Here is a 69,830-nt window from a genome sequence, read left to right as displayed (position 1 = left end):
CAGAGGTGCAGCCGGCCCCATGCTAGAACTGGCATTCTTCCATAAAGCTGCTTCACCAGCTCCACCGGGCTCGGCCACTTCCTCTCTTCTCACACTGATTGGTTGCTTTCGTGGGACCCTGGTTTCTGCAGAATGGGCAATTCTTTTCCGAAGTTCTTCATCTTCTGAGACTTTCTCCAGTATCAGATGCTGTGGGAACAAGAGAGGTGTCACGTCTGTGTAGCCAGACACTGACGGAGGGGCAGAAGGGCCACCCTCATCCTCGAGGATACTTGCCTTAGCTGCTGCCACTTCCTTCTGTGTTCCTGAGATTTTGATAAGTCTTGACAGTAGTAACGTTCCTTCTGACTCTTTGTCACAAGTGATTTTGGCTCCAGAAGCCTTACAGATAGAACGAATCGTCTCGCCACCTCTCCCTATATTAATACAGAAAAACCCGTCCTTTCCTCCAGACCAACATTCACTACAAGAGGAACCACTGTTCTGTACATGTTACAAAAAGAAGTCAGTTCTCATAATCAATTTGAATAGAATGTAAGATAGTAAGTAGGAATAAGGAGCTACTGAAGTAATTACTGGAGAAAAGAGAATATAGGATTCTGATTTAACCATTTTATTTAAACTTATGCTTTGGCCAGATTAACGTCAAGACATTTCCACTTTTTGGCTGCACAGCAGCTATACTTTGTATTTTCATCTGTAAGACACATGGTACAGAGTATCAGCACTAAAGAATGGTCCAGGGAGAAGTATAACAGGGACTCTCTGGGTCACTGTCTTCAAAGGTCTAGGATGCTATGGGCATCTCTAGCATCCTTGTAAAAGCTTATTTTTAACAAAGTAAATATTCACTTATCTTGTATATACATGTGTGGTTTGTGTGGACAGGGTGTACCACAGCACCTATGTGGAGGTCAGAGGGCAACTTGGTTCTTTCTTTCCACTATGTGGGGCTTGGGATGGACTAAGTTGTCAGGCTTAGCAGCAGTTTATCCACTGAGCCATCTTGCTGGCCAATAAAAACCTATTTGAAAGACTCTCATTTTTAAAACACCAGTTCTGAAAGAAAGTCAAGTTCTGAACTAAGTGTGTCTTTTTCCCCCAACAAAGTGAAGGGGAAGCCAGGAAAACCCTTGGAAATGGGCGAAAGACAGGTAAAGATAAAGAATAAAGAAGAGGAAGCTGTCCAGTGGTACCTATGATTCTGCCCACAGATCTCTGGGGGACTGAGAGTTGCTCAAACACTGGGGTGTTTTCTGTCAGGATCTGATGGATTGCTGCTTTGGCCTTGCACACCTGAACAGGAAAACCACTGATAAGTAGTACTCGCTCATCGCCTACATCCTCCGTGTCCACATCAATCCGAGCGCCTGTCTGTTTCCGCAACTGCAGAGAGAAGGAGGCACACACTTTAAAGAACTTCAATCTGGGCCTAGCTAAGGACATTCTATCAAACCCTGGAGGCTGGTGGAGCTGGCCACAGGCCTCAGTTAAATCAAGAGACTGTTATTTATATATGAAAATTAGTGATGAAGGTAATCCAAATAGTAGTTAACTTAAAATCATTTCTCTCTGCGTTTGCTCACTGATTTTGTTTGGATTAGCAACTAAAGATTTTCTTTCTCTTTTTCTGCTAGGGAGCAAACCCAGGTCCTAGTAGTACTAATAAGTACTTTACCAATATCCATATCCCCAGCAAAAAGATTTTGCTTTCTTGACATTTCAGTTAAACACTGGAAAATGGAAGAATAGTTAGGTAGCAATTCTTTATTGTCATTTAATGGGCGCTCACTAACTATCTAATAAAAATATTCATGCTATATCAAACTGAGAAACATCCAATCAAATACTGTTTCTAGTATATGGTAGCTTAGTCATCTACCATATGAGAAGTGTTCATTTTTAGAAGGAAACCAGTGCAGTTAGCTTAATAATAAGTTCCTGTATTTTCTCTTTTAAAAATATGTGCAGCATGGGTGTTCAGAGGAAGGAAACAAGGAGTCAACACAGAATCCATGCCCGAGAAAGCCATCTGCCTGCTCACACTTACCTGTTTAATATTGGCGCCTTGTCGACCAATGATGAGCTTCACAGCCTCCTGGGGAACTCGCATCTCTATCTCAATGTCATCTTCTCCAACAAATGTCAATCGTTCTTCTGTGTAGACCATGACAGACCAGACTTAAATACACTAAATACTACTATCTCTCCCCTGAGTCAGGCTGTCAGAGACACTAATCCAAGAGACAAACTATGGATCTCAACCACAATTCAAGACATAGAATCTGAGTGGGAATGAGAAGGTCCCCAAAGACCAGAGCTGGAGCTGGGTGTATAGCTCAGAGGTAAGGGTGCAGTGTATACACAAGGGCAAGTTCAATTCCCCAGCACTCTACCTGACCTCCTCCAAAGACCATTTGGCATTTTCTTTGGGATACTATTTCAGATACTAAAATGGGAAAGGATGATTCTGGAGAAGAAAAGTTATGAGTTTTTAGGATGCTACTCTAAGACATGACTCTTATAAAACAATAAAGGCTAGAAGCTGTCTGAAGCATTCATTGGCCTGAAAACTTATTTTTATATTAGTCATTTCTTTGGGACCTGTTCTCTAGGTCCAGCTGTGGCCTACCTCCTGACAGCTGGAGAGAAGCAGCAGAATGAGTGAGTATATACATTTAAAAGTCACATAGTTGGTTTTGCCGAAGGGAAGAGTCAATGACATCATGAGTTCCCTTCATAAACTAGCTTTCCAGTAACAAAGGAAGAAATGACATTTTCAAACCTTTCTCACAGAAAATGAATTATATTTTAACAAAAAGTACTGGTATGGCAAGGGCAGCTTTCATTTCAACTTAACAAAACAGGGAGATGGAATATTATTGCAGGCACTGCATGGGTTCACATACCTCTGCTTTCCCTATATCGGCGATATAGGATGTAGGCAACTGTTGCACTTGCTGGGATTCCAAGACCCAGGGCTATTTTTTGAATAGTGGACAGGTTTGTCCATGAAGTTCGTTCAGTGGACATTTTCTGTTGTACTGACTTAACATCCTGGAACAAACAAATCAAGAAGTAGTTTTCTGCTACCACTTGTCTGGTTGGCAGAGAGGCATGAGAACACACTGTATTAAAAACAAACAACCCCCTCCCCCACTACTATGCTGGACAGTGGTGGTGTACGCCTTTAATCCCAGCATTCAGGAGGCAGAGGCAGGAGGATTTCTGAGTTTGAAGCCAGTCTGGCCTTCAGAGCGAGTTCCAGGACAGCCAGGGGTACACAGAGAAACCTGTCTTAAAAAACAAAACAATAACAAGTAAGATAAAATAACCAAAACCAACAACAACAAAATCTCACCTGTCTATTTTCCCATTTCAAAAGCTCCAGTTTAAAAAAAAAAAAATCAAATCTATTTCATGGAAAAAGTCTCAGGATATTTAAAAACAAAAAACAAAAAAAAAAAAAACCATGTTAGCTAAGGTACATGAAACTATATACTCATTTCATCTTTTTTTAAGAGCTATATATTAATTTTTAAAGAAAAAGTAATGAAAAATTAAAAAAAAACCATACATATAGTAAAGAGCAATTCATCTTCAGGTCGAAGCATTTGTGGTGTTGAGCAGAAAGGAGTGAATTAAAAATGGATGATGTTGAGAAAGGTAAGAAGATTTTTTTGTTCAGAAGTGTGCCCAGTGCCATACTGTGGAAAAGCGAGGCAAGCATAAGACTGGACCAAATCTCCATGGTCTGTTTGGGCGGAGGCCAGGTCAGGCCACTGGATTCTCTTACATAGATGCCAACAAGAACAAAGGCATCACCTGGGGAGGGATACACTGGAGGAGTATTTGGAGAATCCCAAAAAGTACATCCTTGAAACAAAAATGATCTTCACTGGGATTAATAAGGGAGAAAGGGCAGACCTAATAGCTTATCTTAAAAAGGCTACTAGTGAGTTAATACCAATGTCTTTACTACAAATGTTTCATGGCTTTTACTGTGTATCATAATTTATTCATATACCAGAATACAGATCATGAATGGCTAACAATGCTTTTGTTGGACAGTCCTGATTTAAGCAAAATTGACTTGTAGTAAAGTGGATATGATCTTTTTTAAAGTAACAATTCCAATTGCATAAATACATAAATACTATCACTGCCCTCCTTTTATCAAGAAAGGATTGGACTTAATTAGTAATGTTAAACTTTCCACAAAGATGGGGGTGTCATCTCAAAACATACTGAATGGTTTTACACTTAATTTATATAACTGGGCATATGAATATGTTTAAACACTGGGGAAATTCACTATCTCAGAAACAAGCTGAAGACACCTGTGTTTTAATTGTGTTCACTGGCCTGTTACAGGTAGTAGTTGAACATCAGGAAGCAATTGTTTATTTTTTTAAGGAAACAGCAATGTTCTTTTTTTTAAGATTTATTTATTATGTATACAGTGTTTTGCCTGCATGTATGCCTGCATGCCAGAAGAGGGCACCAGATCTCATTATAGATGGTTGTGAGCTACCCTGTGGTTGCTGGGAATTGAACTCAGAACCTCTAAAAGAGCAGCCAGTGCTCTTAACCTCTGAGTCATCTCTCCAGCCCAGCAACTGTTTATTCTTGATGATGCCAATTTAATTAGAATTCTCTGTTAAAGGATGCTGCCTTCTAGTATTGAAAGGCTTTAGTGTGGTTTATGTACAGTATCAAATAGAGCATTTGACACTTTAGGAAAAAAAACCAAAACCATAGTTAGATTTCATATCTAACTACTTAAAATTCCTTTATACTTTTGGGCCTTTCTAGAAGTTGGGGTCTGCAAAGGGTGCCATTTTAGGTCTAGTAAAGGTCTTGGCACTTATTATTTTTTTTTCTGGAGGCATAGTCTTTATTTAGTCTCTATATCTGGTTTCTTCCCTTTTTTATTATTTATTTATTTTTTAAAGATTTTTAGTTTTATTTTGTGTTCATGTGAGAGCCTCCACGTTTGTGCACCATGTGAATTCAGGCGGCAAAAAGAGGGTGTTAGATCTCTTAGAACTGGCCTTACAGGTGCTTGTTAGCCACCATGTAGGTGCTGGGAACTGAACCCTGGTTCTCTGCAAGAGCAACAAGTGCTCTTAACCACTGAGTCATTTCTCCAGCCACCATCTGGCTTCTTTTTACTCCTCAACCAAGAGTGAAATGAAGTACTGCTCTGCTCCTTCAACAGAACTTCCCAGATCAGCCCAGATGACATGTCTGAAGCCTTACCTTACCACCCTGCAACAGCAAGGCAGCTACTCTCCATGAAAATCCCTCCTTCATTTCTGTGCCTTTCCCCTTAGGTTCTCATCTTGTTTGCCTGGCAGGGTCTTTCTGAGTGTGGGGCTTGTCATTCAGTGCCTTCTATACATTGCTAATGTTACTGCTCTCTTTAGGCAACTTCACTGATACCTGTAGCTTCAATTGTACCTATAGCCTAATAATGCCTACAGTGCCCCATTTGAGAAGCATATCAAATCTTATCTAGAACATTGAACAGCCTTCTTACTAGCTTTGCTATGAATCTCTGATACTGTACCTTCACTTTGCTGTCAAGCAAATACCAACATCTCTCTCACTGTAATTCTTATTCCACGTGTCTAAACTCACAATTGCTTCAGAGCGTCTCAAGTTTCTAATGCTTCCTTCCCCAGTCTCCCTTTCTTTTTAGATAGGGTTTCATGTATTCCAAGGTGTCCTTTAACTCTTCTTCACATATTTTGATTATATGTGTGTATGTCTGTGTATGGGTATAGGTGCCTTAGGAGGTCAATGGATTTTCTGTAGGAGGAGTTTCAGGCAGTTGTGAAGTGTCTGATGTGGGTGTTTAGACCCAAACTTGGGTCTTCTCAAAGTATCGCCAGTGATCTTAACCGCCGAGCCATTTCTTTAGCACCACAACACTCTTTCTCCAAGAAACTCTATGTCGAATCTACTTTTCCCCAACTGCTTTCCACTTCCCCCTTCTTTTTGCATAGGGCACAGGGGTAGTAACATATCTGTCCTCATTTTCTCTTCTTGAATACTCTCCCATTATTCATCAAGGTTACTAGCAATACGCTGCTAAATCTAAAGATCCATTTCAGTTCCCTGCCTAATCTTGTCATAGTATCTAACATAGTTTGTGATATCCTCTTTTCTTTGTCCTTTTGTTCATTTTGACAAGGGCCCTTTGTATAGCCTTGGCTGTCCTGGAACTAGCTCTGTAGACCAGGCTGGACCTACTTCTGCCTCCTGAGTGCTGGGATTAAAGTCATGAGCCGCCACCACCACCAGGCTTTTCTTTTCTAGGAACTTGTAGATAGTAAGCAGTGGTCCTTACAAGCTATCCCTTTCTTTTCTTTCCCCCGCCTCCTTACTTCCCTCCTTCCCTCCCCCCCCATATTTTAGGCGAATGTTCGATTACTGAGCTATATCCCCAGTCTCACTTGCTTTGACTCTGGTCTTTCTGTAGCCCAGCCTGGTCCTGAGCTTGAGGCACTTCCTGCCACAGTCTCTCAAATGCTGGGGTTATAGGTGAGACCATGCCTCTCAATCTTTAAAAATTTTTTGACAGAGTCTCACTAAGTTACTCAGATTGGCCTTAAACTCACACTTACTCTATGGGCCAGTGAAGGCTTGAATCTACCCTCCTCCTACTTCAGCCTCCGAAACAGCTGGAATTATGGGCTTATACCACCAGGCCTGCAATGTCCTTTTTTCTAAACACTTTCTTCATTTGGCTTTCCCAGCACAGACTTCCAGTTTTTCATCTCCATTTCTAGTTGATTTATCAGTCTTGTTTAGCAGTTCCTTCTCTGTCTTCAAACCTCCAAACAGTGGAGTGTCCCAGGGATCCATTCCCCGCCCCCTTCTGTGTTCTACCTCATTTCCTGGGTGATCTTATCAAGTTTCATTATCGGCTTTGACTTCAAATCCCATGTATGGGATATAACTCCTCAGTTTGTGGATCTACTTAGGAATTTCCTCCTAAACTATGTGTTTGTATCCAACCACCTTTTTTTTTTTTTTTTTTTTTTTTTTTTTTTAAAGACAGGGTCTTGCTAGGTAGTTGGCATAGAACTAAGGAGCTCAGGATGGGCTTGCGATCCTCCTATTCCAGCCTAAGTGCTAGATTATAGATGTGTGCCACCACACTCAGCTATCAGTAACATTTACTCCCTCTACTCCAACCACTGTTTATTCTTCCCTTGCTGTAACTCTGCTTTACAACACTGTATCAGGCTAGGGATGGAGCTCAGTGGTATGGTACTTCCGAGCACATACAGGGCCTCCAGTTCAATCCCCAGCATCATGGTGTGTGTGTGATTATATTTAGATTACTACAATTGCTTAATTATATCTTTGTATTTGCCATCATCCTTTTAGCTTATTCTCAAAAACTGGAAAACTTCAAGTAATGCTTGTAATGTTTCCCCTCAAAATATTCCAGTGATTTTCCATATTACTATGATTAAAAACCAACTTATTTGATAACTTGCAAGGCTATTTCTCATCTCTACATAAGAATGTAAATTCCTCAAGAATACAGATTATTTTTTTCCTTCTTTAGTGCTTAGCATACAATAACTACTTAATATTTGGTCGATAATACTTTGTTGAATGAATACAATTTCTCTTATTTTCTTTAATGTGGCTCTCAGCTGCCTAAATGTAAATTCCTTAATGGGATGAAAGATATTTTGTCTGATTTTTGCCTGCCATCTTCATATCCTCAAATTTTTATTCTATATTTGTTAGGGGAATAGGATCTATTTACATATCTTCCTCTGACACATGTCACCTGTGTCTTCTCAGTCTTGCCAGTGTCCTCATCAAGTTCTATTCTTTCAAGTTTCATCTTTAATAGCATCTCTTCCAAAGCCTCAGGGATTCCTAGTGCTGACGGATATAGGCCACACTATTCCACCACAGTGCTTATCTATTATCCTGCTTCCTCTAGAACTACTGGCTTTACTTGTGCAGTTAAAGCACATCAATCACTTCCATGTGCTAGATGCTACTGTGGCAGTAGGAACACAAAGATAAAAAATAAATGTGCTGAGTAGCTATTGTCCTAGTCACTTTATATGCATTAATTATTCAATATTCATATAGCCTTGTAAAGTAGGAAATAATAGCCTCATTTTTATAGAGGTACACATATACCTGAAAAGTTTGTTTAACCTATCACCCAGAGTTTGAGTTATTATTTGCTTATGAAAAGTCTTGTCAAGTGATTTCAGAAGTTTCTTCTTCTTCCTTTTTTTTTTCTTTTTTGAGACAGAGTTTCTCTGTGTAGTTTTGGTGCCTGTTCTGGATCTCACTCTGTAGACCAGGCTAGCCTCGAACTCACAGAGATCCGCCTGGCTTGGCTCCGAGTAAAAGTTTCTTCTTAACTTTCATTTTACTTAAACTTTCAGGGTAACAATATATAATTCTTTATTTTGATCAACTTCAATTCAAAAGTAAATAAACACCAGTAGAAAACATTATAGATGATAAAAAAAATTACACAATGCCATTACATACTATGATAACCCAAATATAATGTGTGGTTTCTTTTTTTAAAATACTTTTTCTTGAGACAGGATCTCACTATGTAGCCTTAGCTAGTCTAGAACTCACTATGTAAACCAAGCTGCCTTATAACTCAAGAGATCCATCTGCCTCTGCCTCCGGAGTGCTGGGATTAAAGGCATGTACCACTATACTGGGCCACAATGTAGTTTTCAATAAGAACTACTTAAACATGAGTAAATATAATTTGCCTCCAGGTACAAAATTCAACCCGGATAATAATAAAAATGCTGGGTCGGGGCAATGCTACATGCTTGCTGTATAAGTCCAAGGACCAGAGTTTGGATCCCAGAACCCATGTGAACTCAGGTACAGTGGCTATCTTTAATCCTAGCATCTGAGAGGCAGAGACTGGATCCCTGGGGTTAACTGGCTAGCTAGACTAGCCAGAACTGGGGAGCTCTGGGTTAGCGAGGTACCCTGTCTCAGTAAATAAAATAGAAAGCAATTGATGACACTTGGTGTCAACTTTATGCTTCCACCTGTACAAGTATCTACACATACACACGAGCCCATGAACATATGAACATGCATACAGGAATGCATACATATAAAGTTAAAATATCTTCATCTTGAAAAAAATTAGTTTTATTCTAGTAAGGCTAAAAACATATTCATCAATACAGAACCAACGTTGGAGTAAAACTGGTTATAAGAGTGCTTTCCCTGGAAGCCTAGAAGGAAAAATGAAGAGACTAGTGTGGAAACCTCACTCCCAGGAGCAGACAGACTGGTAAGGAGATTAGAGCGGGATTTGTTTTCCCACAAAGCATCACAATTTGTATCTAGCATATTCCAGGTGTAGCTTAATGGTAGAGTTCCTGTGTCTCAGGGTCCCAAGCTCTAGAACTACCACAAATAACCACAGATGCTTGCTGAATGAACACTTGCATGTAGCCTTGGAGAGCTTTACTGACCAGATGGAATAAAATTCTTCAGAGAATCTACCAGAGGTTTACTAAATCCTTTTTCCCCCTAGTTAGTAGCTTTTTTGAACTCTTCGTAGATCAGGCTGGCCCTGAACTCACAGAGATCTGCCTGCCTCTGCCTGGGATTAAAGGCGTATGCCACCACCACTCAGACCTAGTCAGTAGTTTTAAATAAATTTAATCTATCCTCTTGGGCTGGAGAGATGACTCAGCCATTAAAGGCTAGGCTCACAACCAAAAATACAATCTATCCTCTTGACCAGACTTATGGCCTGAGGAAAAACAGAACCTTTTATTACCTTGGGCATTCAGGAGTCTTGTCAATTTGGGATAGTTATTTGGTAGATTTAGTACACCACTTCAGAGACTAAGCATTAACGCTGAGGGAAAACTGGCTTTCTCTAACTACCCACCCACACTCACATTTTTCGAGGGAAGAATGGATGATACTATGGAAGCATTCTACTACTGACCTATATTTCCCTTCTTTCCGAGCCCCCTTTTTTGAAACAGGACCTAAATTGCCCAGGCTGGTCTGATCTCTGGACCCTCTTGCCTTAGCCTCCAGGTAGTTGGATTAGAAGCATGTATTACTACTCTGACTTTCTCCACCACCCCACTCTATCTATATTTAGGGGAAAGAGGTTGAATTTAATGTGGCCTGAGGTTCTTCTGTTATTTTTGTAAAGTACATTCCCCTAAATCACTGGATAAACATCAGTTTTTCCATTAGCCAGTAAATAAAACTTTTCACAAGAATTTGTGTAGTATTATACAAACACCTTTATATGTACTCAAGGAAAAGAAACATGTTTGGCTTCATAAAGGAGGTTTACACTGATATACTTTTCAAAATATTAACTTATGAATTGCTACTTTCCTACATCAAGAAATAATTTATTTTGGATGTTGAGAAAAGATTTTAGTTTTTTTAGTTCCTGGTTCAGTTAAAAAATTCCAGTTGAGCTACAAATGCTGAGGGCAGAAGGAAGAATTAGAATTCCTGCTCTGGGGGGGTGGAGAGATGGCTAAGTGTTCAAGAGTATTTGCTGCTCTTACAGAAGAAGCAGGTTTGGTTCCCAGTATCGACATAGCAGCTCACTACAGTTTGTAATTTCAGCTCTAGAGGATCCAACACCCCCTCACGGCTTTTGTGGGTATTGCATGCACATGGTGCACTAGCATACACATGGGCAAACACTAGTACACAGAAAGTACAAATAAATCTTTAAAAAAAAATTCCTGCTCTAGCAGAGTGTGGTGGCATATGTCCCCAGTACTCAAGAGGCCGAGGCAGGTGGCTCTCTGTGAGTTTGAGGCCAGCCTGGTCTACAAAGCAAGTTCCAGGACAGCCAGGGCTACATAGAGAAACTCTGTCTTGAAAAACCACAACAAAAAATTTCCTACTCTGATACACTCCATCTAGTAGGAGAAACAACTAATTACATGATAGTGCAAAAAAAAAAAAAAACCCAATATTGTTTCAAGGAGATGGTGGCACACACCTTTAATCCCAGCACTAGGGAGGTTGAGGCAGGTAGACAGAGAGAGTTACAGGACAGTCATGGCTACACAGAGAAATTCTGTCTCAAAAACAAACAAACAAAAAACAAAACAAAACAAAATACTGTCAATGCAACAGTAAAGAGAAGTTAGAACTTTATAGGTTTATTTCCTACATAGGACAGAACTGAAAATCATCTCAAGAAATGGCTCATGGCGCTGGAGATAGTTCAGTGGTTAAGTATGTTTTCTGGTCTTACAGAGGACCTGAACTTGGTCCCCAGCACTGATCAGGTAATTCCCAACTCCAGGAAATCTGACACCCTTTTCTGACTTCCACAGTCAGCCACACATATACATAAGTAAAAGTAAAATAAATCTTAGGAAAAGATATAACACATCTATCTCCTGACAATTTATTCAAACTAATAAATACTGATATACAATATGAACTTGGTTCTGAGGACATAGCAGGCAAGACAGACTTAGCTGCCTTCAAGAAGCTTTTTGGATGTCAGGGGCAGTGTGAATACCCTAGGGGAAATCAAAGTAAATCTAGCCCTGTGTGTTTTCATGTCTCCTTTTATGCTATTTTTGGTCTCATAATTCATGTTATATGGCATAGAAATCAAAGAATTTTAGAACTGGGATGGATTATAAACATTATTTTTTTCATTCATGTTACAATTGGGGAAACCTGAGGCTTAGAAATATAAAAGGAATTTCCCAAGATCATATAGCTGGTCCATCATTTCTAGAATATGCAAGGGGGATAAATGTTTTGAAGGCCAGTCATGATTGCATCTCTTTGTTGAGGCCCACAGCACTAGTTTTTTAGTTCTGAAACTATCAGAATCATAGCCAAGAATATCAGATATTTTTCTGGATCTGCATCCAAATTTCCTAAATCCTGACCAGTCCATAAGGATTTTCACAGTATCCCAGACACATTTTCATAGCGCACACCAGGCTTATACTTATTTTTAAATTGCATGTTTATACCTGTGCAAGCATGTGTACTGGCCTGCATATGGCATTGGAGGACACATGAGGAATCAGCTCTCTTGACAACCGTGTGTCAGGACAGAGATGTGGAGGTCAGAGGACAGCTTTGTGAGTTGGTTCTCTCCTAGCTTTACACTGTTTTTGAAGACTGAATGCATCAGGCTTCCCTTTTCTGGATTAGCCATTTTACTGCCCCATTAACTCTTATTTAACGGCTCTGTTATTAGAAGAATGAACTGTAAGCAGTAACAGTGGGTACAAAGACCAATAGATGACTACAGCAGATATCCATAACACAAAAATAAGAGTATGAATTGGTAGTATGAATATAGAAGACCTAGCAATTGATTTATGGGAAGGTAGGGAGCAAAGTCAAGAAGAGAGTTACAAGGTTTCTGAATGGGACGACAGCTTGTCAGAAAACACTGGCAATTTTTGTGGAGGAAGTGTGTCACAGGGTGAATTCCGGTGACAAAGACAGGTTTGCTGGCTGATATGCATTTGAACCAACAGGCAAATTTAACTTCAGGTATCACAAATACGTTTGTGCTCTGTGTTACCAATTCATATGTTAAGGAATGGATAAATGAACTCCAACCAGGCAAACCAACCAGGACTGATGAGGACTGAGCCTGGGGTGGTGGCACATGCTTATAATCCCAGCAACCGAGGAGGTGGAGGCAGAAGGATCTGAGGCTCAAATTCATCCATAGCAAGTTCAAGGCCACCCTAGTGACATGAAATCCTGTCTGGGGAGAGGTGGTGGTGAGGAGGCCAGGTGTCCAATGCTCAGAATACTAGTACCTGAAAGGCGAAGGCAGAAGGCTCAGCAGTTTAAGGTTGGCTATAGGGCAAGTTCTTGGCCAGTCTGGGTAGACTACAAGAGACTGTGTCTCACAAACAAACAAACACAAAACAAAGCAAAGGAAGACTACCGGAAAAACCATCATTCCAAAGCAGAGTGTTGTGGCGCTTGCCTGTACTTCCATCTCTCCAGAGGCCAAGACTGGAGGATCTCGAGTTCAAAGCCAGCTTGACCCAGACCCCGACACTAAATAAATAACGAAACACCCTGCAGCTGCAAAGAGCCACCGGACTAGGATAGGGCAGGTAGGAGGCAAATTAACAAAAAAGGCCGGTCTAGGGGTGCAAACGAGTTGTGGCGAGGGCCCCACCGGTCCTGGGGGCCTAGCCCCCGGGGCCAGCGCTCTTGTGCTGGGTCCAGTTGTCCAGCTCCCGGCACAGCTGCCCTAGACGGTGACCCCCCGACCCCCAGGCCCCACGACACCCTCACCCCACCCGCCCGACTCTTCTGCCTCCCAGGTGCCAGGCTGCCCACCGCCCAGTCTCTCCCACGCCCCCAAATTCCTCTCTCTCTCGAGCCCCGCCTTTACCGCTGCTCCAGAGTCGCGCGCTCCACGCCTGGCCTCGCACCTCGCCCGCGCCGCCGCCGCCCCTCCGCTCCCTCAGCGTAGCCGCCTAGCGGGACGGCTCTTCCCCAGCCGCTTGCCCCGCCCCCGCGGCGCCCCCGCACCAATCAGCGCTCGCCCCGAAGCCTGACCAATCACGCTCCCCCGCCGCAGCCAATCCTTCCGCGGGCTGCCGTGAGCGACGTGCGCGGCTGTGGGCTGAAGTCCAATTACCCGGATGGAAAGCCCGAGCCGGCCCATGTCACTAGCCAGTGGGAGCGGCGGGCGGCAGGTGCTGCTGGTAATGGAGCTTGCACCTGCTGAGAATGTGGTAGCCGGACCAGAAGCTCCTGGGGTCCCCCGGTCCTTCTCTAAGCCGAGGAGGTTGAATGGCCGCGACCCGCGAGGGACTTCGGCGCTCCGAGGCTCCGGGGGCTTAGCTCGCCCGTGGGTGTCCCCGGCCCTACTTGGGCGGCCTCGGGGGAAGCCGCCTGGTGATGGGCGCCGCGGCGCCGCTTCTCTGTTAAGAATGCCTGCCTGGATCGGTCCCCACCCCCGGCTTGGCCAGGGGACCGGGAAGGAACTGTGTGAAAGGAGTGAAACGGGGGCGGGTGCTGCACGGCCCCGCGGCCGAGCCCTGGACACCCCACGTGGACAAAGTCACTCCGGCCACCACCCGGGTAAGGCGGCTGCGGGTGGAGCGCGCCCACGGCCCGCCTGCCCTGGCTCCGGCCCTGCCGGCCGGGGAGGTTTTGGCAGGCAGCGGTTTGCTTGAAAAACTGAATTCCAGCCGCCGCCTGGGTCGTTCCCGGACCGTTAGGAACGGTTGGCCTGGCGGCGAGGGCACAGTCGCTCCGAGTCACTGGGAGATGTTTTGCACTATCATCTGTCATGCCTGGAGGGTGATGAACACTCAATAAACGCTTGTTGAGTGAACACAACAGTCTGTCTGGTCATTCAGATGTCTTTGGGTTAGTTTTCCATTACTATTATTATTACAGTTATTTTAGAGACAGACACTTGGTATGTTGCCCAGGCTGTCCTCAAATTCCGTTTGCTCAGGTTCTTGAGTAGCTGGTGCTTAGACACGCTCGACTTCTAGTCATTCAATAAATAAATATATATATAGTTAGATAAATAATACATGCACCTTCTAGGAGATTCACAAGTAACAAAAGTTATTATTGCAGAAAATGTCTCTTCAGAGGCATCCAGTACAACCAGTTTCTGGGAAAATTTTCACAAGCCATTCCATAGTTAAAACACATGTAAATGTATTTTTACACAGTTGAAAGCATGCTATACATATAATTTAGTAACTTTTTATATAATCTAGAAAGCTTTCCATAACAACATACCTCTCTGCCTCATAGTTAAATCTCAAGATATGAGATGGATGTAGAAGATGTATTTAACCAGAGCTTTAACATGTTCATTTTCAAGCATACTTCACTTTGCACTTTAAATTTTTTTTTTTTTAGTTTTTTAAGACAAGGTATCACTATGTAGCCCTTGCTGGTGTGGAACTCCCTATGTAGACCAGTTTTGATTGTTTTGTTTTGAGACCAGGTCTCTCTCTGTAGATCAGGCTGGCAGATCTCAAACTCACAGAGATCCACCTGGGCATGTATCACCATGCTCAGCTTCATTTTGCTCTTATATGACTATATCTCCATGGTAAACACTTCAGAATGAAAACACTAGCTCAGAGACGTGTGCCTTGTTATTTCGTTTTGGATGTACACAGCATTTCCACACCCACCCCCAGACAGGGTTTCTCTGTGTAGTTTTGGCGCCTGTCCTGGATCTCACTTTTGATTTTTTCATTTAGTATCGCCAGACTGCCTTCCACAGAAGTTTAAAGTTTTTGCACCTACCATGCACTCATGAAAAGGACCTATTTAACAGCATACTTGTACCGTATGTTGTCACACATTTTAACTTTTCTTGACAATCTGATATTGGAAATTATCATTTCATTGCAATTCTATTTTTCATTTCCTTTATTGTAAGCAGAGTTACATATAATATGTTTAAGTGCATTGTATTTTTTTGTAAATTGTTTACATTCTTTGTTAATATTTTGCTGGTTATTGAATCTTAGTATTTGTTCACTGTACATTAAGTTAGAAATCCTTCTCTTTTTTCCAGTTTATTCCGTCTTTCATTTTTATTTATTTAAATAATTTTTTATTTTTATGATTATGAGTGTTTTGCCCGCATGCGTGTCTGTGCACTATGTCTGTGCCTGGTGCCCACGGAGGCCAGATGAGGGCTTTGGATTCCCCAGAACTGGTGTGACAGGTGGTTTCGGGCTGCCATGTGGGTGCTGGGAATTGAACCAGGGACCTCTGGAAAAGCAGCCAGTGCTCTTAACTGATAAGCAAGCTAGCCCCTATTCTATATATATTTCAAACTGTTTATGATTTCGCTGTACAGTAGCTCTTTGTGAGTGTGTGTGATATGTACATGCTTGTATGGGTGCATGTGTGTGTGCAGGTGCATCACAGTTCTAGAGGTGGGACAGAGGTCAAACACAGAACCTAGACGTCTTCCTCAATCATTTTCCCTGAGCCTGGAGCCGGTGTTTAGGCTAGGCTGGCTGGCCAGTGAGGTGCAGAGACCAGCCTGCCCCTTCACTCCCAGATGCACTGTCACACCAGGCTTTTTCTGTGGGTGCTGGGGATCCCGTCTTAGGTCCTAATGCTTTCAGAGCAGGCCTTTACCTGGCAGAACCATCTCCACAGCCCCAGGAATTTTGTGTAGTTGAATTTATCAATTTTTTTAAAATAATTTTGGGTTTCATATCACATTTAGAAAAGTCACTACTTAAAATTATTTTTAAAACTTGTTTTCCTTAAAAGGCATTTTGTATCTTTGAATATATAAATTTTGATTCTTCTGGAATTTATTATGGGCATAAAGATGTGAGATAGAGATACAGCTTGGTTCATCCAACTCTCCAAATCTTCTGTATTGTTTTTGAATATTATCTTTATAAACTCCAAATGTCTTTGAGTCTATTTTACTTATTTATGTGTATGGGTATTTTATTTCATGTAAACCTGGTGTCTGAAGAGGCCAGAAGAGGGTGTCAGATCTCGTAGAACTGGAGTTATGGATGGTTGTGAGCCACCATGTGGGTGCTAGGAATCAAACCCAGGTCCCAAGAGATAGTAAGCACTCTGAATAGCCTCTCTTTAAGCCTATTTTTCCCACTGATCTATTCATATTCTAATACCACACTGTTTTAAAAATTGATACATGCTGTGTATTTTGACATTAAAAAAAATAATACATAGTACATGTAGAAATGATAAATGTACATCTTGTTGGTTCATGACAGGATCTTGTTCTGTAGCCCAGGCTGGCTTGGAACTCACTATGTAGTCTAGGTTGGTCTCAAACTCAAGGTAATCTTCCTGTCTCACCCTCAAGAGTTCTGAGACTACAAGCATGAGTTGCCATACCTGGCCATTAAATACATATCTTGATGAACTTTCAAAAATGGGATATCTTTGGTAACCAGCACCAAGTCTAACAGCAACATTACCAGTGTCCAGAAAGTCACTCATGAGTTCCCTTCCCGTCATTACTCCCCTCAAAAGGGAGCCACTGAGTATGTACTCTTTTGTGTCTGGCTTCCTTTGTTCAAATCATTTCAATGAGATTCAGCCTTATTATGTATACATTTTGTCCATTCATCGTCCCTCTTGTGCCATATTGCATTGTGAGGATTTTCCACAATTTACTTTTTTATTGCTAATATTATTTTTGAGGCAGGGTTTCTCTGTGTAGCCCTGGCTGTCCTGGAACTCATTTTGTAGACCAGACTGGCCTCGAACTCACTGAGATCCGCCTGCCTCTGCCTCCTGAGTACAGGGACCTCAAAGGCATGTGCTACCAATGCCCACCAGAATCACCTGTTTTTAGACTAAAGGAGCATTGCTGTATTTATGATACAGAATCTTCCTGCAAGTTTAAGTCTTGGGTGTCCCATCGTTGTGTTTTAAAGTTTTCATCATATAGAATTGACATGTGTCTTAAGATTATTCCTAGATGGTGGGAGGAGGGAGGACAGGGGAATCTGTGGTTGATATGAATAGAAAAATCTCTGAATTAAAAAGAAAAAAGATTATTCCTAGATATTCGAATGCCTGGATTACTATAGCAATTTAATTATACTTTATATATTTTCATGTGTAGGTAGGTATGTTCAGATGAATGTGGGTAGCTGTGGAGGCCTGAATTGGAGTTTCAGGCAGTTGTGGCCACCTGACATGAGGGCTAGGATCTGAATTCAGGTGCTCTGCAAGGGTAGCAAGCACTTTTGACTGCTGAGCTATCTCTCTAGTTTTCCCTTTACATTTTTAATTTGTTTTTGATGAAATAATTAAGTAGTTTATTTATTGCGAGGTTGTGTGTAAGTGCATGCCATGGTGTGACTATGGCAGTCAGAAAGTGTGTTGTGTTTTTTTTTTTTTTTTGAATGATTGTGGTATGTGTGTGGCCGTTAGAGAACAACTTGTGAGTGTTCTTCCTCCCTCCATATGGGTCCAGGGGATCAAATCGGGTTGTCAGACTTGGTGGCAATTGCCATTACCTACTAAATCATCTTGTTGGCCACTATAGCAATTTTTTTTTAATTTAAAAAGGTGGGGTATTTAAATCCAAAAAATAATGTTCAGTATTGCTATAAAGAGCACATGATTACTTTGTAGGCCCATCATCTTCCAGCTTCAGTGTGGAGAGATGGCTCAGAGGTTAAGAGCACCGACTGCTCCTCCAGAGGTCCTGAGTTCAAGTCCCAGCAACCACATGGTGGCTCACAACCATCTGTAATGAGATCTGGCGCCCTCTTCTGTATACATAATAAATAAATAAATCTTAAAAAAAAATGCTATCTTTAAAAAAAAAAAAGAAATGAAATTAAATACAAGTTCAAAATAGGGTTAAAAACTAAAATTACAACACAGGAAGAGTTTCTTTTTAACATGTTTTTAAATTTAATTTTGTGTGTGTGTGTGTGTGTGTGTGGTCATGCTCGTGCAATGGCACATGTGTCAGAGGACAACTTGGCGGGAGTTGTTTCTCTTCTTCCACCTTGTGGCTTCCACAGAGGGAACTCAGGTCATCAGTCTTCACCTGCTGAGTTATCTCCAGCCCTGGGGGGATTCCTTAATCAGGGTAATAAAATTGAGGTGTTGCTGCTTTTCAAGGGGGTTCCTATCTTTGTCTGGGTAGGGATAAGTGAAATGGCTTCCAACTCACTCCCAAGTCACTGTGACTCTTGGATTTGTCTTCTCATTTCCCCCAGGAGCACAAATCAGGGTTGAAATTGTGAGATGCCGGGTTGAATAAACTGTGATTTCTTTGCTTTCATTTCTAGCTCCTAAAAGGCTTCTCTTTTCTTTGAAAGTCTTCTGAACAGGCTTCAGGAGGCTGTAGGTAAAATGAGTTAAAGTCTAGGCTGCCTGGAGGATTTAATGGACAGGTGTTTCTACTCAGTAAGCCAAAGCAGGAAGCAGGCTTTACTCAGTTAAGAGTGCATACTACTCTTCTGGGGAGGTTCCCAGCACCCATCCCGGACCACTCACAACCATCTGTCACTCCAGATTCAGGGGAGTCCGAGGCCTCTGACACTTGTACTTGCATTCACATGTCCACACAGTGACGTGTGTGTGTGTGTGTGTGTGTGTGTGTGTGTGTGTATTTTTTTTAAAGCTGACTTTAGATAGCATGGGGTTCTTAGACAAAGGTAGCCTGGCTCCAGAGCTCTAACTTAGCATTCCCTCCCCCAGCCACATGCTAATGGTCCTTTCAACTAATACTGTGTTGTGTAAGCCTTTGAAAAGAAAAGCAGCATGTCTCTCTCCTATTGCTCCACTGTGGGAGTTACAGCTTCCTCCCCCATCAATCAAATCTCCACCAGAAATTAGTAATAGGTACCAGGAGGCTTACTTTGGAAATTTATGCTGGCACTGCTGTCCTGTCTACATCAGATTGATCAGGTGTCCCGGGAGAGAGATTCTCAGCCTCCTCCACCACCACACTCTAAGGCTTCCTTCTTGCTTTCCTTTACAAAGCCGTTTGAAGGAACAGGATTTGTGGGCTGTCATTCTGAGATGTTGGCCAGCCCGAGTTACCCTCATGCTTTTTCTTAGACCAGGAGTCCATCCAGAGGTCCCCAACCTGTCCCTGAGAGATGAATACTGGTAGAGGAAGGGGTCAGGGACTACCATAGCACCTGCTGTAGCATCTTGGTTACACTGTGACTCTTTTATCTTTGTTTTTAGTGGACTGGAGGAAGCGGAGGCAGCCTGAGCACTCACCTCAGCTCTGCCCCTGCAAACAGGCTTCTAAGACCCATGACCTTAACCTGCACTCCATGGGGTCTGTGATGGCTTTGGGTGGCTGGATAATGGGAAACATTTACCATCATAGCTTACTCCAGATGGTCTCAAGAGAAGTCTGTGATGCTGTACAGGGTTTTCATCCTTGAACAGAATCCAGCACAGCAAAGGAAAGCCTGAAGTCAGAACTTAGAGGAAACAACCTGTCAGGGACCAATAAGGGAGAGTGCTAAAGTGGCCCCAGAGGGCTTTGGGTCTATAATTCCCTCAGCCTAGGAGCTTTGGTGCTCTCCTGAAATACAAGGAAAGAGGGTAGGATTGGCTTCCAGCAGGGGTAGGCAAAAGCTGGGCAGAGTGAGTGCGTTCAAATGATCTGGTTGCTCTACCTTACTGGAAGCCCTTCTTTAAACCAAGAGGTGTCTCAAGTTAGACTCCCTGGAATATCCATGTTTTAATCAGGATAAAATTCTGGGAGACACAGGCATTCCCTTTCCACCTGTCTCATGCCTGGAATTTCTGCTCCTTCCTGCAGTCCTTGAGGCAGACAGACTAAGAAGAGAGGGAGAAAGTAAAAAACAGAATAGAAGAAAGGCCAGAATCAGAGCTGGACCCAGAACCCCTTAACAGTGCAGTGGGCAGGACAGAAAATGTCACTTTTCTCACAATTTCACACCATACAACTGAGAGGCTCTGAGAGAGTCCATTACAAGAGCGTAACAGTGACTGTGTGGTATAGTAGAAATGGTAGTTTTGAGTCAGTCACCTCTGCCTTCAAGTATAGCTTCCTTATCAACTAGCTCTGTGCACTTGAACAGCTTAATCTATTTTATCTTTAGACTTGATGTGAGGATTAAACACACACACACACACACACACACACACACACACACACACACACACACACACACCCCCTAGCTTGTGCACTCACAACTGAGCTAAGAGCACCCTTTCCAGGGAGGTCAGAAAGAGGACTGGCTTGCAGATGACCAGAAAAGCTGTGACAGTGCTCAACACGGTGACCTTAAATGAATGGGCTTCACTTCTCCAAGGTTTCCTGGGAAAGCTATGCAAGAGTAAGGATGGGGTGGAGGTGGGGCGGGCATGGGGTCACATGCCTTTAATGCCAGGCGGAGGCAGACCTCTGTGAGTTGAAAGTCAATCTGGTCTACGTATGGAGTTCCAGGCCAGCCAGTGAAACTTTGTCTTAAAATAAGGGGGTCAGGGGGGAGGGGGAGTTGGGAGGGAGGCTGGAGAGATGGTTCAGTGGTTAAGAGCACTTATTGCTTTTGTAGAGGACCTGGGTTTGGTTACCAGTATCCAGATGTTGGCTCACAACCATGTAAGACTCCAGCTGCAGGGATCTAGTGTCCTCCTCTGGCTTCTGTGGGCACCAAGTACACACATGCTGCACACACAAACACATGGACACTCTCTCACACACACACACATGAAACAAAAGAGATAAATCTTAGAATAGGGCACCCACAGGCATCTCCCAGGTCCTGGCCTAATAAGCTGCTGGTAGATGAGGGAGAGGAGGAGGTTGCCCGAATTGTTCTTTGGACAGCGAGGGCGTGGAGGAACTTGGGGTCTCAGAGTTGCCTATTTCTCAAGAATGTCCTTTTCTCCAGCCTTGCTCTATTAACGCCTAAGCTCCCACAGCCACTTCTGGCGCTCCCAAGTGCTTGTGTGCCTGCGTCCTCGGCCCAGCTTTGCTGGCTCAGTACCGCTCACCTGTCAGGGACAGTTTGAGCTAGGGATCTTGCAGCAGCGAGTGGAGTCTCCTCCTAGCAAGGGCAACAGCAGCCACCAGAAAGCTTATGGTGGCATACGTTTTGGTGTGAGGTGGGCAGGGACTGGGCAAGGAGGAAGGAAGCACTGGTTAGAAGCTGCAGTCAAGAGAAAAGGCTCCCTGGGGCCTGCATGACTCTCCATATGCCAGCCCCTCCTCCTGTCCTCCCTGCCCCCCTTCCTCCTCCCCTTCGGATGCTGATGCTGTCAGTGTCTAGAGCTCCCAGCATCTCTGTGCTTTGGGCTCTGCTCCATCCTCTGTTGGAAGCACACTGTAGCAGTCAGCAATTCTACCTCTCACTCCACTTCCCCTTTGAGGTGACATTTATCCAGGGACAGCTTCCCACTGGGGGCCACACTAAATCCAGCTGGGGGGAGCTGAGGCTGGTGTGAAGCATCTAGGCAGCTGCTTCCCTCCACTTCTCACGTGGCTTGCTGAGCGCCCCAGCCTTGCTCCCAGCTGCATATTCTTGTGTGTGTTAGCGTGATTCTTAGGAGTTCCCCTCTGGCTTTCCCTTGCCAGGCGTGCTTGGGATCTGCAACCCCGGAGTGACTGAAGATGTGAAACGGGAGATTGCTGCAGAGGCATCCCTTCAAAGGTGGGGGAATCTGGCCTTCTTTGGCTCTAGAGAGGAGAGGAGCAAGGAGCGCTGATCTCTGCAGGCCGCGTGGGCCTCCTCAGCCTTTGTGCCAGGCTTGGGTAGGTGGAGGCTCGATGATGATCAATAGCTGAAATGGGAGGACTGGGAAGGAGTGGATGGAAGTAAATAAAGTCCCAGGGATTAAGTTTCGTTCTCACTGCCGCTGTGGTGGCTTTTGACAGTCACGAAGGTGGTGGAGGCTCCAGCAGGCAGCCGAGTGCCAGAGCGGAGTCAGGCCGCACTCACAGGCATCCTCTGCATCCTCGGCTCTAGTTCCTGCTTGCACCCAGGGGCGCTGGCTGGATTTGGTACTGGGTAGCAGAAAAGAAAGGGAGGAGGCCTGCATGATGAGTGGACTCAGAAGCTTGTGGTGCTTCCCGGCTCACTTCTGAAATTAATCTTATGGTTGTGTTGGGCAGCTGGTCCTGGATATTAATGGATATAAGTGTGTGAAGAGCAGACCGGAGCCTTGCATTTCTTTCCTGCCTGGTGTGGGGATGCCAAGTGGGGGCTGTCTTGGCGATAAGGTCTGTGTCTGCAGCTCCCTGGGGCTCTCGATGAGAGGTGCCAATGCTATTCTCAGACTAGAGCAGCTCTCGGAGTGCAGGTGACAGGTGGGGGGGAGGCATGTTGTCTGACATGAAGCTGTGGTTCAAGAGACGTTAGCCCTACCTTTCCCTTTGGCGTCTAAAGTGGACTTGGGTAGTCTTCAGTGTGGAAGAAAAGATCAGAATAGCTTGGCAGTGACCCGGTTACCCCCAGAGTTCTTATCCCCAGAGGGCCGAGGTGCCACAAAATCAAAAGCCATGTGGTGCTTGACCCGGCCCTTGCCCTTACTCCAAAGAGCGATCAGACCGAAGCAGAGGGTCACTGAGGTGAGGAAGGGGAGAAACCCCACTGCCAGCACCACAGCTACACCCCTGCTGTCCAGAAAGAAAGGCCCTGGGATCCCTGGCATGGTGACATTGGGGTCGGAGAGAGTGCCATTTCGAGGTTCAACTTGGACAACTTCCAGCCAGGTCCTCAGGGAGTCATTCCCAGCAACATTACTGACTACACAGACATAGGCCCCCCTGTCCCGCAGCTGCACCGAGCGAATCTCCAGGGTGCCATCCTCTAGGACCCTTACTCTCCCAGCCCTTCCCAGCCAAGCTCCCTGAGGCCTCATCCAGGAGACAGTGGGGGCTGGATCTCCATCTCCAGAGCAGGAGAAAACAGCCTGCCCTCCCTCCTCCGCAATGACCCACCGGGGCCCTGACTTTCGGATCAGGGCTGGTTTGCAAGTGAAGTGGCCCGGAGGCAGGATGTCCGAAAACTCCCTCAGGCTCTTCCCTTGGACATGCTGGGGGCCAGCACAAGCAGGAGGGGAGGTGCCAAAATCCAGGTGGCGACGGAGGCGGAGCAGCCAGAGGAGGCGGCAATCACAGGTTAGGGGGTTACCGGAGAGCCTCAGGGTGACCAGTTTATCTGGAGAAGGAAAGGCTGTTTCCTCCAGAGTCTGAAGAGCGTTGTCTGCTACATCCAGCAAGTGGAAGGCAGTCAGGCCATGGAAGGCATGGGCAGCGATGGAAGTGAGGCAGGCTCCTGACAGCCTGAGCTCCTGGAGCCGGATGAGGGGGCTGAGCCTGCGGGCTGGGATGGCCGAGATAGGATTCTGAGATAGATCCAAGACCCGGAGGAAGCTCAGGTGGTACAGTGCTTGGAAGGGTACTGAGCTCAGATTGCAGCGGGTGATGGCCAGGGTGCTCAGATTGAGCCCAAGCAGGCTCCCTGGGTCCAGGGCCTCCAGAGATGGCCAGTGGTGGATCTCCAGCTCCTTTAGCCGCCCTAGCCCTCGAAGTGCCCCAGCTGGCAGCCTCTCAATATCCAGTTCTCGAAGCCTAAGAGCTACTAGAGCTGGGAGCTGGGCAAGGGCTAGGCCAGGCACTGTGCTGAGGTTGCAGCGTTCCAGGGTGAGGGTACTTAGCTTGGCCAGCCCTGTGAAGGCCCCAGGAGCCACAAACACCAGGTGATTGTCTCCAACCTCCAGCTGCTGGAGGCTGCCTAGCTCACCAAAGGCTCTGTCTAGGAAGAGGACGATCTGATTCAGGCGGAGGTCCAGCAGTGTGAGAGCAGACAGGCCTGAGAAGATCCCAGGACCCACAATTCTCAGTCGGTTGCCCTGGAGCCTCAGGGTGAGTAGACTTTGTAAGCCATGGAAGGCCCCAGGCTCAAGGGTAGAGAGCTGGTTGTAGCTGAGGTCCAGTTCTTGGAGCTGGCCCAGTCGGGAGAGCATGCCTCGCTGAAGCCCCCACAGGCGGTTCCCGCTCAAATCCAGGAGCTCTGTGTCCAGTGGAAGCCCTCCAGGGACAGTGTCCAGTCGCCTATGGGCACAGAGTACTGCCCGGGTCTGGGAGGTGCAGTCACACACAGTAGGGCAGCTACTGATGCTCCCCCCAGGTAGGAGGAGCAAGAAAAGGAGCAGGGACCACAGGAGCCAGGCTTGCTTTGGAGCTGTGGCTGCGTCCATCCCCTGAGGCCTGGAATAGATGATGACATGGCCTTTTTTGGAAAGTGGCTTCAGATGATGGTGACCCTGCACTCCCCTGAGCCTCCTTAAAGGGGAGGAAAAGTGGCCTGTTGTCTCAATCTTGCCAGCAAGTGTGACATATAACTGGGGAAACCTGTATCCCCTTCTTGGGGCTTCTTAAGGCTCCTCTTATGGGGAAATCTTCTCCTTTGCAGCCCTGAATAACCAGTCATGAACTTCCGTGCATGGATCCCTAATCAAGCTGATTTCTGTGGTGGAAGGTTTAAGAGACTGAGTAGTAGGGAAAGAACTCAGCATTTCCCCCCTGCCCCCCGTATTTATGAGACCAGGAATACCTCAGGTGCTGTTTCTGTGACATCTGCTCTCTGCAAACAGAACTCTGTTCTGTTCCTCTCATCCTTCCCACCCTTTTTAGTTTGTTTATTTTTTCTGAGACAGGGTTTCTCTGTGTAACAGCTCTGGCTGTCCCAGAACTCAATTTGTAGCCCAGGCTGGCCTCGAACTCACAGAGATCCACCTGCCTCTGCCTCCTGAGTGCTGGGATTAAAGGTGTGTGCCACCACGGCCTGGCTCTCTTGCCCCATTCTTGTTCTCCCATATTTTGTGCCTACATCTTTACCTAAGGCCCAGGGAGATGGCATCCAGACTGGAGTCCCTGACCCTGTGCTGACTGGAAAGGGGACCTCGCCTTGACCAGTCATCAGAAGCAAAGGGACATGCAAAGCTTCAGCTTTGCTCCAGTCTCTGTCTTCTTTCAGCCTGGCCCAGGGCCCAGGCTCTGGACTAGCCAAATTGGTGTCCCCAGAATGTTTGTGTGGATGACAAGCCTGGCTGTATATTAGCTATGGAAAGGCGTGCAGGGGCACTGGATGACGAGATTGGGGATCCCTTCCAAGAGCCCCAGGGACAGCACCTCTTCCTTTATAGAGGGATCGGGATGTGGAAACTATCCAAAGGGTGCTGAGGTTTTGCATGGGGTCCTCAGCCTTGGGCTTCTCTTCTGTCCTCCTTTATTGGTGAATCTAGTTTGGACGTGCATCTGGAGGGAGCGTCTACCCCTTTCCTCCTGAGTTGCCCAAGAAGACACCAAGGAAGCATGGGTAGAGAGGGAGAGACAGCCATGACCAGATGCCATGGGTGGGAGGAAGGGAGCCACTGGCTAGCATAGCAGACACCTGAACACAAGCCGTGCACAGCACCCATCTCTACAAAGTGGGTCTCTGGGTACCAGGAGCCTGGGCAGTATCAGCAGATGGTGACTGTGATAACTGTTGGAGGCTGAATAAGGTGACAGAGACGACGGAGGTGTCTTAAGTGCTGAGTGCCTCTGCTTGCCTTGCTCATGCAGTAGGGACCTCAAGAGAGGAGGAATGTTAGAATTGGCAAGAGATGGCAGAGGGGCAGGAGCAGGGCAAGCTGGCATTCCTGCAGGCCGCCTGCTGTGTGTCCCCTGGCTGCAGGTCCTGCACCTCTGGACTTTGGGGCTTCAGGTTTCCCGGGCCCTGTGGAGTCAGCTTTCTGCTGCATGTCCTATTTTCTTCCAAGTGGAACACAGGAGGAGCTGGTTAGGAGCTGTGGCTCCCCTTTCCTCCCTGCGCTCTAGGAGAATCATTCTGGAGACTCCCCTCCAGCCACTTCAGGGTCGCAGTTGGGGAATGAAGACGCCAAGTTCAACCCTCAGTGTGGAGACTGGAGGAAAGAGCATGGGGGTGAGGGGCAAGAGTGGCAGGGGGCAGCGGGCTGCTAAGTCTTCCCTCCTGACCCTTGCACAGCCTAACGGGCATCTCTGGGGTGCTAAGAATTCTCAGTCTCTCCTCTCCCCATGCCTGTTCTGGGAAGTCCACCTGACAGCTAGCTCTTCATCACTGTTGCTGCAGTTCCTGCTCATCGCTTTGCTCTGCATTCAGCAAAAGTGCAGTGAAGCATGTGTGCCAGCTCCCTTCCTTCCTGCTTCCATGAGTTTCCTCTTTGTCCCCCAAGCCTGCTGGCCCAGTGGCTGGGGGGCGGGGGACGACTTCGGGTCAACATCTTTTATTTATAAGGTGGCTAATTTAATCATAGTCTTCCTTTCTTATCCTCGGTGGCTACAGGACTGGCCTCTGGTCACTTTGCAGGAAGAGGTAGATGTTACAAAAGTCTTTCTCTCCTTCTGGGGTCTGGAGTCTGGGGCATTGCCTGCCCCCACAGGGATATGGAGCTTTCTTCTTGTCTCTATGTGACAGCCACAGACCCATATGAACACTCATTCACTTAAAAGCACACCTGATTGAGGCATGGGGACATGCATGAGGAGGGGTCACTTAGGAGAGAGATTTTTGGAGTATCCACACTGACTGTGAGGGGAAAAATCCTTTCTAGAGGTAGAAGGAACACTAGGAAGAAGGAGGAGGGATCTCCTTGGAGTCCCCCAACCAGGATTACCTTGGACATTTTAGTTTTTCATTCACAGTTCTGTGGGGTAGCAGGATGAATGGTTGGCTGGGGTGGAGGGTGCAAGCTCCCTTTCCTTTACAGGCACACTTAGCCTGGCTTTGTCTTTGAGATTGCCATGGGAAAGGGCAGCTGAGACTTCCGCAAAGAGGGCAGGGGCACTTACCGGAGAAGCTGGAGGGTGGCATCAAGTTGGGCGCTGCATCTCTCCAGGGCTGGGGCCTGTCCCATCCGAGCTGCACCTTGGCCCCTCCACCTCCCCTGTGTGTGTGACTCCCCACTCGCCACTGCCCGGCAGCCTGCAGCAGCAGCCGGCTGGCGGGACTGCTGTAGCTGCCGCCGCCGCCGCCGCCGCCGCCGCCTCTGCTGCTACTGCGGCCGCGTTGCCAAGACCAAGGGAGGGAAAGGAGCCAGAAAGCATCTCTCTCTCTCTCTCTCTCTCTCTCTCTCTCTCTCTCTCTCTCTCTCTCTTCTCTCTCTCTCTCTCTCTCCCCTTGCTCTTCTCTCTTTTTAAACCAGGCGAGAATGAGTCTGCAGCAACCCTGTTGGTGCAAAATAAATAAATAAAGCAACCAGGGAGGGCTGCAGCAGGCGCCGCCACTACGGGATGACGGAATTGGGGGAGGAGATGAACAGCGGGACTCTGGGGCTGGGGCAGGGTCTGCCACTGAGACTTCCTGGGAAGCTTGAAAGAGTTCTGACATCCTGGTTCCTCCTGGGGAGCTAGAGAGCTCCTGGGACGCCTCTTCCACAGCTTCCAGTCTCTTAGATGCAGGGCAGTTCTGTGCAATCTCTAAATCTAAAGGGGCCTGTGGGTATCATTTGTCGGAAGTTCTCAGTCCAGAATATCTTCCTGCGGCTTAGTTTGCCATTCCTCCAGTGCCGGGTACCTGAGCATTCAGTTTCCAAGTCTCCCTGAGGGACTACTTAGTTTGGGGGAGAAGAATCTGGGGGGCTAAAATTCCTATAAAACAGATGGATTGCTGACTTGACATAGGAACAAGACTGCAGAGCAAGCTTGTATCCTGGGCAGTCATATTCAAGTCTCCCACCACCCGAAAAGTGTGCCCTGTACCTTTGCACAAGTGCATGTGTACACACACACACACACACACACACACACACTTCCAGCCTTTAAACTCATAAAGAATGGCACAAGTAGAGGTTTATGTTTGCCTAGCTAAGCCCTTCCCCGAGAGGAACAAAAATCTCCCTGTGTCTTCTCGGCTGCTTACACCCCCTAGGAGAGCCCACAGCTTTACAAAGCTGAGAGAAGTTCAGTGCAAGATTATGGCGGAGAAACAGGTCCCTGCCCTGTTCCTAGTCATTCCCTCATGCCGGAGTCGGTGGCACACAGGCACAGAGCTGGGATGGGACTGCCCTCCTTCCTCATAGAGAGGGCTGGGTAGAGGCTGAGGTCAAGGGCATCCTCCTGGGTGCCGGTCCTTAGGTTTCTGGCTGATCAGCGTCCAGTCCTCTGCTTCTCTTAGGGATAGTTCTTGGGACAGAAGACAGCTGGAGCTGGGATGGTATGTTCTCACATCCTGTATGGATTGGAACTCTTTCCTAAGACCCCCAGGCTTCTCTGAGCTATGACCTCAGGGAAGAGGTTGTGTCGGAGGAAAGGTGTCTACAGGACTGCGTCACGGCAGGCAGAGGTGCTCTGTGCTCCATCTGTGTGTGTGGTATGTGTGGCTCTGATTAGACTGGCCTCGCAGAGCCGACTCAGAGTATACCCACGAGGTTCCCATTCTAACTCCGCCAGTGATGCTCTTGCCCTCCACTGCTCCCTCTCTCCACCCCCAAACCCTACAAAACCATTAGCCTGGCCCCTCATTTCCATCCCACCCTTCGTCTGTACATATCCAGGTATTTTAGGTCCCAGAAAAAGGGCAGGGTGGCCAATAACTTCTTTACTGAACTAAGAAGGAGGGAGGCAGAAAAATCTCAAGGATCTGGATTCTTGCTTCTGACTGCTTGCCACCACCAGTCTCTGAGCTAGGTCCATCTCCCCCAGCTGGAGAAATACAATGAGGTATTCGAAGGACTTCTGTGAGCTTTGGAGCCTAGAACTGAGTTCTCTTCATCCCAGTACCCAGATTTATCCCCCTGTCTGTTTGTTTTGAGTTCGACTTGTTTGTCCTACAGGCCATTACATCCCGTCTACCCCCACACCTTCCAGAAGCCAGGGTGGAACTTATGGGAAATCAACCATAGCAAGCCTTTTCTCCGCCACCTGCTACTGATGTTCTGCCAGGCAAGCCTGGGGGTGGGGGTGGGGGTGGGGGGCAGAAAGCCAGTCTCAGTGTTTGCTCACTCCGAGGGAGACCACCCTCCACAGAGCACAGGAAGGTGGAGGCTGAGGGAATGGAGTCCAGGGAGACGGCCATCAGACTGAAGGAAGTAAAGTTGTCTCTCCTCCAGGTCACTTGGTTGGCCCCTCAGGCGACTCAACATCAGTGCTGAAGAGTTCCTTATAGAGTGGAGGGAAGGCAGCCTGGACCACGATGGGGTGGAGGTGCTGGAAGATCTGCAGCTTTTCCACGTGCTGGCTGCACAGGCTCCGGAGTTTCCCTTTGGGTGGCAGCTGGGGATGGGTGAGGAGGGAACGAGGGTCAGTCCTTCGGGGCTTACCAGAGCAAACATGTCTTCTTGCTGTTGTTGAGCTAGGAGAGCCCTCCCTGCTACCCACGCCCCCCACGCGGCCCCCGGGGAGCAGTCAGTCCCACGGGTGAGATGTATGTGTGTCTGCAGACGGAAGGGTAAGCGAGGACCGACGTGAGCCACGTGAACCCGTCCTGGGTTCAGTTCTGAAAGCCACTTCTGTGACCTCAGCACCAGTGCCTGGCTTAGCAAGGGTGGCACGCTTGAAGGGTGGCCCATCGTGGCTCTGCCTACCCTCGAACTGACTTTACTCCCGCGGCTCTTTGCCTTGGTTCGCTGTTGTTTCCTCATCTGGAATGCCTTTCTAATTCTCTTTTCTCCGCTGATTCTCCCCTTCCGGTGTTATCCCCGCCATCCCTTGCGGAGTTCGAACCCTTCCTACAGGCTTCCTTCTGTGTACTACTTGCCACACTGTAGAAAAAGAACCCAATTTGTCTGCCTTCCTGCTCCACATTTCCTAAGATGGGGTCCCTCGGTCTGTCTCTCACTAGGTCTCTTCCCTTCCCACTATAATGCTGGCATGAATATTCAAGGACTGCTTGTTTGAACTGAACAGTTTCTAAGCAGGTACCCAGCACAGCAAATAGAGATCAGTCCAGTCAGCCCTTAGCCAGAGGAAGAGGCAGCGACCCCTGGGACAGAGGCAGGGAGAAAGATCCAGACACCATCATGTCTATGCAACTGTGAGCACAACCAAGTGAGACTTACAGACACCTCTTCCTTACCATCTCCCCGGCTTAGCCCAGCTCCCTAGGAAAGCACCAGTCAGGGAAAAGCAGCAGGGGGACTCCCCCACATCTCTTGAATTTATTAGCCTTGTGTGTTTTAGCTCTTTGAGTTTGCCTGGGTTACTACAATAATTTCTGTTATTCATTCAAAAGATAATTGTCGAGAAACCTGACAAATCTACATGAGGCACTGTCGTGAGCTCTGACGTAACATCAGTGAATAAAAACTGTACTTTGATTAAATGTGCACAGTTGCTAGGGAGTCATAAATACGCTGTATGCTGCCTAACCACCTTTCGGGGAATTATGAACCTCTGACTACAGTGGTTCCGTAAGGCTACGGGGGTAGGGGCAGTGTAGCTGTGTGTATTTGTGAGTACAACCTATGGTGCCTCCACAGTGTGAAGCAGTCTGGGATCTGAGAACACATTCCTGTTAGTACACAGTATACAACTGTATTTAGCCCTAAAGCAGGATGAGGGATGGAGTCCTCCTCCTGATGGGGAATTGTGGAAACAGGGAGGGGATCCTACAGGACACAGCAGCAGGTACAAAGGCCCTGAGAGAGAAGGGACCAGACTTGGTGTGTTGAAGGACTAGCAAGGAAACAGTGTGGTCAGAGTCGGGAGCCAGGAGTGGGGCAAGGGCAGGTAGGAAGCAGGCAGGGATGACATCATGGACCAGTTGGCCATGACGTAGACTCTGGAGCTGAAGTTTTGGCAGCCACAGGAGGGTGGGGAACGAAAGAGGCAGGTGATGGTCTTGCCTCCTGAAAAGGGCCAGCATGGGAATGGAGGGAGCGCTGTGTGGCTCTGACATGGCAGACAAAGATAGGGTAGGATGTTGAGTTAGGAGTTTAATAGTCTAGTTGTGGCCAAGAGCTGGGGTTACGTCATAGATGGTGTGATGTATTTTAAAAGTGGATCCTTGAGAATAGGAAGAAGCAAAGTGCTGGAGAGGTCCACAGAAATCCACAAAGATAACCCCACAATAGACTACTGGCAGTGGTTGAGAGACAGCCTGAACTGACCTACTCTGGTGATAGGATGGCCAAATACCCTAATTGTCTTACTAGAAACCCCATTCAATGACTGAGGGAACTGGATGCAGAGATCCATGGCCAGGCCCCAGGTGGAGCTCCAGGAGCCCAATTGACGAGAAAGAGGACGGTTTGTATGAGCGAGAATTGTTGAGATTAAGCTTGGAAAAAGCACAGGGACAAATAGCCAAAGGAATGGAAACACATGAACTATGAACCAATAGCTGAGGAGCCCCCAACTGGATCAGGCCCTCTGGATAAGTGAGACAGTTGATTAGCTTGATCTGTTTGGGAGGCATCCAGGCAGTGGAATCAGGTCCTGTCCTCACTGCGTGAGCTGGCTGTTTGGAACCTGGGGCTTATAAGCAGGGACACTTAGCTCAGCCTGGGAGGAAGGGACTGGACCTGCCTGGACTGAATCTACTAAGTTGAACTCAATCCTCAGGGGAGTCTTTGCCCTGGAGGAGATGGGAATGAGGGGTGGGCTGAGCAGAAGGCAGGGAGGGGGGCGGGAGGGGGGAGAACAAGGGAATCCATGTCTAATATGTAAAATTAAATTTATTTAAAAAAAGTGGATCCTTGGTACATGCCTGTGATCTTAGCACTTGGGAGGTGGATGCAGGAGGATCGCAAGTTCAAGGCCAGCCCTGGCTACCTGAGACTCTGTCTCAAAAGAAAAAAAAAAGACACAAAACACACCAAGTGGATCCAAGCACATTTACATTCCAGTTGCTTTCCCAGGTCTAGTCCCTCCCTCTTTAAATCTATTTTGTTGTAGATTGAAGTTTACACTCCTCAGGGAGAGACTGTTTGAGGTAATTCTGTAGCTTAGTACCTGTGTGTCACAAGGGCCTAAGAGAACGGCTACATAAATGGATCCTTTACAAAGCAAATTCCCTAACTGACAGCTCTGAATGTGGCATGGGCTCCCCGTTGCCAAGCAAGGCCTTCACTCTTCCTGTGGCCCTGGAAGTCTTCACTGCTGCTGATCCTCTAAGGGTTTGCAGGCCCACCTTCTGCTACTCGCCTGCTTCACCGGTCCACCCCAGCTTCTGGCCTCACATGCACAAAAAAGTACCACGAGGGGCGGGGAGACGGCTCAGTCAGTTAAGTGCAGGCCTTCGAGCATGAGGACCTGAACTCAGTTTCCAGAACCCACAGAAAGGAAACCAGGCAAAAGCCGGGTGTGGTGGCGCACGCCTTTAATCCTAGCGCTGCGGAGGCAGAGGCAGGCTGATTTCTGAGTTCAAAGCCAGCCTGGTTTACAAAACAAGTTCCAGGGCAGCCAGGGCTATTTAAAAAACAACAACAACAAAAAAACCTTGTCTTGAAAATAAACAAACAAACAAACACAAATAAAAAAGAAAAGAAAGAGAAAGAAAAAAGATAAAAAGAAAGCTGGGCGAGGTAGTTCATGCTTAAAATCTGGACATTTGAGAGGTAGAGACGGGCAGATCTCTGGGGTCTCTCAGCAGTCCTAGGTCAATCACAGACATGAATGAATGAAAAATATAAAAAATATAAAAAGATGGCACCACCGAGGAATGACAGCCAAGGTTATCTGGCCTCTGCAGGCATACACACGTACATGGGAATGTGTGCCATGAGCCACCCTCCCTCTACATACTATTTGGCCTCTTTAGAGTTCCACTCATCTCATTCCCTAAGCCTGGATCCTTGCTCTGCCCTCACGAATGCGTGTTGAAACCTGTGTCTTTCATGGCCTCGTTCTCTTGCTTCACACCTTTTTAAGGAAACATTTATGTTCTACTCCCTTTACCTTCAAGTTGTAGAGAAGTTTTTACATTTTTTATTTGTGTGTGTGTGTATGTGTGTGTATGTGTGTGTGTGTGTGTGTATGTGTGTGTGTGTGTGTGTGTGTGTGTATGTGTGTGTGTGTGTGTGTAGGTCAGAGGTCAACTTGCAAGAGTTAGATTTTTGCTCTCATCATGTGGGTCCCAGGGATCAAACTCAGATCCCCATGCTAGGCTTTGTGGCAAGTGTCTTTACCCACTGAGCCATCTCGCCAGTCCCTTAAATTGTCTTGAACCCCTGTCTACACCATAATTTTTCCAAAAGTGACCCCCATTTTTAGAGGGGGGGATCTCATGTAGCCCAGACTGGCCTTAAACTCATTAATAGCTGAGGATGACCTTGAATTCCTGTTTATCTTGCTTCCTTCTTCCTCCTGAGTGCTGGTAGTAAGGGCACGCACCGCCAGTGTATGTTTTCAAAAGCTTTTATAACATTAAATTAGGGGCCCCAGAGGATATTGTTGAGAGAGCACTGGGATTAAGATTTGTGTTATCAATTAATACATGTCACTGAAATCACTTTATTGTTACGGGAAGGTTTTAGCCCTGTTTGATTTTAACTGCCTTAAGGATAAGAGACCTATCATCAAAAGCACTTTGTTAATCTCACTATTAAAATATCACACATTCTACTCCATATTAGAATTATATCAGAAGGATTGCAAATCTCTTTATACTAGATTGAAATTTCTTCGTGGGGACAAGAACTGCATCTCTGTATCTTTCCACGGAGCTTTGTATAAGCAGGTGCTGGCTAAGTGTCGGCTATATTAAACCGAATTGCTCCCTGGAGGTCTCTTACCACTCCGGGCTAACTTTCCATCTCTCTGTACACGGGAACAGTTGTTCCTGCAGTCCTCACTGCTGTTGCAAATGCTCTGAAATAACACAGCACCCCAACACTCCCTCTGCTGCTCCTGGAGACCCTGGAACTGCCCTCGGGTCTCGTCTCCTCCAGCCTATGAACTGTTCCTACCTTGGCGAGGAGGCCTTGACGGTGAGTCTTGCAGAGATGGTGGTGGAAGGCCAGCTCCAGATTGTACTGCAGATGCTCCACTCTCCTCTTCTCTTGGAGCCCAGGTCGGTCTGAAGGAAGGGATGGGACCAGAGTGAAACAGAAACATCACCAACAGTCTTGCCCAGCAAAATGGTGTCATATCTCTTTTTTGGAGGGGCCCTCTCAGTTGAGTGTGTGTGTGTGTGTGTGTGTGTGTGTGTGTGTGTGTGTGTGTGTGTGTTGGTTTGATAGCAGCAGAGATGGGACTTTGAGCCTGTCTAGCTGACCACCCGGGAAACTATAGTGGCGAAAGGGGCGGGTAGTCTTAGCCTCCCAACTCCCCATAACCTGCTCTCTCACGTAGCTCATTCAATGTCAGGCACTAGATTTCTGTCATGGAGGTAAAATGTTGGAAGAGAGCTTCCCCATTCCTACAAGAGTGACTCAGGTGACTTCCTGAAGTTGTCCAGGTAGGCACCAAGGCCTCTAAAGTAGTCTGTGGCTCTCTTTCAACTCCTAAACTACCTCTCCCTTTACTTCCCCCAAATACCCAGAAGTCATCTATAACGTCTTGCTTCCGGCTTGAGGCCATGTTGGCAGAATTGGAAGACTTGTACTGCTAATTAACAAACCCAGAGCAGCAGGCCCACTTCCCTAGGTGGATGTTTAGTGTTCAGCTGGCTTGGCCCAGATGCTCTGGTCCAGAGGAGTGGATCTCCAGAGCCTTACCGCCATTGCAGGCATTCTGTCTCAAAATGGGCTCACGCCAAGCCATTAATTAGATTAATGTCTTCTGGGGAAGCGGCTCATTTCCTCCTAAGCTCCCTTCTCCATGTTCCTGCTGCCCCATGATAGGCTGCTCTTGTTCTGTCTTAAGGTTCCTCTGGATGTTTTAATCTATTTTATTTTACAGAAGCGCAGGGCAGAGCTCATTTCGCTATTTCAAGCACTCTCCCAGATTTAGCCACATCCGAAGGCTTAGGTTCTCCATGAGCTGCTGTGTCCTAGCCACTAGAGTGCCCTTTCCCAGGCCCAGCCACACTCACTGGCGTTGATGAGAACCAGGGCTGTGTAGAGGGCAATCTCGTCCTCAGAAAAGCGCAAGCACTGAGGAAGTGGGAAAAGTCGAATATGGAGCTGATGAGCTCGCTGCAGCCTGCAGGAGTGGAGATGAAGAGAGTGAGCATGGTAGCTGGTCTCCAAGGGCACCACCCTTTGGGCATTGAGAGCAGGGGGACCATCAGCCCTGCATAGAGGCTTTAGAGAGGATTGGCATCAGGAACTTCTCATTTCCCTCTGCCCCTCACCCAAGGCTCGGAACAGCTCCACGCCACCATATTTGCCTTCAAAAAAGACTGTATGGTTGTCAGCGTTGTAGGCCCGGCACATCCTGACAAGCACAACTTCCATTGCTCCTAGATAAGGGGGAGAGAGATGGGTGGGCAGTGTCAGGCAAAGCCAGGAACTGACTCCCCCAGTATCCTGGTTTCTTTAGGCCACCCCTCACTCTGTCTCCCAGGCTTGCTCTGTTTCCATCCCCAGCCATGCTTTCCTCCCTCCCATCCCAGGGCCTGCCCATCCCAGGGCACCTGCTTTCAGTAGTATGATCTGGTCATTCTGGCAGAGCTCCATGAAACCCGAGAGCCGCTTGGCAAACTCTACCACATACTGAATGGCCTCGGTGAGGTGGTGGGCACAGCGTTCCCACATCTCCCACATTGACTGCAGGGACAGAGGAGGAAACCTGTGATTCTTCCACGTCCCTGCACCCCCATACACTGCAGGGAGTTGGTTCCACGTTTCCGTGTTTCAACCCTCAAGCCTATTAGCACAAATGTACCCAGGGCCAATTCCTGTCAGTGGGTTCCACTTACTGATACTGCTGCCCCCCAGGCTCAGTATAGAGAAACCTGGAGAGGTATATAAGGGATGAAAACTTCTAATTTCTTAACTCTTCCTGATAACCTGGTCTTTCATGAAGCCTATTCAACGTTAGGTGCTAGGATTCTGCTATGAGCAAGAAAAGGTTGGCAGAGAACTAACTCCCCAGACTCCTACAGAGTGACTCCACATAGGAGGTGATGACTTTCCTGAAACATGGTGTAGAAAGGGAAACTTTCTGCTGCAGTGGATCAGGGGAAACCAAACAAGGTACTGTTTCACTTGCAAACAATGTACACATTGTTGCTTGCTGCTCCCCATGAAGAAGGTCTCAGTTAACTGAGAGATGCAAATGTGAAGTGCCAGCTGATTTCCAAGTCGCTGGTATCATCAGAGGGTGACAGAAGGGGACAGCAGATACAGTAGAGCCCTCAGATTTGAACTTGACTTTGGGTCTATCACTTTGTGGTCCTGAGCACCTCTACCTTGGTGTAAATGCTATTCTCAGAGGTCAGTTGTTGGGAGGGCTGAGGATGATCTCACAGGAATGTCTAACCTTCGACATGGTGATAGGGCATGTTTATCTACAAAGCTCACACCTGAGAATCAAGTTTTTAAAAATCTCAGGTTTTAAAGCCAGGTGTGGTGCACACCTTTAGTCCCAGCACTCAGGAGCTAGAAGCAGGTGAAGTTCAAGACTAGCCTGGTCTACAAAGTGAGTTTCAGGACAGCCAGGGCTACTCAGAAAAACCCTGACTTGGAAAAAACAAAAACAAAACAAACCAACCCTCACAGTTGTGCACTGGGCCACATTTATCACCGTCTTTAGGCACACGTAGCTCACAGGCTGCAGGTTGGACATACTTCATCAAAGCCTCTACTACAAAGACTGACAAGGAAGGGTATTCAATAAGTGGCCCTTAGATACTGGTTAGTGTCAGTTACTGATGGAGCATGAAAGGCAGTGTGGCCAGGTCTGGATGGATGAGGAAGCAGGTTGCTAGCTGGGTAAGTTTCAATAAGCAGGAGCTAGGGCAACACTCTCACCTCGCTGCTAGGGTATAGACAAGACACACTTGTTGGCCAGCCTGTCTGTGATACCCTACCGCCCCCCTACCTGTGCAAGTAGCCATCCCTGGGCTCTTCCCGTGTGTGGGGGGTGATGCCCTCCCTTCCCTCGCGTCTCCTGCCCTCACCTTCCTCTGGTAGCTGGTCACCTCCTCCCTGGAGAAGAGGTTGGCGCGCTGCCGCAGCAGGTCCTCCAGTCGCAGCTGGCAGGTCTCTCGGTAGGACTTGCAGACATTCTGTACCAGGTACTCTGGGGCCGGACGAGGAAGGCACTGCTAGATTGCAGCCAGTTCCCACCCTGACTCTCCTAAAGAGGCTCTCCCTGGTCTACCCTGCTCTGCCTCCTCCCTTGACTCTTTGTCCAGAATCCCCTAGTTCCTTAGGACTAACGTTCGGTTACAAGGGGTGCTGGGGAAAGTTCTCCCCTCATTTTCACCACCCATCATCACCCTCCCAGAGGCTCACCTATGTCTGTCAGAGAGGCGTACGGTGCCTCTGGGGCACTGCAGAAACTGGGACTGCAGTGGCTGTCTGGACCCTGTTCTGCTTCCCCCAGCTCAGGATGCCTGGATCCCTCAAAAGGAAGTCCACGTCTTCCAGAAGTAAGCTGGCCGGCTGTGCTATAGATGCTGCTGTCTCTGCCTTCGGCTTTGCCTCGCTCGGGGCTGTACTCAAGGTGGCAGGAAGCTCCTTGGACCTCTGTTTTGGCCAAGTTGTTGGAATAGGGTGGCCCAGAGCCTGAGGCTTTCAGGAGGCCAGGGGGACAAGCGGAGGCCTCAGGTAGGTCAGGTGAGGCGCCCAGGGGCAGCTGCCCATCTGGGAGCCCCAGTGTGTATGTAAGGGTATCTGCTCCATGGCCCCCTGCTGGAGGAGTCTTGGCCACTTGTTCCTGCTGCTGCTGCTGCTGTTGCTGCTGCTGCTGCAGCAGTTGTTTCTGCACTTCTGCATGGAGACTGTCCCTCTGCTTCTTGGACATCCGGCCGAACTTAACAGCTGGAGAAGGTTCAGGAATCAGTACAGGGCAGGGGCAACAGGCACACAAATCTGACCCTGAATCGGATTTCTCCAGCTCTGTCTGTGAACTTTCTTTTTGGGAGCCGAGGCTCCAGGCTCCTCCCACAGCTGGTTCTGTTCCCTTTCGGATCCAGCATTTCCATCTCCCTGGCAAACTCTTTAGAGTTCTCACCTACATGCTAATAGTGACCGAAACCAAGCACTGAGCTTAGGCTGGGGATTCTGGTCTCCGGAGACTGGGGCTGAGGTGGGGGCTGAGTAGGGGGCCTCGGGCCGTATTGGGGTCAGCGTGCCTGTCTGGGAGGGCTGGAGGAAGAGAAGGACTGCGAACACAGGTCTCCCTGTGGTCAGGCCTGCAAGCTCCCTGGTGACCTAGATACTCACCACAGCCCAACCCAGGCTCCGCGGCTTCTTCTGAACATCCTCTTCTGCTCTCTTTCCTGCCTTTTCGCTCCCCCAACCCCTCCCAGGTGTGGGGGCACAGCCCTGGGCCCCGCCTGCCCCTTTGCACCCCTGCATGTTTCCTTTCGCTTTGTTATTTTGAGCACTGAAAAGTGCTGACAGGTTCCTTCTGGCTCCTCCTCACCTCATGCCCCCCCACCACCACCCAGGGCTCCTTCTGCGGTGAGGATGGTGGGTGAGGAGGGTGGATAAGACCCTAGGAACACCACACTCCATCCCCCACCCTTCTGGGTCATTCTCAGGCCAACTCTGATGGCGTTCCCAGCCACAATCCTGTGTCCGAGGATGGTTACTCAGGGTTCGGGAGGGAGATGAGATGGAGCTAAACTCGGGTGACAGGGCAGGACAGGACAGGACAGGGCAGGAGGTGACAACGTGGGAACTGGATGGGAACGAGGCCAGGAGAAGGCAGAATGAAGAGAATTCATTGGAGGAGGAGGAGACAAGAGAAGTAGGATACTGGTAAAAGTTTTCAGGAGCAGAGCCTGCGGTTGAGACCCCGAAGAACCTCAAAAAGATGGGGCAAAGGGCTGTGGGTGGAAGAACGGCCGGAGGCCCCTGGCAGGGTGTTTCTGCAGGCCAGCTCTGACTGGCAAGAGGCAAGATGCCCCCTGGAGAGTGCAGGGACTCTGGGGACCTGTCCCCACATCCTCACCGTCTCGAGACATGCCCAGAGCCAGGCACTTCTGCAGGCGGCAGTGTTGGCACCGGTTTCGACTGGTGCGGTCGATGGGGCAGTTCTGCTGACGGGTGCAGGAGTAGGCCACATTACACTGTTGGCTGCGGCGGAAGAAGCCCTGGGGAGCAGAGACTGCTTATCCCACCCAGGCCATGCTCAGGGTGCACTGGTCCCAGGACTTTCCACATCTGGGACCCCGCCAGCCCCCCCCCCGCCCCCCACTGCATAATTGTGATCGACCCTGCGGCCACTTTCCCACACCAAGACAAGGTCCTCCTCCCGCGTGCTCATGACCCTCACCAAGTGTGTGTCTGCAGACCAGAGCCTACAACTCACCTTGCACCCCTCACAGGTGATAACCCCGTAGTGGATCCCAGACGACTTATCCCCACAGATCTTGCAAGGGATGACTTCAATTTGTGCTGGAAGAGAGAGAGAAAGAGAAGTTAGCCCAGGCTATTTTTTCTGGATTCCACTACCATGAACCCGGGTTGCAGGGGCAGGTGTCTGGTGCTTCTCCCACTTCTCCAGGGAGCTCCAACATGCCCTCTTGCCTTAGAGAAGGGGAAGTGAAGTGATAGATGCTTCTCAGCAAAGGGTCCGAGGAGGCTGTGCTTTTGTTCACAAAAGCAGCTGGAGCTGTATCAGCTTTTATGGAGGCAGAAAGCAGCTGCGAAGAGGCCACCTGCTTATCCCTTCAAGTCGAATATCTCCAGTGCCCCCCCTCCCCGCCCCCATCCTGTAGAGAGCCAGAGGAGTCCTTCATAACACCTGCTTCCCGCCCAAGGGGCTTCCTTTGTGCCCCCACCCCTACTGAGGTTTGGCTCCCATGAACAGAGTATGGGGCATGGCAAGAAGATGAGGTACACCAAGCCACTGGGCACTAGACAGAGATGTCAGTCATTCTTGGAAGAGAGGGAAGGCCACCCAAGGACAGGCACGGAGGGGGACCAATGTAGTGGGGTACAGAGAGACTAGGAAGAAACAGGGATGGAGCCTGGAGAAGGGCTCAACCCAGCTTTGCTGATTGCCCAAGAGCCCAAATAGGGTTTCCAGGCTGTTGGCCCCAGAACCAGCATGAAGTAGTGCTCCGTGTATAAGCCTGTAAGAGGATAGACAAAGGCATCTGTGTCCGTCTGTGTGAGCAGCCCATGACTGTTAAAACTGGCTGAGATTAAAACCACCTCACCCACCTGTTCCCTTCACAGATGAAGAACTAGTTTGCTCAGGCTCACACAGCTAGTTCGCTTGAGTGCTGGGCCTACAGCCCCACCCTCCTTGAACTGTTCATTATGTGTTAGGTGCAGAGCTTCTTGACCTGTGTGAAGGCATGTGTGTGTGTGTGTGTGTGTGTGTGTGTGTGTGTGTGTACAGATGAAAAGTATGTGTGGCTTGTTGGGCATGATAGCACATGCCTTTGATCCCAGCGCTAGGGAGACAGAGGCAGATAGATTACTGTGTGTTCAAGGCCAGCCTGACCTACAGATCAAGATCCAGGCTAGCCAGGGCTACATAGTGATTTTTTGTCTCAAGAAAAAAAAAAAATAAGAAAAGAAAGGAAAGTATATGTGGCCTGTGGATTCACGGTATACTAGTGCATGTATACATATTTGTTAGGTAGACCTTGCTTACTGGCCACTACAACCCAAGTTTTTTTTGCCAGGTGGTGGTGGTGGTGGTGGTGCACACCTTTAATCCCAGTACTCAGGAGGCAGAGGCAGGTGGATCTCTGAGTTTGAGGCCAGCCTGCTCTACAGAGTGAGTTCCAAGACAGCCAGGGCTACACATAGAAACCCTGTCTTGAAAAACCAAAAACAAACAAACAAAAACCAAAAACCAAATGAAAACAAAGAACCAAGTTTTCACTCCCACTGAACTTCTCAGTGCTGCCGGATCATTCTCAGCTGCGGCTGTGGCTGCGGCTGCTCCCAGGTTGCTTCCCTTTGCTCTGTCTTATCACTGTCGGTCCCTACAGCTTTCTGCAGCATTTCAAGGGTCACCAAGATGCCTTTCTCTAGTCCTTCCTTGAAAGGGAGCTAGATGAGCTGGGTGTGGTGGCATGCACCTTTAATCCCAGCACTTGGGAGGCAGAGCCAGGTGGATCTCTGTGAGCTCGAGGCCAGCCTGGTCTACAGAGGGAGTTCCAGGACAGGCACCAAAACCACACAGAGAAACCTTGTCTCGAAAAAAACAAATAAACAAACAAACAAAGAAACAAACAAACCAGACAAAACAAAAGAGCTAGAGGCCTGGGGACTCAGCTCTGTGGTGGAGCAGCATTCGTGAAGCTCAAACTCGATCCCCAGTTCATTGTGGGGATGGAGAGAGAAGGGACAGCAGCTGGGTGAAGCTTGGAGTCCCAACCACTCTAGACGTTTCCAGCAGCTAAGGATTCGGTGGGGGGTGGTGGTGAGGTGGTGCCTCTTCTCACCATCATTGACTGACCTCTGGTTTTCTCCAAATAAAGAGGCTAGAGCCAGAGCAGGCCAGAAAAATGGTCTAGAGTGAAGCCCCTTCTCGTCTGGGACATGTCTCCCACACTAGGGACAGTGTGTCTCATGGACAACAAATTCACTCCTATGTGAGCTCACTTCCAGCCTGGGCCTGGCGCCTGGTCACGTGTGAGCCTGCTAGCTGGGTGGGGCTGCACATCCCTGTGATTCCAGCATTGAAGAGGTGGAAGCCAGAGGATCAGGAGTCCTAGGTTACCCTTGGCTACCCAGTGAGTTCTCGGCTAGCCTGAACTGTGCAAAACATGTTTCAGAAAACAAAACCACTCACAGGCCTGCTGATTCGAGGGAGAGAGGTAAGAACGTGATGGGCCCACCACTTCCCAAAACATTCCATCATCTGTAAACCATGATCTTCTCAAGCTAGCCTAGGACTGGGTCAGACCAGGTAGCTGTCTCTTCAAGGGACAGGCCACATGAGTGTCTGCAATCCTCCCACCAAAACTCAGTTCTCTGTCCCACCCCCAGACATGCCTGCCGCCCGCCAACTGCACAGTAAGCTGTGGCCACCAGACGGCAAGTGTGCTTTTCAGATTGTTTCCTGTAAGTTACAGGCTCTGGAGGGAAGAGAGAACAAGAGGGGACCTGGGTGCCTGGAAGAGGGATGGAAAGTGTGGGGGCACGCACACTTCCAGTCACAGCACTCTCAGCCTCCGTTCTCTTGACAGCCAAGGAGGGTGAAAGTAGCCTTGCCTGTGGCGCAGGTCACACGGTTCTGGGGGGCACCGTGGAGGAGCAGATCATTACAGGTTGTGGCTGTCTGAGATAAAGCGAATCCATGGGCATGGCAGGCTGGCCGGAGCACGCTGGCCGCCCACGGGCCTCGCTCCTACCCAACACCTTCTTTTCTCTCTACTGTGGTCTCTCTCTCTCTCTGGTGGCCCTAAGACCAGAGAGGGGGGGAAACCAACATAGGTCACCCAGAAAAGCAAGTGGTAGGGAGATTAGGCCAAGCCACAGTGGGAACTCAGGCCCTGGCCCAGCAGGCAACCACAGGCCTCCCTACCTCTTCCCTTCTCCAAGAGCCACATCCGTGTGCGTGTGTACACTGACCGCACGGATGACCCCAGTCACACCACCCTGCCCCATACTTGACCCACGGTCGGTCCTAGCCCAGGAGCCTTACTGCAGTGTGGCTAAGACCCTGCCCGTCTTAAGAGATTTGGCCGGTCAAGGACGGTGAGATTTGGGGGGCTGGGGGAGCCCTGGACCCCAGCTACCAGCCCAGCCTCTCCTCTGACTTCCCCATCATCCGTCCAGGGCAGTGGTCCACAATGAGACAAGTACACAGAATCGGAGGTCTCTGTGTTAGACTCTCCAGCCAAATGAGCTAGAAGGCTAAGAGGTTCGGGGGAACTGGGGGAAAAGAGTCAGTTAAAGCAGTGGAGAGGACAGGAATAGAGGGAAGCTCCTGCTGTGTCCTAGTCCTGTGCCCGACCCTCCCCTTGACCAGGCCTCTTGACTTTCTCCAGTATACTTCCCTACACCTGCACTCCTTTCAGTACCATCCACCCTAGACACTTAAATATCAAAGAAAGCACCAGCGTGCGTGCGTGCGTGTGTGCGTGCGTGTTTGTGCGTGTACGTATGTGATCTGGGGGAGAAAGGAGGGGAAGGGCTGGTAGGGAGTTGAAAAACACTGTCCACAGGCAGCCTTTAAGACTCACAGGGTGAGCCAGTCCCTGAACAGCAGGCCATGGGAACCCAGTTTGGGGAGGGGGAGCTGAGTAATCACAGGATTACTCAAACTGTTGCCTGGGAGCCTAGTCTGCCAGGAACTTACCACCTCAGGGCCCAGCGGTGCCAGGAACTGGAGCCAATCAAAGGTCAGCAGCCCCTACCCAGCTCCTGCCCCATGGCTCCCACAGCAGCCAAACACTGCTGATAATGCTTTCTTAGGATTTTTGTGTCTTGCCTGCTGCTCTCTCATGGCGCCTTTCTCCCGAAGGTCATGGAAAAGAAAACCTTCCAGCTGGGAAACCTCAGCTGTCAGAAAGATGGGGCAGGAGGGTTGCCGTGAGTTGCAGGCTAGCCTGGGGTAGAGTTTGAGGCCCTGTTTCAAAAAACGACAACAAAGCCCTCGATTTCCATTCTCACAAAAGCGAAAATGCCTGGTGCAGGCCAGTGATGATCGAGCAAGCGGGTGGTCTTGTTGAAATACAGGAGCTGGAACTGCAGATGGAGCTCAGCAGTGGAGGGCTTGCCCAGTGTTCACAATGTTCTGAGTGCCATGGCCCCGTAGCACAAAACAAAACAAAAGCAGGTCTTTGTTTAAGCAGCTTGGGAGAACCTATACTTTAATGAGCTCCAGGACGGCTGCCTCTTTGCCTGGAGACTATACTTGGGATAGCAAGATTTTAGTCCCTCTGGTCACTTTTGTGCCAGGCTGCTCCTCCTCCCCCTAAGGGGTCAAGGTTAGTTTGATGATCTCTTCCCGAGCCCATTCCTTATACAGGCCAGCTCACCGAGTTTATCCCTGCACCTTCCCTGCTAATGTAATGTGAAAACCATAATTATGATGTTTCAGCCCTGGGAAGCTGGGGGGGGGGGAGCATCTTAGAACCTCCCACTAGGAGAAATAAGGTAGAGGCGAGCACCTCTGCCTCCTACCTCCTCTACTCTCACCCTGTTCACAGCTGCAAGATTCATTGATAGTGCTTTTTGACTTGATCCAGAGCTGGGCCCTGGGTCCTGGCCAGGTGCCTAGCCACAGAGAGGAAGTGGTGGGAACAGAGAGGGGCTGCAACCCAGGGGGTTCTCACTCCAGAAGCCCCAGTTGCAGGGAAGGAATGGTTTAGGCAGAGGCATGCTAGCGTTCTCTCTTCTGTTCCTCTCTCCTTCTTTCCAACTGATACTGAGTCAGGAGGAATAATAATGAAAGATGTAAACACTACCTGAATTCTTAGTGTATGCCAGGCTTTACACTGTGTGTGTGTGTGTGTGTGTGTGTGTGTGTGTGTGTGTGTGTGTGTGTCTGGTGCTGGGGACAGTACCCAAGGTCTCATGAATGTAAAACAAGCACTTTATGAACTAATCTATTTCCCCAGTCTCTTTTTTTAAAAAAAATATTATTACATTTATTTACTGATTGTACATGCACATGTGCTACATGCCACAGTGGATGTGTGGAGGTCAGTTTACAGGGCTCGGTGATCTCCTTTTATCATGTGGGGCCTGGGGATTGAACTCAGGTTATGTCTCATTGCCCCCCTCTCTCCCTTCTAAGCAGGGTCTCACTGTCTGCCCAGGCTGGCCTGAAATGCAAGATCTTCCTGTTTCGGCCTCCTGAGTGCTGGGATTATAGATGTGAACCATCACGCCCAGCTTTCTTTTAAAAATTATTCATGGATTATTATACTGCATGTGTGCGTGCTATCTCTATATCTGGGCACACATGCCACAACTTGCACATGGTGGTCAGAGAACTCTGGAGTCAGTTCTCTCCTTTCACCTTCACGGGGGTTCCAGAGACTGAACTCCAGTTGCCAAGATTGCACAGCAAGGTCCTATAGCTTTGGAGCCACCACATTGTCCTTGGGATTCTTCACATATACTTTTAATGACCACAACAATCCTGGAAAGTAGGCGCCACTAATATTGTCCCCATTTTACAGTTCAAAAAACTGAGGCCCAGCAAGTGACTAGACCAAGCCTATACACCCAGAAAAAAGGCAATCAAGGAGTTTGCATCTGGGTCTGGGTAACTGGAGACAGAGTCCTCAATCATTAAGCTGTATCCCCTGTGGAGGATGAGATGCCTAAGTATACCAAAGAGAGTGGGATGGACTAAGGTCATGGGCTGCAAGGTGATTAAGTGCGAAATGAGAGTGATAGTGAGTTAGGTGAGGAACAAGCCAGGACTCAAGCCTAGTACAAAGACAGCTAGAGAGGTGGACAGATGATAGATAGAGAGGTAGATAGATAGGTAGATAGATAGATAGATAGATAGATAGATAGATAGATAGATAGATAGATAGATATAGGATAGGAAGAGGATAGTTGGACGGACGGACGGATGCATGGATGGATGGATGGATGGATGGAGACCATGCCCTGGGCCCAGCTTTCCTCAGTGGTTCTGGTTGGCCCCTGCACCCTTTATCTGCTTCTCTAGACCTGAAGTCAGAAAGCTTGCATACTCCAGCAGAGCTCCTGCCCACCGCCCCTCTGGAAGTCCGCAGCTCCTTTAGGGTATGGACTAGGCTATCCCTTGTTAGGCCTTTCTTTGCAGAAATGAATGAATGGCTGGATGAGAAAGAGGAATGCATCTCTTAGCTTAGACCCCCTTCTCTCTCCACTGAGACCACAGCTCCAGTCGGCGGGTCCCCTGTGTACCACAGCCTGTCATCAGCCTCCCTCCTTTCTAGCTCTCAGTTCCTCTAGTTTCTGCTGGAAACCAAGGCGGTGGTTGCCACCACAGGGCCAGGAACCACGGATCTACCTGGTGGGCATGCCCCCAGCCCAGGCAAGCCCTCATGAGAATTTTCTACTGACATACCTGATCCCAGGACTGAAAAACCAGTGACGCTAAAACTCAGGTGGGCGAGGGAGAGACGGGTTTCGCCAAAGCCATGAAAGCCAGCCAGCCACTCGAAACCCCCTCTTGCTGCCCCCGCCACCCCCACAGTCTGGGACGGGGAGAGAAAGGAGAGGAAAGAAAAGAACTCAAAGAAAACAAGCGGCGGCGTTTGGGGGAGGGGATGAATCACCAGGAGGAAGCTCCGAGGAGTGGGAACCACACTCAGCAGCTTCCCCTGCCTCCAGGGCAGTGGCTCTTCCCCTGGGCACCTCTGCTGCCTCTGGGAGGCGAGCAGACCCAGAGACACCTGGCTGGAGCACGGAGGCTCCGCTTTATTACTGTCCTGCTCCCAAATAGAGATCTCTACTCTTTGAGTCTCGGAGTCTCAGGGAAGAGGCTATGTTGTCACGCTAGCAGGAGTGGAAATTAGACCTCAGGAAATACTCATGGGGACAGGAGTGAGACCCCAGGCTGTCTTCCTTAGAGAGCACTCATCTCGGGGAAAGTCCCCGTCCCTGTTGCTTTGAGTCAGCAGCACAGGGCAGGGGAGGGGGTGGGTGAGCCCCTGTTTGGGGACAGCAGTTATCAATACACATTTTCATTGTGATGGGACAGAAGGAAGCTTGTCCCATTCTAGTGCCTTGAGCCTGAGGCAGGTGGGGTTTCGGCTAGAAATGAGGAGAAAGGAAAAGAGAAAGGTGCCGGAGTGATACAGGCAAGCCCACATGGAGCAGGGCTCATGGGGGTGCACTCCTATAATCCCAGCATTTGGGAAGCAGAGGTAGGCAGGGCAGACGTTCAAGGTCATCCTCAGCTGTATGGTGAGCTCAAGTCCAGCCTGAGCTATATGAGACTTGGTCACAAACAAGCAAATAAACAAACAAAACCAAATAGGGCCATGGGATGGCTCAGTGGGCAAAGTCGCTAGCTACAAAAGTCTGACGACAAGAATTCGATCCCCAGAACTCTAGGGGAAGGAATCAGCTACCAAAAACTATCCTATGCCTGCCACATGCACTCTATGACACTTGTAATTCTCACACACACCACACACCACACACACACACACACACACACACACACACACACAACCATGCTAGGGATTTGGAGTTCTTTATGGTCCATTGCTCTGCATTATCATGGCTGGATTCAAGGAAGATGACAGACATATGACCTCCCACTCTTAGACATCCTGACGACTCAGTCCACATTGACCAGCTCCTAATAGTAAGCTGGCTGGGCTATTCACCCCTGGTTGATGGTGGCGGCAGTGGGTCTGTTTAATTATGAGACACCCTCCAGTTTCTTTACCATCTCCCTCGTGTCTGTGCCTTAGAACCCGTGGCCACTGGTCTCTGGGCATCTTACTCTAAGGCAATCCTGGTATTCCTCCGTCTGGACATCAGCCACTCTGTGACCTTTAATCCATCACTTATTTCCTAGGTTCCTTCTGCTCCTTGTTTCTCTGGCCTTGCTCTTTGGTGTGGCATGGTCCCAAGCTGGTGGCAACTGGCACTCAATCGGGTCAGAAAGCTTGGAGATCTCTCTCTCTCTCTCTCTCTCTCTCTCTCTCTCTCTCTCTATCTATCTATATATATATATAAAGTATATATATATAGTGTGTGTGAGTGTGTGTGTGTGTGTGTGTGTGTGTGTGTGCGCGCGCTCAGGCACGCATGCAATGCAGAATTGCCCAAGTGTCTCCCTCAGCCACTGTTGGGAACTTCTGCCCCTGCTTGGGCATGAAGTATGCAGAAACATGACATCCCAGGGCTGCTTGGTGGTTTGGAGCTGTCTCTGTGAAGTCCAGTCTGCCGGCTTTTGCTGCTGAGGGGAAGAAGCCAGGAAGGAATCTGCAGCTCCTACTCCCATCATCAGGACTTTTGGCTCTTCTCCCAGTCCACCTGTCCCACAAAGGCTCCAGCCCCTGAAATGTGGTCCCTGCCCCATGCATGCAAGTGGTGATACCAATTTGACCTGTTTTCCTTGTATATTGTGTGTGTGTGTGGGGGGGGTGGGGTAGATTCTCTTTCACCCTTGGGGGTGCCTCATTTGGGGACAAGGGGTCTCTCTTGGTCCTGGGTTCTTAGAACTGGGAGACTCTCCATGCTCGGTTTCGTTGTGAAAGTCAACCCTTTTGTTTTGTGGCCAGAGCCCATAGCCCGGTGGCTTGCCTCAGGTGACCTGCTGCTGGAACCTGCTCACTCGACTTTCAGTCCGTGGGTCTTTCCAGGACCCAGAATGGCCTCCTTTCTGTGGCTTGTGGAAAGACCCCAGGCTGAAGCTGGGGCTGCCTCAGGCCTCAGGGTTACAGGCTTCCCTTTTCCTCATTCGCCCTGAACTTTGAGAGGTCTTCTGGCTTCCCTTACATGAACATGGAGGGTGGTCTGATTTGCCCACATTGCTCAGCTGGAAGACAAATGGGCCCCAGACATCTGCCCAGCAGCTGTCAGCCCATGGTTCCAAACAGGGAATGGATAGAGGCCAAGGGCTTTCTGCTCCCATCTCTACTTGCCTCAGATGGGCAACTGCACCTGGAGGCACATAGAAGTGCATACGTAAACACACACACACACACACACACACACACACACACACACACACACACGCAGACACAGAGCATTCCCACCATGTCCCAGTGTGTGTGTGTGTGTGTGGGTGTGTATGTGGGGGGGGGTGGTCAGGCAGATTGGAAGTTCTGAGGCCTAAACAGTGATTTCTGACCCCCACTGCCTTCTAACCTCAGTTTACTGTGACTCCTGCTTCAGGGCACAGCGCGCCTGTGTTTGGAGGCGCGAAGAGAAACTCTTCCCGAGGAGCTAGGAATGTAAGCTGAGTACTGATGACCACCAACCTCCACCAGCTCCCAGGCCCCAACTGTGAGCTCTTGACTGATTCCCCCCTCCCTTGGTCTTGGTCTCTTTTGTGCATCTTTTGTTGTCCATGCTGGACACCACGGGTATGCTCAGTCTTCCTAGAACTTACGGCAAGGAACTCCTGAACAATTTGTTTACCAGGGCTGCCAAGGAAGCTGCCTCGGGAGAGAAACTCCCTGGGGACTCCACCCATCTCCCAGCAGATCTCAACCTTGACTGGGACACACCCTGCCAAGGAGGCACTGTTTCCAAGACACCCCTCCTATTCAGCAGGACCCAGGCTTCCCCAGGCGGCCCATTCACTTACTTCTCATGACTGAGCCTGGGCTTGTCGGGTCTTGGCTCCCTGTCCTCCTCAGTAGGGTAGCCCAGGACAGCACACAGCTGCCAGTGGAGGTGGGGTGAAGCCCTCTTAGCGGCGGGCGCCTCAGCCCGCAGATCTGCACAAAGCTCTCCCCCAGTGTTTCTGGGCAGGGTGGGGGGGGGGGTTAAGCTCTGCACCACACAGGTGGCCAAGTGACAGCCCCCCAGCCCCCAGAGGTGCACTGTGGATGATGACAGGCACCCCACGTGGCCAATCTGGGTCTGGGGCAGGGTGTGAGGGGCGGGGCAGCCAATCACAGGGGGCGTTGGAAAATTCCAAAACCACAGCCACAGCCGTGGTAAAAGCTGTTTCCACTCGCCAGGGCAGTTCTAGCTGGGGAGCTTCGTGGAGCTCATGGGCTCGAAATCCCCTCTTCCTGAGCACCCCAGGCCCTCTTCCAGGTGACACACCAGGGGTAGGGATGTCCCAGAGGTAAGTCACAGAATATCTGCCTCGGGCGGTGTCATGTGGCACTGAGACCCTGCGGACTGTCAATAGCCATACCCAGGGTGGTGTAATCAGGAGACGACTGACCCTCACCACACCCACACTACTCCTCCGCACGTGATGCTACCCTGGGCTGAGGAAATGACAGTGGCAGTAGCATTAGGCAAGTACCCAAGACTCTGTAGGATGGGTTGGTCCTTCAGAAAGGCCTCTAGGAACAAGACTGCTGGACTGGAACACAGCTAGTGAGCACCACCACCCTCATCCTCTTAACCATAGTTCTTAACTCAGTGCGGGGAAGGTCTGACTCAGTAGTGTGTGGATTATGTAATCCTCACAAAGTACTTGATGTGATAGCTGCCGTTTCAAAGACCAGTAAGGGGAGACACAGAGAGGTTAAGTAACCTGCTCAAGGTCACACCGGTCGAGAATGGTCGAGTGGACCGGCAGAGTGACCTCAGGTCCACTTGAGGGACATGGGGGTTTTATCTAGTTCAAGCTTGCCTTTGAGTGTGTCTCAGGCTGGCCTGTCTCCGGGGACTTGAGTTTCTCTGTAGGTTTTGTTGGTGTGAGGTTTCTTACTGATGGGTCCCTTGATTTTCCAGTCTGCTCTGTGGGGCGCCTCAGCATTGGAGGTTCCTTTTCTGACCCCTGTAGTCACCAGACTCCCTCTTGGCCTGGGTGTGGCCCCTAAGTGTCTCATCTTGGACGCCTTTCTTGAAGTCTTTCACTTGGGGAACAGTTTCTATTTCCTTGACCTGGGGTCAGGGAGTGGATCTCAACATTGGGCCAACCCCCTCGAGAGGTCTTCAGTCTTGCTGGAAATCTCAGCTTTTCAACCAGTACAAGCTTCTCTCTCTCTCTCTCTGCTGGCTCGGAAGTTACGCATCGGATTGGTGAGGGTGGCCAGCCCGGACCCTCACGAGGACATTCGTAGTGGGGACTAAAAGGGCAGGAGGCATGGCTGGAGGCTTGGTCCTTCCCAGTTCCCACTGCTCCAAAAGTCCCTCTTTCCCCCCCAGTGTGGTCCCTGGTCCCCTCCCCCAGCTTGGCTTCGTCATTCTGACTCGCTTTCCTCCCGGGGGCCCTGCTCAGCATTTCCGTGGGGCCCTGTGGCTAGTGGCACATGAAGCTGATCAGGATTGTGCTGAGCCAAGCAGTCCCAGCCCCCCAGGAGGACGGAGCACCCTAGGCAGCCCCAAGTTCAGGGAGGAGGGATGCTGGGACACATTGCTGGGACTGCAGATGGCGGCGTTGGCACTGGGAGGAAAGGGTGGACCAAGAGTATGTGATCGAGGTGTGGAGGTTACCTCCTCTGATGAGAGGGTCATCGTCAACTTAATGACCACGCTTGTGTAAGTCTTTTCCAAGGTGCTCCCAGGCTGCCGGGCAGGACCTTCGGTGGAGTGGACACACTTTGGTGGGGGAATAGCTTGTCTCTCTGCGGCTGGATTGGGGGTGTTACAATGGCCCCGAGAGAAGATGCTTGCTTGCAAGTGTCCATTGGGAAGTCCTTCTGGAACTCTAGTCTCCTCCTCACATACTTTAGTCTCAGGATTTCAGGACCCCAAGAAACAGTCCCTCTCCATTCTTTCTTACAGAGACCAGGCTTCCTGCTCTCTAGTTCTGCAGAGCCTCGATCCAGGCTTGCTCACACCTCAGAATGTGTTAACCACAGAGATGAACACACCAAACCCGGCTCTGCCACCACAAAGCCTTGGGCACGCTCCTAGGCCTCCCATTGTGGCTGCTGAGTTCCGAGGCTGGGGTGGCCTTAAACCTCCTCTCTGCTCCAGCCCAGCGGCCTGAGCCTCTGTCCAGCACCCCGCCCACCTCTTTCCACAGTTCCCCTTTTCTTTACACTGCTTGTTACTTGACACTCTTTGGGCTCCTTTTTTTTTTTTTTTTTTGTCCCTCACTGTCTTCGACTGTAGGTCTTTTCCTTTGGACCTCATCTCTTGGGCCTTGTATCTTGGCCGGCCTCCTCCACTTCTGTCCAGTCCTGGGCCTTTCTCTGACTCACGCCTCCTGAACTGAACTGTTTCACCATACCCAGTACCACCTTCTTGGCCCAAACCCCTACTCACAAGTATGAGTCTTCTTTGCAGCCAGCAGCTCTGTAAAGAGAAGAGAAGGAAGGAGTCAGTCAACAATTGAAGACATGGCGGTGTGTGTGTGTGTGTGTGTGGGGGGGGTGTTGGGGCACAGACTTCCCCAGTTATTGGCTCCCACCCCACCCCACTTTTTTCTTAGTACTGCCTGGCCTCTGAGACGGAGCTGGGGCCCCTCAGCAGTGCCCATCTCTTTGCCCTTTGGCCACACTGGCTCTCTTCCAGGTCCCGAAAGTGCCCAGCTCCTCTCCGCCTCCAGGACTTCCCCATGCCACCCTGCCTTCCTCCCACCCCTTCATCTCAGGCGTCTCTCTTCCTCTGGAACAGCCGCCCATGCCCTCTCCCCTGCCCTGGGGTTTGTTCAGTCAGCACCATGCGTTGTTTCCTGGCACTTGACGTAACAGCCAGCTGCCCTAGGTGTGTGCCATGGTCCCTTCTAGATCGCAAGCCTGTCTTGAGGCAGCGCGACTATCTGTCTTGTTCAGCTTGCTATTCTGGGGACACCCAGAACCCTCTAGTATCTGGTGCATTTGAAGTACACAGATATTCGGCACCCAGAGTTAAATTCCTGTGGGAATGCAATCTCTTGGCTGCTTATCTGTGCCAGGAAGCACGAGGGAGTAGCAGAGGTGTGGGGCTGGGTGGTGGAAGAGGAAGACAAGGAGGAGAGAGCTGTGGACAGACCCTCTCTAGCCACCACTGTGGGCTTCACGGGTCCACAAGCCTGCAGAGGAGAGAGCCCTTTTCCTGGCTACTCTGCTCCAGGCCTAGGTCTGGGTGGAGAGCAGGCAGTCGGTGGCACAGGGTGGTCCATTGAGGTTTGTAGAAACACTCTGCTGTCCGAGGGAGGAGCTGCTGAGAGCGGGCAGCCTTGGCTACTGCATGCTTACAGGGTTGTTCATGCATGCAGTCATTATTCGGGAAACACCTAGAGAGGGAGCCCTTGGCAAAGGAGGCTTTCTTGCCAGACCTCCATCCCATTTCCTAAATCCACAGTGCCCGGGGCTGGTTGTTTTGTCCCAGGAAGTCCATTAGCCCTGCCTGCAATGGCCCTCACCTTTGACTCAGTTCTGTTAACTTTTTGCCTCCTGCGGACCGAGACTGACACACGTCCCCATTTCATTGCCATGATGGCCAGTGAGGCCTAGTGGTCTGGCTCCCCGGGGTGGGAAGGGGAAGGTCTGCCCAGAGAGGGTGTGGCTTCATGCCGTGCCCACCTCCCTGCTAATCCTGTCTGGTCCGACTCAGTTTCCTCCCTGACGTGGCACCCTGTCAAGACTTCAGCTTATTTGCAGTTCTGAGCAGTCCTGCATGGAGGCACTCCCCTTGTTGGCCCCAGGGACCTTCCTCTAGGTGGCCCTGGAAGCTGGTAGTTCTGTCACTCACTCTCCCTGGGTTCCAGGCTGACAAGCCTAGTGGTGGTGGTGGTGGGGTGTCCTGTTCTGAGGGGCTCCCTCCTCACACCGCTGGTGGAGCCAAGGGCTGTTCACTCTGTTCCTCCCTGTGCTCCACAGGTGCCTCCCACTCTGCAGAGATAAAGCTCCTGGAACAGGTTGGAGGCAAGCGTGGGACTGCTGGGCTGGAGCAGCTGGAAGGCCTCCCCCGCACCCTCCACCCCCACCCCACCCCACCCCATGACAGCAGACAGGGTACTCCAGTGGTGAATGAACGGGGAGGTGGAGAGGGCTGCCCTTCCAGCCACTACTGCCCAGGGTCCCGGGGCAGGGAGAGGCCTGCTCACGCCTGGGAGCCAGCCACATTCCCATCCTTTCTCTGGATCTAGCCTCCCTAACCCAGCTCCTCCCTCCTGACCCCCTCCAACCTGGCTCTTCCTCCTCAACTCCTCTGTCTTCCCAAGTCTCCTGCAGTTACCGCAGCCCTTCTTCCTGCTTGCCCTACTTTTATATGAAGACTTGTCCTGTCCTACCCTTCTGCTCTCCTCTGCCAAGCCTCTCCAGTTCTTTCCCAGTCTCTCCCCATCCCTCCTCTCCTCTGAGCCTCCTGGAGGTCTCCTCCACCTGCCTGCAGGGCTCTAGGGCCTCTTACCCCGAGATGTTCGGTGGTGTCTCTGTGGGGCCCTGTCCATGGGGTAGCTCCCTTGGTGCCGTCCTTGCTGCCCTGGCTGCCCAGGAGGGCAGGGAGCAGGGCCCAGGGGAGGGAGGAGGAGGGAGAGGGAGGGAGCACCTGGCCCGTCAGCAGGCAGGGGAAAGGAGTGGCTGGCAGAGTGTCCTGGCACTGGGAGGGCACTCGGGGAGGGAGCAGTGGACCGGTGTCCGCAGTCTTGAGGAGAAACAGCTGGGGGAAAGGGAGCTGGCATTTATTGACTACCTACTGTGTGCCGAGCCCCTTGCCAGGCCTTGTAGGAAAAATCAGGATTGTGGTTTTTGGAAACCCACACCGTAGCCTCTGCAGGCAAGTGTGATTATTCATAATCATGAATCCACTGTTGCTCAGAATAGAGGAGACTTGCCAAGGACTTCACAAGGGTCATTTGTGATTGAGCTGAGATTTGAACCCGGGTCTTTGTGACTTTTGAGCAGACTAGGACAGGTGACAGAATAGCAAGAAGAATAAAAGAGAAAAGACAGTGTGTGTGTGTGTGTGTGTGTGTGTGTGTGTGTGTGGTGTGCGTGTGTGTGTGTGTGTGTGTGTGTGTGTGTGTGTGTGTGTGTGTGTTGGGGGGGCGGCATGGACTCTGATCCCCAGGGTGAGGTCAGATGTACTTTTCTGCATGTTGGGTTCCTGGACCACATGCCTACTTTGCCTCTATCTAACCCCATGCTGCCCTCCTCTGGATTTCCCTGGCTTCTAGGTGCTTCCCACACTCCTGGAGGGGTGGAGGGTGGGGGGAATGTGTGGAGAAGGAGGAGCAAAGTGGAGAGCCAGGGGAAGAGAGAGGAGGGGAAAACAGAAGATAGGAACATCATTGGACCGACAGGATAGGAGGAGGGGGACCCCCTCACTCCACTCCCTCCCTCCCCCGACTAAGCCTGTTCACATGAAGGCCTGCACTGGAGTCTGAGGAGGGCCAAGAGCCATGGCTTCTGTGGATATTGGATGCCACAGTTCGGCGTGGCCTCCACCCCGAGTTTGATTAGCTGGGCCTGGCTTTCCTGCTTACCCAACAGCCCCTGGCTAAGGGCCAGGCTGCCATCAGGAGGCTCCCGGCCCCTCCTCCTGCTCTCTCCAGCTGGTAAACAGCAGAGCAGGAGCCGGCCACGCCAGGGCCTCGTGACTCGTGACTCGCCCACTCCCTCCACCTGGCGCACGTGGCACCTGGCGTGGAAAGGGCAGGGAGCTGTCACTTCCTCCTCCGCTCTTGCCTGTCCTTGGAGCGCCACACTCTGCTACCTTCGGCACCTCTGTCTCTGGGGGGTTGAGTTTCCTAAGCCTCAGGAACAAAGAGGAGGAGAAGTAGCCTTTCTGACTCCTAGGGTGACTGATAAGGGCTTGGGGAGTGAAACATTTGAGGGACTCTGAGGCTCTGACTATTCCCATGTCCCTTGTGTGTGTACGTGTTCATGTGTGTGTGTACACGTGTGTGTGTGTGTGTGTGTGTGTGTGTAAGTGTGTACACATGTGAGTGTGCGTGCCTGTGGAGGCTAGAGGGTGACATCAGGTGTCTTCCTCAGTCCCTTTATTTATTTATTTATTTATTTATTTATTTTTATTTATTTTTGAGAGCGGGTCTCTCCTGGAACCTGGAGCTCACCATTTTGGCTAGACTGGCTGGCCAATGAGCCCTAGGGGGCTGGCTGTCTCCACCACCCCATTGTTGAGACTACAAGTACCTACCCTCCACTGTACCCCTGTTTGATTATGTGGGTTCTGGGGACTGGTTCTGCCTAAATCATCTCCGCAGACTCTCCATGGCCTTTGGTAAACACGGGCCCACGTATACGTCTCTGCTCAGAACCTGAAGCCAGCCTGGAGAGCTTTGAGGTAAGAGGCAAAGTTCCGGTAGCGGCACCCCACCTAGGACTCTACCTAAGAGCAGAGCCAGAAAGAGGCAGGAGGAGAGGCTGGGACTTTCGGGGGTGGGGACCTTGCTTGTTCACACCTACCCCAGAATTACCCCTCCTGCTTTTTCCTGTGCTCCTGCACGATTTTCCTTCCCTCGTCCATCACTTTTCAGTTCCCTGCGCCTTACCAACTCCCCTGCTTTTTTGTTGTTGTTGTTTTTGTTTCTTATTTTTATCTAATTTAATTTTTTTAATGTGTATGGGTGTTTTGCCTGCAGGTTTGTCTGTGCACCATTTATGTGCCTGGTTTACTATGAGGACAGAAGAAGATGTCAGATGCCCTGGAACTGGAGTCATAGATGGCTGTGAGCCACTATGTGGCTGCTGGGAATTGAACCTGGATCCTTCTAGAAGAACAGCCAGTGCTCTTAACTGCTAAGCCATCTCTCCAGCTCTCTTTCTCTCTCTCTCTCTCTCTCTCTCTCTCTCTCTCTCTCTCTCTCTCTCTCTCTCTCTTCTTTCGAAGTGGGCTCTTCCAAGGTGGCCTCCAACTCACAACCCTGCCTCAGTCTTGGGTGTGCTGGGGTTACAGGCTTGCATCACCGGCCACATCCTTTCCTCTTTTGGCTTCTCTTGGCGATTCTAGATCTAAAGGCCTTCCAGATGACCCCTTCCTCAAGCCAGAGGCACCGGGTGGAGGCCCCGAGGGATGCTTGCAGATGGCACACCGTATGGCATCGGCAGACACTGCCAATGGCTGCTTCTCCCACTGTACCCTTCACGCTCCTGTGTGAGTGCTCAGGAAGTGACCGGGGCTTGGGAAGACAGGCTTCTGGCTGTAGGCCTTGAGCGCCATTTGCTTTCTTGGCATTCATTGTTTTTTTGTTGTTGAGACAGGGTCTCACTCTGTAGTCTCCAATGGCCTTGAACATTCATGAAGATCCAGTTCCCTCAGCCTTCTGGGTGCTGCTGGGATCACAGGCAGGAGCCACCCCGCCCAGTTTTTGGTTCGCTGCCTCCAGCTTGCTGGGGTGTGGGCTTAGGTTCCTTCTCCTACCCAGACTGACACCATGACCAGAGAATTCTCCCTGCGCACAACTACCAGGAGGTGGAGACCACATGGGGGAACTGCTCTTACAGCTTCAGCCATTTGCTCCTCCCACACTGGCCATAGGCTGAGTGAGTGTGTACTGTTGTTATCCAGTGTGACCTTGGGCCTTACTCGGCTGGTAAAGAGAGCAGAGTAGGTGCTGGGATTAGTCTCTCTGGGATGTTCCCCCTCTTTCCTGACCTGCCCGCCTCTCCCTGTAACCACTGCTCCCTTTCTGTAGGAATCTGTGCTTTCTAAGCAGGGCAGGGGTTATTTCCTCTTCAAATACATTCTTATGCAAGGAAGAGGCTGATAGGGATCAGAGAATCGGTTCTCCCCCCACGTGCCCAGTCCCCTTATCAGGCCCAGGAATCTCAAAGCTGGGGGCAAACAACCTGGAGGGGGGTGGTGATGGCTTGGAAATGGGGAGCAGCCACCAGCCCTTCTTTCCCTCCCTCCCCACCCCTGAAACCGCAGAAACCACTTAAAGCTCAGCGCAGGCCTGCCCTTCCAGGGAGGCAGTAGGTAGAGAGGAAACCTGTGGGGTTTGGGCAGTGAGATGATGCCATTCTCAGCCTGGCTTGGCCCAGAGAGGGCCATCTCCCACTGCGGCCTAACACACTGCTTTAGGGACCACCTTTCATTGAGTCTCAGGGCCTTCGTGCCTGTGGAGATCTCAACCTGCCAGAGTGACTTGGAGGATGGTGTCTTGGCCATGAAAAAAAAAAAAAAAAAAAAAAAAAAGACAAAGACAATGCAAGCTCTTTGGAACTCTGTGGTTTCTGCCTCTCAGCTTCCAGTCCCTCACCTCCGCAGAGGCCCAGTGGGGGCTGAGTGGGAAGGGTTGACCCTAGTCCTAGAGCCTGGAGCTCTATTTATGTGGTGACCCTGCTTATAGCTGTCATTTCCCAGTTATAGTGCTGAGGTGGGCTTGGAGGCAGGGAGGGTTGAAAATCAGGGACTGGGGCTGGAGATGGAGCCCTAGATTCAACCCCCAGCACCTCCTAACCTGACAGGGTGGTGCTCACCTGTATTCCCAGCACTTGGGAGATGAGGCGGGAAGATGGGGAGTTTATTGTCGTCCTCAGTTGTGTGGGGGAGTTTGAGGCTAGCCTGAGTTACACCAGAGCTTGCTTAGGTGGGTGGGTACCACGAGTGCCGATCTGTGTTGAAGGGGGTGGGTGGGTACCACGGGTGCCCACCTGTGTTGATGTGGGACTCTGGGGCTTGAGCTGCTTGCACACAGGATAGGTTCTTAGGGTTCATTTGCTCCCAAGGCACAACATATCTGTGGCTGGGACTGTGTGCCCCTGTCCGAGCCCTGAGGAAATGTGATAGAACTTCTTCTGGGGGGCTTCGCACCTCATAGACACCCCAAACTCTCTGGCTGGTGGCAGGGGATGTTTGTCTAGAGTCACTGTCAAGAATCTTCCTTCCAACCAAAGCCAATCCTCAGGCAAGTTTATTTAACTTCCCTGATCTCTTTCTGCCTTTTTGAACTGGGGATAATAATGCCTCCCTTACCCAGTGGTGATGGGATAAGACCAATGGGTAAAGTACAGGGCCTGGTACAAAGTACTGCAGCTGAAACAAGAGGAATATTTCAGTCTCCCCCTCTCCTGTCCACTCCTGTAGTCTTACCTCCCTCTTTCTCTTACTGTACTCTCTCTATGTCCCGTCACCAACTAATTCTTTATTCTTATTTGTTCACTTTATAACTCACTTGATTCCTGTGTTTGTTTGGATCATGGCCGTCTCCAATGCCTGGCACCCCATAGACCCTCCCTAGCGTTGTCGGGGTGGAATGGATGAATGGAGGTGATCTGATCTGTAGACATCTTTCCACAGGAAATCCCATTGCTCACTAAGGGTTGTTATGAGAGAACTTCAGGGCTGATGCAGAACTACGGTTCAGCACAGTAGAGACAGAGAGAGGTGTGGGGGTGGACTTCTTAGAGTTCATAGGTGTGAGTCCAAAGTGCCAGGAAGAGAAACGATTGAAGAACTATCATCCTGTGGAAAAGCCGCCTTTCAGGCTTTTAATGCACATTTTAAAAATTGTATCTACTTATATGTGTGTGAGTCGGTTCTCTCCTTCTACTCTGTGGATCTCTAGGATTAAACTCAAATTGTCAGGCTTGGTGACAAGTATCTTGAGTCACGCCACCTAGTTTTAGTCTTTATTATCTGACTAAAGTCCAAGGTCGCACTGAATCACAACTGTATACTCACCTGATGGCAGTTGCCAGGAGGAGCAAATGTTTGAAGCTGTTGAACGGTTAGTTCCTCCTATGGGGGTTCAGGTTACTGCCAGCAGGGAGTATTGTTTGGTCAATGCCACCACCTGGTGGACGCCGTGAGCAAGGGCTTGGTGTGGAAACCTAATCAGGAAGAAGGTGCTGGGGGAACTTCTGCCTTGGGAAGGAAGGGTGTGTGTGTGTGTGTGTGTGTGTGTGTGTGTGTGTGTGTGTGTGTGTGGCTGCTGCTGAGATTTTGGTTGGAAACAAGCAGGTTTAATCCCTGTGGGGGGCACGGCCGGCACCCCATGGGAAGTGAGAAAAGGCCTAAGGGGGAGGAGGAAGAAGCTGAATTGTTCGAGGGCCTGTCCTCTACCTTCCTTTCCTCATTCCCTCCTCCAAGCATGACTTAAGCCAGGCGGAACCGGTTCCTGGGAAGGCAGAGGTGGGGAGAAGGTCACTGCTGACGTCAAGGACTTTCAGGTAGGAGGTAAACACAGGCTGACCCACTTTTACTTCTCTGCCTTTCACCCTCAGCTCCTGGCTGGAGCAGCCTTTTCTGGCATCCCTGAGGATAGCTCTCATGGATAGCATCCACTTTCCCAGATCCCAGTCCTTATAAACCCTAAGGACTGCTGGCTACCCAAGCACTACTCTGTGCACATCCCCCCACTCCACCCCCACCAGGGTTTCTCTGTGTAGCTGGGGATGTTCTGGAACTCACTCTCTAGACTAGACAGGCCTCGAACTCTGCCTGTCTCTGTACTGGGATTACAGGGGTTTGCCACCCGGCTGGCTTACTCCGTGGTTCTCGACTGCAGCCATTCTTCCTGCTCCTGGTACACAGGTGCACAGATGTGGATGGGACTGGCCGCAGGGAGGCACTGTGTGGTTGTCTGTGCGCCCCTGACTCACTCACTCTTAAGGTTCAAACATTTCATTTGTCTTCAGGACAGATATTGGTCTAAGGGGTGTGTTTGGGTGGGAGCTCCACCTCAGCTCCCCTCCCCCACCTCTTTCCCCAAGCCCGCCCCCTCAAAGCCCGCCAAACACAGCTCCTCCCCCAGAGAGGCTCAGGACCACTTCCACAGGGTATTTAAGCTGCATCTCAGAAAACAGACACGAGGTTTTCCAGTCGCTCATTCCCATCTCCTCTCTGGGGGGCTGGAGAACCATCCAGGAACACTTTATCCATTAAACCGGGGATTTTTTTTCTTTTTTTTCTAATTTGGTCTGATTTGGATTGCTGTGTTGGCCGAGAGGCCTATGGGGTGCAAAGACTTATCTGCAGGAAGGGCCAGTTTCCTCTGTGCAGACCCAAGGGACCTTCATCAGGGGAGGGTGGCTTTGCACTCTGGTTCTGTTCCTAGAGCTCTTGCTGAGCTGACTCAGTGACTCAAGGGCTCTCTGAAAGTGCAGGATTTTGTTGGACTCTAGGAACCTGTCACGGTTAGGTTTAATGGTCAACTTGACACAGTGTAGAATTATCTTGACCATGCTGGGCTGTGGGTATGTCAGTGGGGAATTCTCTTGATTATAATTAATTAATGTGGAAGACCTACACATGTTGTGGAATAGGATATTTGTTTAACACGTAAAGATGTGTTACATTTGTTTATGCTGCATTTCTTTAACTATGTAAAGTGTGTTACATTTGTTTATGTTGCGGAATATTACTTTAACTATGTAAAGTGTGTTACATTTGTTTATGCTGCATTTGTTTAACTATTAAAGATGTGTTGCTGTTTCACCTTTCCTGCCTAAGGCACCTGATTGGTCTAATAAAAAGCTGAATGACCAATAGCTAGGCAGAAAAGGGATGGAGGCCAGCCAGACATGGAGGAAGCAGGAAAGCAGGATGGACAGTATGTAGATGAGGTAAACGAGCCTTGGGGCAGCACATAGATGAATAGAAATGGGATAATTTAAGTTAGAAAAAAAACCCCAAAAAACAAAACTAGCTCGAAATAAACCTGGGCTAGGGTTGAGCATTCATAATTGATAGTGGGTCTCCATGTCTTTATTTGGGAGCTGGTTGGCAGCCCAAAGAAAAATCCAACTACACACACACACACACACACACACACACACACACACTTTTTTTTTTTTTTTTTTTTTTTTTTTTTTTTTTTTTTGAGTCTGACTATATAGCTCTGGCTGGCCTGGAACTTGCTTTGTAGATGAGGCTGGCTTAAAACTTACAGAGATCCCTGCCCCTGCCTCCCAAGTGCTGCGATTAAAGGCGTGCGCCATCATGCTCTGCTCTATTTATTTTTTTTTTATTTATATGTATATGTGTTTATTCATGTATGTGTATGCATGTCTGGCTTTCAGAGGCCAGAAGAGGGCATGGGATCCTTGGAACCAGAGTCTCACAGGCAGCAGTGAGCTGCCTGATATTGCTCCTGGGAAATGAACTTTGGGTCTGCTCTTAACCATTGAACCTCTCCAGCTCGCTCTCTTTCTGCTTCTGAGTGTGGATGTGACTAGCTGCTTCAAGTCCTGGCCTTGATTTCTCCACAATGATGGTCTATCACCTGGAATTATAAACCAAATAAACCCTTTCTTCGTAAAAGTTGCCTTTTTGGGGGGTAGGGGTGGGGAGAGTTTATCACAGCCATGGAAATAAAACTAAGACAGGACCCTAGGCCCTACTCAGCCTAGCCCTCTTGAAGGAGTATCGCTTGGAGATGGATCCTGGTCTCTGCATGCTCAACAAGCACTTCCAGAGTTTCTGACATCCGTGGATTCTGAATCTCTTGAACTACTGTTTAAGGTCTGCTCCTGCTCAGATGAGTGGATCGGGCAGAAAGGAAGGAAAAGAGCTGCTGCAAAGCCTGGAGTTTTTGGTGCCCACTGTGGAGCATGCAGCTAGAGACAAACCGATGTTTTATTAACAAAAATAAATACATGTTGGGCAGATGGCAAGAATAAGGGCTGCAAACACAGTGGAGACCACCCCCCCCCCCCAGGAAGCTGTGGTGTCAGTCTACAGACTGAGATGTGCAGATGCCAGGGAGGACCCTGAGCCTAGACCCCCAGCCAGGGGGGGCAGCAGGGCGATGAGGGGCGTCTCACACTCCCCCAGTAGCACGTCCCTGCGCAGCCCCGCGCCCCTCTCCAGCACTTTGGCCCTCAGACTGCGGGCGGCCAGGTCCCGGAGGCCCAGCCCTTCGAAGAAGAAGTCTTCATTGAAGATGGGGTTGGAGCTGCCCTGGACCACGCGGCTGCGTTGAGCTCGCGGCCTAACGCGTGGCTGCAGCCGCAACACCACGCAGCAGCCGCCCCCGCCGCTCCCCGGGCGGGCCCGCGGCCGAGGCAGCCCTTCGGCGCTCACCAGGCGCAGCCGCAGCCGCCCGGGCCCCGCCTGGTACTCGGTGGACAGGCGCAGCTGCCCGCCGCGGGGCCCCAGGCGTAGCACGCTGTCCTTGGTCGGCCGCAGCTGGCAGCAGAGGAAGTCCAGGTGGAAGAGCGGCGGCGGCGCGCGGCGGGGCGCGTAGGGACTGGTGTCCGCCGAGCTGGCCTCGTCGGGGGACAAGGAGTGCGGCCTAGGCGTGCGAGGGGAGCCGCAGGGAGACGAGTCCGGCGACGAGGCCGTGTCGCTGTCCGGGGCCCGGCAGAGGCGGAGGTCCGGGGCTGAGACGTGCAGCCGCGACTGCGCCGGCGCTAGGCCTGCCGCCGCCAGGCCGCGGGGCGCGTGGAACAGGGACTCGCGGCGGCGCGTGTGCGGGCTCTCGGGCAGGAAGGGCCAGCCCTCGCGGCCCGCCAGGTGCGGCAGCGAGCAGGCGACCGGGAGGTGCCGGCCGCCCAGGTTGCGGTCCACCCTGGCCTCGGTGCCGCTGGGGTCCCGGAGGCGAGGCGGAATGAAGAACTGCGGGATGCGGTCGGGGGTGAGGACGTTAGGGTTGCAGCGCGCAGGCGAGCCTGGGGCCCGGCGCTTGGGGACCAGGCTGGAGTGCGCGTGCTGCTGCGCCCCGGCCTCTGCGGTCCTCACCCTGTAGCCGGCTTTCTCCAAGAGCCACATGCAGTGAGTGGGTGGGGATCATGAAGCACCGAGGTCGGAGAGGGTCCAAGTCCAGCCTCCCGGTTGGGAGCCCTGGACAGAGGAACCCTGAGAGAAGAGAAGGGGATGCGAGGGTCGGTGATGCTGCTGAGAGCCAACACTTAGTGGTCTGCCTCCGTGGCCTTGTCCCCAAACTCATGGGATACAAGGCTGGTGTTTAGAAGCAGGTAAAAGAAAGGGTGAAGTCTAGAAACTGGAGACATGGAGCACAAGGCCAGACAGATTATCAGATGGAGGGTCTGGAGATGGCTCAGTGGTTAAGAGCACTTGCTCTTGCAAAGGATCCGGCTTTGGTTCCCAGCACTGACATGGTGATTCACAGTCATCTATAATTCTAGTACCAAGGGATCCAACACCCTCTTCTGACCTCTGCAGGCACCAGGCACGCACGTAGTGCACATATATACATGCAGGCAAAACACTCATACAACATAAAATAAAATAAATACATCTTAAAAAATTTTAAAAATGACTTTCAGTTTAGAGGCCTTGTATGCTCCACCCACTTCAGGGGTAGAGGGCATAACACCTGTATTGCACAAAGATTTGTAGCCACGGACCCAGATATTAATCCTGCTCATATATACTCTAGCTCCATGAGGTCACTGCGGCCCTAGGTAGGCCCCCTTGTCCTACACCCATGATCTGTTCTGGGGCCCTCAAAGTTCCTTCCCGGCTCAAGGCTCAAGTGGCTTCTGCGCCTGCTTCTCTGGATTGACCTATCCTTGAGCTCTAGTCCCATCTGACTCGTGTCTCCTCCCCCAAATCACCCTTCCCCTGCCTTCTCAAGTTGCTCCTTCAAGAGAACTCACTTCTGTTCCTAGCAGCCGGGAACACGCCTGATTGCTGATCCGCAGACACGCAGGGCCAGGGCCAGTCCAGGGAGATTCACCTCGTTCGGTGAGTCGCAGAGCCCCTTCCCCTTCCTCTTTACCCCCAGCTCCTCAGCCCTGCCGCATCCTGAGGCTGTAAGGCGGAACTGGGCAGTTGAGTGGTCCCTCCCACTGTCCACTCTTTTCCCTCGGGAAACCTCAGAGCACAAAGGCACCATTGATTCTCAGCCACCCCCAGTGCGGGCTCAGGAAGACTTCTTTGCAGCGGGCTCCATACACCCCTGCATCGAGTCACCAGGAGCAAAGAAAGTACCAATAGCCTGCCAGGGACTCTGAGCCGGTGTCCGGCTCCGCCATGCGCCCAGAGTGTAGAACTTACCTGTGGGCAGCGGCTGGATACCAGCCTCTGGCTTCTGGCCCCACGGTGTGCAGAGCCTTAGGGGATTAGCTTCCTGTCCAGCTTGCTCCCCCGGCCCAGTCTTTCTGGGAGGAGCTGGCAGGGGCCTCGGCTGCCTACGTCTGTCTTCTTTTCCTGGACAAACACAGGTCTGTCTCTCTGGCCCTCAACCGGACTTTCTTAACTCCTTCCTCTAGTCAGAGCCAGCTTTCCAGCAGCAGCCTGCTAGACCTGAACGTGTGCTGCCAAGACGGGGGTGCGGCAGGGAAGAGGGGCACGGCCACCAGTGGCCAGTGGCTAGCTGTTGTCCCAGCCCTTCCAGGCAAAGCCCTTAGCCATATCCACACACAGCCTGTCTTCTGTCAAGTCCTCCCTGCTGGCATCCTGTCTTGGCCTCTTATTATGGGCTCTGGAGCCACCCCAGTAGCCCCTCAGCAATTGTGGCTTTCAGGGGCCAGTTCAGTTCTCGGAATTATATCCAGTCCCCACCCCCCACTCCCCACCCTCACTCCCGCACCAAAGAAAGAAAAAAGAAAAGAAAAAAAAAAAAAAAAAGCGGCTAGGCTCAGGATTTCTGGATATAAAGACACTGAGGACAGCTGGTTCCAAAAGTGAGGACCAGTGGACTTACGTCTTCCGTCTTTGGCAGACGCTAGGAAGCACAGGTGGCCACTGGGAAGATGAGCTCACTAGTACCACCCTCATTCTCTCCAAGACAGAAGCTCACTCCTTCCTCAGCATGGGCTGTTTCCTTCTTTACTCTTTTCTTTATTGACAATCTTTCTAATTAATTAGGGATGCCTCCTGTCCTATTTCACTCCATCTTTTATGACATTGGTCAGCTTTTTCTATTTATTTATTTATTTATTTTTTCTTATAGGTCAGAGTGAGTGGCCTGGAATTCCCTGTATAGCCCAGGCTAGCCTAGGCTAACCTGCCTGATCCCGGCCCCCAAATGTGGGGACTACAGGTGCAAACTATTATGTGATTTTTTTTTTTTTTTTTCAGTGTCTGCCCTCTTGTTAGGATGTAAGTGTCATAAGGAGAGTACTTAGCACAAGCCAGGTGCTCATCTGGGATTGAAAAAATGTTTTATGTGTGTGAGTATTTAGTCTACATGTATGTTTGCACATGATGTGTATGCCTGGTGTCCTCAGAAGCCAGAAGAGGGCATCACCTCTCCTGGAGCTGGAGTTTCAGACAGCTATGAGTCCCCACATGGGTGCTGGAAATCGAACGTGGGCCCTCTGGGAGAGCAGAAAGTGCCCTTGACTGATGAATCATTTCCCTCCAGCTCTTCAGTTGGGATGTTAAGGTGTAAATGAACACGATTAAGCAGAATTATACTTGAAACAGATTGCGCACCTGTTCACTGAACATCTGAATTGTACGAGTTGCAGTCTTGAGTCCACAGAATGAACACCCTGCCTCAAGCACAGCCTCAAGACAAACTGACATGCAGGCTCATGACGACAGTGATTGTGTTGTCCTCCGATGATACTTGAGGATCACGTTCCTCCTGGTCCCCTGGTAACCTCCGACCTTGCAGTTCTGTGGCTCCTGAGTCTGTATAGTCCTGCTGGTTTTCAGGGGAGGGTTGGGCTGTCACAGTCCATAGTCTGGGCAACAATCAGATGGGCCAGGAGCTTTGAGATGTCAACTTTGTGGTTTCTCCTAGCTGGTAGGTAGAAGGAATGCACTTAACTCTCAGAGTTGTGAGGATTATACAAGGTAACACATGGGCATTAGTTAGGCTGACTTCTGCCATGAGAAAACAGGAAACCCAATTTAATATGGAGTGGTGAGGATATTAAAAAGGATTTATTTTTATGTGAATAGGCGTTTCGTCTTCATGTATGTGTATGTACAAAGTGGGTGCAATGCCAGAGGAGGCCAGAAGAGGACACTGGATCATATGGAACTGAAGTCAGGCAGTTGTGAGCCAGAAGCCAGACCAGGCTCTTCTGCAAGGACAGCGAGTGCTCTAAACTGTCGAGCCTTTTCTCCTGCCCTGAGAAGGACAGTCTTGACTTGTAAAATAAGTACAAAAGTAGAGTAGGATTTGTGGAAACTTGAATATGTATGCTGGGAATATAGCCACAAGAAAACAAATTCCCCTGGCCAGATGTAGTTTATACTTTCTTGGGAGAGGGCAGGCAGTGGTGACATATGCATTGGCTAAGCAGTGAGGAGGCTTGTCTCCTGCGTTAAAGGGGTCCGGTGTCTGTTGAGGATGGAATAAGGGGGAAGGGGACTTGTAGAGAGCGTAGAGGGAACGCTGCTGAAATAACGTTGTGTGAGATGACCAGTGCGTGAACCAGGGCTGCAATAGTGTGTTTCTGATATACCCTGAAGACAGCACTTCCACAGGGACTCACTCCCATTCCGAGTTTTGGCCTGAGTATCTGAAAGAATGGAGTTACCATTTCATGAAGAGGGGGACTATTAGGTGCTCAGTTCCATAGCTGTCCATTTTGAGACACTTTAATGTTAGACATGTAAGTGGGGATGTGGCGTTGACTTTTGGATATATGTCTTGTGCCCAGAGATGAGGCACAGCTTACCTCAAAGGCACCAGGGGAAATGAGGATGGAATTGAAAGTCATGAGACTTGGTGACATGTCAACCATAAGGGCCCAAGAACTGTGCCCTGGGTGCTCCTACATTGGATCCCGAGGGAAAAGGGGCGTGCTGTGCTGTGTGCTGAGGTGAGATGAAAGGTGGGGCTTATTAGCAAACAGAAGTGTTGATGGCTCTGTCAGGAGCAGTCTTGGTAAAGTGGTGGGCAAATGCCTCAACAGAGTGGGCTCAAGCAAGAGGGGTGAGGGACCCGAGAGATGGCTCAGTGCTGAACAGTATGCACTGCTCTTGCAGAGTTTGATTCCTAGCACCATATTAGATGACTTGCAACAGCCTAGAACTCATTTCCAGGGGGTCTGACGCCTCTGGCCTCTGTGGGCACCTACACTCACGAAGAGTAGCAATTCTAGGTTCTGGTCTATTGGTTGGTTATTATTGAAGAGAGAAGGCAAAAGCACCCTGGCCTCAGTACTGCCATTTTGACTTTAGACTCTGTTACCTGCAGGATGAAATACAGTTCAAGTTCCCAAGCCCTAGGGGAGTTGAGAATTCTCCAATGGCTGACCAACCTCCTCATATAAAGAATAGTCTTTATGCATCTTTAGTTCTCTAGAAACGCTATAACTGTTCCCCAAAATAGAAAGAACAAATGAATCTGATTGGTTGGACTGAAAGGCTTGCATTGTAGATTGATTGACAGTGATGGAACATTCAAGGAAGCCCCTAATCTCTAAATCCTGATTGGCTGAAAATTGTAACTGTAATTTGGCAACAAGTGTTTGTGATTTTTGTGCTTATAAACCCACTTCTGCCCCTGCTTGGGGCCGTCAGGAGAAACAAGGCTCCCCAGTCCTGAAGTCCTGATCAATAGGCCACTTATGTATAAATTATTAAAATCTTTGGAACCTATAAGTGTTGTCTCTTCTTCCTTGTGGTGCACAACGGGCTAGGTGTAACAATTATCTTAAGTTTAATCTTTTAGGATTCTTATGGCAACAGCAAAATCCTTATTTCTTGGGAGTAGAGTTCTATTTCCCATTACAGGGTGCAAACCTCAGGACACACACACACACACACACACACACACACACACACACACACACTTAAAACAAACCAAATCTTTTTGAATAAGATGGAAGAAAGCAGAGGCAATTCTGTTGAAGCGAGTTGGCTGAAAGGGTAGGGAGAAATGGGGCCATGGCCAGAAGAGAAAGGAAAACCAAGAGAGAATCTGTTGTTTTGAGACAAGCTGCCCTTGAATTATTTTGAAATCTCCATGTAGTAGAAGATGATCCTCCTGCCTTCATCACCCACCAAGAGCTGGTATTACAGTTGTGCACTATCACACCCAGTTTATACAGTGGTAGAGATCAAACCGAGGGTCTTGTGCCTGTTAGGTAAGTACTCCTCGAACTGAGCCATATGCATATGCTTAAAAGATTAATTTTTTACTATTTGTGTGTCTGGGAGTGGGGCAAGAATGCCTGTGGAGGTCAGGGGTGGACTCTAATGCCCTGGAGCTAGAGTTATTGGCTCTTGTGACCTGCTTGATGTTGGTCCTTTGGAAGAGCAGCAAATGCTCTTAACTAAGAACCTTCTTTTTAGCCTTCTGTTATTAGAGTGTGTGTGTGTGTGTGTGTGTGAGTGTGTGTGTGTGTGTGTGTGTGTTATATGTTTGGTTGGAACCTCCAGCTCATCCCTGCATAATCCAGAAAGCCCATTCCTGTCTCTTATCCAAACCCTGTCCACTCAGAGAATCTCTAAACAAAGAGAAGGAACCAAAAAACCCAGTTCCACATTCTTGGCTGCGAGGGCAGGCAGCTTCCTCCTCTGAAGTTGCCAGCCACCCAAGTCCCCACCTAAAGTGTTCAACTTTTGACCATACTTGGGCACAAACCCAGCTTTTGGCGGACACGTCATCATACCTCACCTATATCCTATAAAGTCTCCCTGCTTTTGTTTGTGGAAGCAGCTTCTCCTTCTCTGGCCTCCATCTCTGGGACTGGAGAGAACCTGCCCTGGAATTGCTTTGCTCAAATAATCCTGTTGTTATACTTTTTCAACTTGGCTTGATCTGGCTTACTGTATCAGCAGAGAAACCTATTAAGGGAGGAGGGGAGGCAGAAAACCTATTCACACACACACACACACACACACACACACACACACACACACACACACACACACGGCAAATTCTATGACTCTAGAGAACCTTGACATACACTGAGATATTGTGAGAGTGCCATGATCTCTCAACCCGGAAGTGAGTTAACATCAAAGGGGGTATTGGTCATTCCTTCTGCTCCCCACCC

At 49.7% G+C, this 69,830-nt stretch overlaps 4 protein-coding genes and 1 pseudogene across 4 annotated transcripts in view; 1 reads left to right on the top strand and 4 right to left on the bottom strand.

The window, feature by feature from the left end:
* The window catches only part of Tdrkh (tudor and KH domain containing), a 19,107-nt gene extending 5,564 nt beyond the window's left edge, over positions 1-13,543 (bottom strand). The window contains exons 1-6 of the mRNA XM_028857426.1: positions 13,424-13,543; positions 2,910-3,057; positions 2,051-2,157; positions 1,197-1,386; positions 277-416; positions 1-189 (exon numbers count right to left, since the gene is read on the bottom strand). The exon at positions 1-189 is cut by the window's left edge and continues 133 nt beyond it. Coding sequence (XP_028713259.1) covers positions 1-189; positions 277-416; positions 1,197-1,386; positions 2,051-2,157; positions 2,910-3,033 — 750 coding nt within the window. The 5' untranslated portion in view covers positions 3,034-3,057; positions 13,424-13,543. The remainder of the gene's footprint in view (positions 190-276; positions 417-1,196; positions 1,387-2,050; positions 2,158-2,909; positions 3,058-13,423) is intronic.
* Positions 3,648-4,385, top strand: LOC114683211 (annotated as a pseudogene).
* Positions 13,544-21,183: 7,640 nt separating the features above from the next.
* Lingo4 (leucine rich repeat and Ig domain containing 4) lies at positions 21,184-27,629 on the bottom strand. The gene is made up of 2 exons (XM_028857443.2): positions 27,350-27,629; positions 21,184-24,742 (listed from the first exon to the last, which is right to left on the bottom strand). The coding sequence occupies exons 1-2, from the start codon at positions 27,412-27,414 to the stop codon at positions 22,951-22,953; spliced, it is 1,857 nt and encodes a 618-aa protein (XP_028713276.1). The 5' UTR covers positions 27,415-27,629; the 3' UTR covers positions 21,184-22,950.
* Positions 27,630-28,328: 699 nt separating this feature from the next.
* On the bottom strand, positions 28,329-54,519 carry Rorc (RAR related orphan receptor C). Its single transcript, XM_028857435.2, is given in 12 exon segments — positions 28,329-29,770; positions 34,405-34,514; positions 35,472-35,531; positions 35,534-35,581; positions 35,733-35,840; positions 36,015-36,147; positions 37,503-37,624; positions 37,840-38,367; positions 39,506-39,647; positions 39,866-39,951; positions 52,333-52,362; positions 54,403-54,519. Coding segments are annotated over 12 exon segments (1,569 nt in total). The 5' UTR covers positions 54,443-54,519; the 3' UTR covers positions 28,329-29,608.
* Positions 54,520-61,958: 7,439 nt separating this feature from the next.
* Positions 61,959-63,998, bottom strand: C2cd4d (C2 calcium dependent domain containing 4D). Its single transcript, XM_028857438.2, has one exon. It carries the CDS (start codon positions 63,667-63,669, stop codon positions 62,635-62,637), a length of 1,035 nt encoding a protein of 344 aa, XP_028713271.1. The 5' UTR covers positions 63,670-63,998; the 3' UTR covers positions 61,959-62,634.
* Between the last annotated feature and the right edge of the window lie 5,832 nt (positions 63,999-69,830).

The sequence above is a fragment of the Peromyscus leucopus genome, chromosome 6, assembly GCF_004664715.2.
Source record: "Peromyscus leucopus breed LL Stock chromosome 6, UCI_PerLeu_2.1, whole genome shotgun sequence".
NCBI classification, from domain to species: domain Eukaryota; kingdom Metazoa; phylum Chordata; class Mammalia; order Rodentia; family Cricetidae; genus Peromyscus; species Peromyscus leucopus.
The sequence above is the reverse complement of the archived record's forward strand: the minus strand, read 5'-3'. Positions and strand labels throughout refer to the sequence as shown.

What these genes read in the sequence shown, in the direction of transcription:
- Lingo4 (XM_028857443.2), bottom strand. Translation starts at nt 27,414, where the DNA reads ATGGGACAGGCCCCAGCCCTGGAGAGATGCAGCGCCCAACTTGATGCC. An exon ending in GCCACCCTCCAGCTTCTCCG is followed by an intron (nt 24,743 to 27,349) that starts GTAAGTGCCCCT and finishes CATCTATTCCAG; the next exon opens with GCCTCAGGGGATGGACGCAG.
- C2cd4d (XM_028857438.2), bottom strand. Translation starts at nt 63,669, where the DNA reads ATGTGGCTCTTGGAGAAAGCCGGCTACAGGGTGAGGACCGCAGAGGCC.